This window comes from Amblyomma mixtum, chromosome 10, assembly GCF_055824585.1.
Source record: "Amblyomma mixtum isolate Tamu chromosome 10, ASM5582458v1, whole genome shotgun sequence".
NCBI lineage: Eukaryota > Metazoa > Arthropoda > Arachnida > Ixodida > Ixodidae > Amblyomma > Amblyomma mixtum.
Window position 1 is genome coordinate 110,147,024 of NC_143021.1, and position 71,885 is coordinate 110,218,908.

Here is a 71,885-nt window from a genome sequence, read left to right on the forward strand (position 1 = left end):
CCGGCTTTTAAAACGTTCGGCGCATGAGTGCATGTTCGCCGCGGCGATTCTGCTGACGTGCAAACGTTTCCACTGAGACGCCGGAAGCATCCGTTACAGCCCAAGGCAAACTATGGAGCCCAACGACCACACGCATATTTGTCAACAGGCCCGCCTCCTTTGGAATTTCCTAGACCAGATTGTTAGGCCTCTTCCCACCTTCGCATCTCTACGTTCAGTTTTGCCTTTGCGGAACCGTTCTTGCTAGCAGTTTCCTATTTTCCTTCTTTAGGAATTAAGGTGGGCAATGTTCAGAAAGTCCGCAGCTCAAGTCAGAGCCGCGTTAGACATCTTGTTATGGTTGGTTGGTTGGTTTATGGGGTTTAATGTCCCAAAGCAACTGAGGCTATGAGAGACGCCGTAGTGGAGGGCTCCGGAAATTTCGACCACCTGGGGTTCTTTAACGTGCACTGACATCGCACAGTACACGGGCCTCTAGAATTTCTCCTCCAAAGAAATTCTGCCGCCGCGGCCGGGATCGAACCCGCGTCTTTTGGGTCAGCAGCCGAGCACCATAACCGCTGAGCCACCGCGGCGGCACATCTTGTTATGACCAGGACAGGGAGGCGCGGCAGTTTGTTACAGTTGAATTTTGTACGGCTACTTTGCATGATTTCATGACAGACGAACCTCGACACAGCTTTGATAACATTGTTTCGTCCTCACCTGCCGGTGCTTACTTTCTCTAAGCCTGAGAGAAGTGGTCCAACTCTTTCAATTGTGGCTATCGATATTTTCTTTTAAAAAACGTTGCTTAAGTGGACACGCTTCCGCGAAGAACAAGAATATGGCCCGTGGTCGCTCTTGGTGACGCTTTATTTCTTCACAAGGCTCATCGTGAAGTAGGGTGCACAAGAAACACGAAACACAAAGCACAGAGCACGAGGAAGAAGCAGCGCACTAACAACTGACGCGAAATCGGAAAACACTTCCGCTCACAGAGCATGCGTGCCTCCTTTCTGAACGGGTCAGAAACAACAAAAAAAAACTTATTAAACAGGCTTGCTGTATTCTTAAAATAACCGAAAAATAATAAAAAGAAAAAGCGGAAGAGCTGCGAAATGCACGATATGTGGTTCTAGCGTGCGGTTTGGTTGAAACCTCGTGATGGCGCATGTGGTGAAGCTTACGTATTTCCCAGAAACTTTCGTTCTTTGTCCAACGATAACACCATAGATGCTAAACTAAAGCGTTAGTTACTACCTGCCGCGATTATGTTAGAACGCCTCCAAAATATGCCTGTCAAATTTCTCCTTGCAGTGGTTAATAGCATAGCATAGCACAGAAAAACTTTGTTGAGTTCGGATCAAGTGTCAGGAGGACGGACTCGCCCTCCCGTCCTTGTCAGATAGCCGTTGGGACCTGGCTGCTTCTAGGGCTTGTCTGATGATGCTCTTCTTCTCTGCCAGGTCCTAGCTGCCAAGCAAAACATCCCATGGCTCCTTATTGTCCACTAAAGTTGTGCATTGGGTGCATGGCCGCGTCATATGGGCTAGAGTCGCTCCTTCTCCATAGGCTCTACCATAGTCCTTCATCTACATTTGCCGACGTTTAAGCCCGGCAGGAACCAACTCAGTGTGGCTGGGTTCGGCACCTGCAACTGCCTCCATGCTGCTTCCCTCTTGCTCAGCCTCCTCTGTGGTTCTCGATATTCCCGTCTGCTAAGTCTGTAGAACTGTTCGATATCTCGAGAAGAGTATCGCTCGTTTTCTGAAATGCATCCATCCTCTGAGACAGTCGCGGTGATCGGCCGGAAAGTCAGCCCTCGGGCGAGTTCATGAGCTCCCTCATTTCTCTGAAGAGTTTGGTGCGCAGGCGCCCAAATCAAGAGGATCTGACTCTCAATTTTACCCTTCAACAGTATGTGTTCTGCCACTGGCGATACTCTGCAAAATCAAAGTTGCTTATCGCTTCTTTATAGTCACTGATGACCACCTTTATATCCATGCTTCTAGCAGCAGTGAGGTGCAATATACACCTTCTATCGCCTTCCTTGCTTTTGTTCCCATCCATGCATTCTTTGCAATGCAAGCGAAGGTTCCAGCCAAATCCTGGTTGTAGCGACGTTTCACGTGAAGTATCGTTTATGCAACTCCCGGTCTTTCCGACGTAAAATAGGCCGCAGAAGAGGAATGCCCTCAACAACAACACTGTCGCCAACCTTGCAGTCGTCCGGCTTCCAAAAGTCGGTTACTTCTCAGAGGTCACGTATCTCAGTCAAGTATACAGAGAACTCCAATAATAAAGGGCCCATTCAAAGCGGATTTGGGGGAATATGCAGCTTCTAATGCATGTCATAGGCTTACGAATACCTCTACAAATACCTCTAAAAATACCTCTACTACCTCTACTTAAGTATACCTCTACAGCTGAAGCCACGAAAATAAACATTTTAAATTACTTTGCGCTGAAACAAAATGCCGACTGGCTGCGAAAATATCAGACGAATCCAGAGTACTTGCGTAAAAGGCAGTGAAATCCGTTAATGTAAAAAACTAGCTTTGATTCCACCTGTGTATTAAGTTTTCGGATGCACATTGTCACGTGCTACCCTGGAAATGAAACCGGGCTTTTGTAGTGTCCACCCGGACGCGTGTTCGCCAAATGCAGCCGGTACAGCCAGCGATGACAGCGCCGCCCACAGGCAGGTAGCAGCCACATTAAGGCTGGTTATAAATATTCATTCAGAACGACGGCTTGACATCGCTGCTATGGCGCAGTGGATTAGAGGCTCGTGTTGCGTATGGAAGGTCGGCCGTTCGACTCCGCTCTCTGTAATGTAGTTTTACTGTTTTTTCATTTCATTTTTTTTCAATCTTTTCCCTTTTAGGTCGCAAATCGTGATGCTCAGTGGCATATAACGCCGTTTAAGAGGATTTATTATCCCTTTTAGGTAAGGCGTTGTGACAATCTTCAGTCACCGTGATCAATTCACCGTGGTTTTAAGCCTTGTGGCTGTACAGGCTGCAGTTGGCGAATACGCCACCCGGACAGACAAGAAACGTCAGCAGTCGACGAGATCCCACGGCACACGGCCACTTTTAAACATCCGCACCGTCACTATTGGGGACTGGATCCCAAATTGTTGTCCCTAGAGACAGCATTTCCGTTATCCAGGGACTCCGGTTTGCATGCATACAAATTGTTCTTTTTAATTTTGTCTTCGTTCTACCGAAAGAGGCAGCCGAGGCAAACGGCTGAAGAATGTGACGGGGTCTAGGCATCTCGATACAACGTTTAATGTCCTTCAAGGCACTTTCTGCGCGATGATGTATAGCTGTGTTGTATGATGCCGTGAACGGGATTTTGCTACGCGTTAACCTTGCATTTGTCCGTCTTCGGAAAGTGGGCTTCTTGTCCGAAGTCACGCATATCAGCCCTTTGTAGAAGTCCCTTTAACATTAAAGTCAACAGAAAACCCGTTTTCGGATAATAACGATCACTTCGGGTACTTCCCTACTTGAGTTGAAAATGAGATTTTAAAACGTATACTAAGAGCAGAGTTATTAGAAAGCGGAAACAAATGTGCTTCTCCCATATAATTATGGGGGAAGGACTTTTAAGCACCTTTTTCGTTAAAACGAACGAAGAAGGCGAACGGCACGCCGCCTTTCTCCTCAAATTCTTCCCGTGGCAAGTGGTTTTCGCAGCCAGCGCGAGGCAAGTTGGGACGAGGGCAGAAGATTTGACATTCGTGCAACGCAGGCCCTGTATGCACACTGCCCCTATATTCAAGAAAATTGTATTAATTGAAGAAAGATGGATAGCTGGGCGAGTTTGTACTGATACATCGCGGGAGGGAACAGCGCGAACCAAACGACAGACGAAGCAAGAGGACACACAGACGAGCGCTCATCTGTGTGTCCTCTTGCTTCGTCTGTCGTCTTGTTCGCGCTGTTCCCTCCCACGATGTAAAATTGTATTAAATGGCAGATCTTGGTGTATATAACTTTTCTTCTGTTTCTAAACAAAAGCGGCACATGTCGACGTTAGGAGGTCCACAAACCGCTTCCGACGGAAGAACTTCAGGAATCCTTGGCGTAGTGTTTGAATTGATGTCGAGGCGGGCGAAACCGAATTTTTATCTTCTTTTATCCAATGTTGATGACATGCATGAGACGACGAGTATATATTTAGAACAGCCCGACAGCCATGCTCGCTGGCGGTAGAGAGAAGGCAACCGGGCCTTGAATGTTCCCTTGAGCAAATCACTTCAGTCAGCAAGAAGCACGGAATTGGGAGGGGAATGTCGGTACGCGTATTTGCGAAGAGCGCGAACATCGGTGTGTATTGCGCAAAAAGCGCGACAGTCGCCATCCGGGCCACCTTCACTCTGCAAGCGGCGGTCATGCGCTGCAGGACAAGCTGTTTTGTTGTTGTTGTTGTTGTTGTTGATGATGCTTTTCAGTGCGCTGTGTATTGCTTGTTGGATTCGTCTGATGACGGCCCGTCATAAGCGGAGACGGCAACGTGATACGGCAATATAAAAAAAAAACAGAAAGGCGTAATATTAGTGGCCGTGTTTTTTTCTACGAAAACATGTGCTACTTCTGTGCACCTTGGTAGCGAAATCAACAAAGGAGAGAATTGGGCACGTGTTTTTAATCCAACCAATGTAAAATACCCACAGCAACCTGGCAAACGAAAAGTCCGCACTTATATAGCAGGCGCCTTACCTGTAGCAGGCCTCCTGGCCCATCTTCAAGTCAGAAACAGCTTGAGAGCCTGATTGTACGTTGCCAATGGATGAAGGACTCCGCAGAAAAGGCGTAGAGGCACGTGGCGTAATATTGTCGGGAGCTTTGATAGTGAGAACTTGTAGTGGATATTTAGCACAGACAATTCTGGCAACTACCAAGTTTTTATATCAGTTTTAGCATAGATTGCAACAGATTCATCCCGTAGATAACAGTTTAGAATAAAAAAGTGCGTTTTGTTAGTAAGAAAGAGTCTGTCGCATTAGCAGTTCATGTTTCCGTCAAGAAAATAACGTCGTTATCGCTAACGTCGTTAACGTCGTTATCGTTAACGTGTTATCGCTTAGCTTTAAGCGATAACATATTCAGTAATATTCTAAATTGATCAACACCCCAAAATAAATAAATAAATTAAAAAAAAATCCCCTGTGCCCCTTGGTTTCTGTGGCTGTTGGCTTCTTTCATATTTATAACGAGCCGCTCATCCCCTTCTCTTGTTTGCTTAATTGCTTAGCGAGGGCCTCGGTTCTGGCAGCCTTGACGCCATAGGAGGCATAAGAGGGTTCTCACGCAGCTTCCACCCTGTCCGTTCGATGACGTTCTACGTCACACCTGCGGTAACTCAGTACGTTCTACGTCCGCCGCTTATGAACTTGGGTGGCGCTGACGAACACTCTCAAGGTTAGGTTACTTGTAAAACATAAATACTCCCGAAGGCAGAAGAATTGACAGCCGTCGCCGTAGCTCAGAGGTAGAGCACCGGACGCGTAATTCGGAGGTCGTGGGTTCGGATCCCACCGGCGGCATGTGGTTGCTTTTTTTTCTGCTTTTCCAATCAATTAGCTTTAAGCGATAACATATTCAGTAATATTCTAAATTGATCAACACCACAAAATAAATAAATAAATTAAAAAAATCCCCTGTGCCCCTTGGTTTCTGTGGCTGTTGGCTTCTTTCATATATGGAGGGAAGTAATGTTGCTGCATCATTTTGGTTTTTTTGTGTGCATGGACAAGTGCGTATTACCCCTACGTTTTATTTTTGTTGTTTTGGAGCCTGATCTATTTATTTCCACGTTTCCAGCAATAAACCTTTATTTGCAAGTCAGCGCCCGTCTGTGTGTATCTTCCTTTAGTCCTTGTCTATTTCGCCCTGTTCTTGAACGGTGCATACCAACCGCCCAAGCATCAGTCCTAAGGTTAACAAAACACAGTGGTTTAGTGGGTAATGAATAATGGAACACAGTGTAAGGAGCATAAAAACGACAAAATATATCTGAAAGAAATATTTGGCATTACATTTCTCTCACACGATTTATTTCCGTAAAAATATGTATCAAAGGCATAAGCTTAGCTAGTCCAATGATTCCTCTCTCATAAACCGCCACAATTGTTGCGGACTAAGTGATTGCTACGCCAGACAAAATGTGTTGGTCTGTTTTAGCCGTACCGAACGCGACAACTTTCCAATCGCGGTGGACTGTACGGCTTACACAACATTGCGACTACCTCAATGGCGACCGTACTACACATCTTGGTGCCCACTGTCGCAAATTGAACTATTACAAGTCACGCTTAGGTGCAACCACAAAGTGATTTTGCCAGGAGGGCATGAACGTGTAGGAACTAGCTGCGGCATACATTGTTCTGAAAGGAGAAGATAGTTGTGTAAGTCCAGCCTCTATGTACTTGCGTAAGTGGGTGCTTGCATTTCTGAATAACTGCTGAGGTTTTTAAGAATTGTGAGGACGAGCTCCCGCTTTTATTTCTTTTACGACATTCAATCCGTATTTATATACTGTGTTTCATAAAAAAAAATGAGTTGCGAGTGGACCTCTGGTCCCTCTCTCCTCTTGTACTTGTGTCTTGTCGTAATGGGCTATCAAAAACATTACGTTCCCCTACCAGCTCACTGAAAGAACTCTTCTACAACACAGGGTATTTCGTCAGCGTGGTTGACACGAGCTACCACCAAATGCGGGATAAATCCTCTTAAAAAAGGGGAAAATCCCCTCTCCTGATTCCGTCCTGTATCGCTCGCTGGCTGGCCATGTCAAAACAGAAGCCCATGACTTTCCTCTTCGAAAACTGGGTGCCAGGCTGCACAGAGCTGTCGAATAATGCTTGCAAAATTCTTCGACACCACTTACCCAACCCTGATGTCTAGAACCTCCGAAAAACAGCACAGATGAACTGCAGACAAGACATAATAAAATACGCGGAAAAGAAGTAAGGAAACACCTTAGAGTGTTACAATCAAATTTCAAGCACTTTTCAATAGAAATGTCTACTAAATACAGGCCACTCAATTAGGGCAACCAATCTTCATGATGGTTGTATTCATTTACTGATATATCTGCAGCCGCCTTGTGGCATCACTGTAGCATATTTTACGTTCCTGGTAACGCCCATGAAGCTGATCGAGGTCTTCTCTATGTCTGTAATTCATACGACCGAGTATTTTAACGGCGCCCTGTATAGAATGCATTTTATCAAGCTACACGGAAGTACAGCTTCAAGACTGGCAGACACACGCAGGCAGCTCTACTGAGCGTAACTCACAGGGCGCGAGAAGTGCGTGCAGTCAGTAGCGAGGGGGAGCGTCAGTAAAAGAGCGCCCGTCGTCAGCCGGAGCGAGTAGGCGGCGCGTGTACTCCGTGACGACGATGTTCACACGGTAGCGCCCTGCAGACCGGCGGCGCTTTCTGCAGCGTCGAGGAGGCGTTGCGTCGGATCGCCCCGGCGGCCCAGCGATCCGTGTCTCCGCTGAGTGCTGCCCAGTGCCATCCGGGGAGCCTGTGGGAAAACGCCGTCGCAATAGGATGCTACCAGCAATGTTGAATCCAGGGCCGAGCTCGTCACTGCTCGTGTTCGTAACGACCAGCAACATTTAATTTTTAATGAATTCAATAATCATTCCGATTGCCACGGTGGTGGCCCAGCGGTTATGGCGCTCGGATGCTGACCTGAAAGAAGCGGGTTCGATCCCGGCCGCGGCAGCCGAATTTTTGATGGAAGCGAAATTCTAGAGGCCCGTGTACTGTGCAATGTAAGTGAATGTTAAAGAACCCCAGGCGGTCGAAATTTCCGGAGCCCTTCACTATGGCGTGCCTCATAGCCTGAGTCGCTTTGGGAACTTAAACCCTCATAAACCATAAACCATAAACCATAAACCATAAACCAGTCATTGGCATTATAAAATGCAGGAATTGTTAGCAATTAATTTATTGCAGTGAATCAGCGACTCCTTCACTCCAAGCAGCGATTCAAAAATATTAAATTAGCGTAGCAAGCAAAGACAGCATACAGATATTTCATAAAAGGAAATGTACATGATATGAAATTCACCGGAAAGTCGGAGACGCCATGCACTCAAATCAGCATCATTTCCACATATTTTAACAAGAGCTGCTGTCGGGCTAGTTGGTGATCATCTACATAAGCTATGTTATATAGCGCTAGAACTGCGACACATAAGAGAAGAACACGTACTACAGCACGAGCACAGACTATCCACTGATTTATCCAGTGGAAATATAGCCCCTAAATGTAGAAACAACCCGCACACGTGCGCAAGGTACATTCACGACAAGCCCTGATGCACATGTACACACATAATACCCTAAAAGACGGAGCTCAAAAATGCTAATTCCTTATTGTGACGAGCCTACTGACGCATCACTTACACAATTGTTATTGTTCATTATAAAAATCGCTTCCAAAAATTTGATTACAATGCAACTACTGCCCCTGCCAAGAATCTTTGCCTCATGAAGACATGGTAGACATTTGATTCTGCAATTCTGAGAAAAATTTGTCCCGCTGTCATTATCGCCTACTATTGCCATCCGTCATGTCCTCATCAGCTGTCAAGTGATGGAACTCTCTAGAATGTTCGACACAAGGTCTACGAAACGCCTAGAAACGTCTACCTATTAGAGATGCTTAATGATAGTTAAGCGTGACTTCCACATTTCGTAATACTAGTTAATGTATGGTTAGTGACAGTTAACGTGACCTTAACTGGTACACTGATAAATTAGTATTAGTTAAGGTACAAGCGGAGTGCAGTTTCACATGCCACTTCTGAACTGCTACTAATTACTAATTAGTCATTTAGTCATTAAGTGTAATGATATAATCATAAAATCTATTTGTATCATGTTCCGATGTCTTTCGTTTGCACCCGATTAAGTATCGATTGGCTATTGATTGGCATATGCCCATATAAGGCATGCACCCGAAACGCGGACACATTTGCTAACACGTCTTGGTCACGACAGTATGAGGCTTAAAGGCTTTCGCCTTAATGATGTTTATTTCCATCGTGACTATAAAAATAGCTGCGCCTCTTTGGGCTCTTGTGAGATGTACAGCTTCAAGCATTTAAGAGTTTAGTGAGACCAAAGTTAGAGTACGCAAGCATAATATGGGCACCTCATTGCCAATACCAAATCAATCAACTTGAGAAAGTGCAAAGGTTAGCTTTAAGATTTAAGTCACGTTTTTTTTCCCCCGCTCTTTCGTCGGCTGGACGTTGGTGTTATCCTGGTGTTGGCGTGGAGTGGTGGAGGACGCGTCTTGGGAGTGACCTGAAGACATACTTCGCGACTGGGGAGTTCAGGCAGGTGTGCAGGTCTTGTGATGGTGAGGCACTTGAAATCCTTTCCTCGAGAAGTTATTTATTACTATTGTAAGACAGGCCTTCGGCTCCCGAACCTTGGGCGGCTGGCGTAAGGAAGAAGAGGACGAAGACAACGGCGCCGATGCTCGTGCGTGTGCGCTGATCGCTGCCGCTGGGACAGATCGCTGCCTCAGGACTGAACCGAGGCGCACCGCTAGCCGTTCGCGACGCAGCGCCTTCGAAGACTACACTACACTACACTTGGTGGAGGTGCTGTCTGCTCTCACCATCGGGATACGCCACGATGCCCAGGCTTCAAGGCTCTACCACGGTGCCCGACCCCCCGGCCCAACCTGTCCAGCCTGCTGGCCCTGCTTTCATCTGTTCTGGTGCCGTCCGTCAGCGCGACCCCACGATCTTCAGCGGCACGGATGACACCGATGTGGAGGACTGGTTGGCCTCCTATGAACGCGTAAGCGCTTATAACAAGTGGGACGACAGCGTCAAGCTTACCAACGTTATATTTTATTTGAGCGACGTTGCCAATCTATGGTCCCGCAACCACGAGGCGGACATCTCCAGCTGGGCGGATCTTAAAACCAGCCTCACGGAGGTCTTTGGCCGTCCCGCTGTGCGTAAGCTCCGTGCCGAGCAGCGCTTGCGCGGCCGGGCACAGCAAAGCGGCGAAAATTTTACAAGTTACATCGAAGATGTCGTCGACCTTTGTAAGCGCATCAACGCTTCCATGAGTGAGGCCGACAAGATAAAAAATATTATGAAAGGAATTGATGATGACGCCTTCCAGATGCTCGTGGCCAAAAATCCCCAATCTGTGTCCGACGTGATAAGCCACTGCCAAAGCTTCGATGGGCTGCACAAACAGCGCCTTTCGACCCGCCGAGCCGGCTTTCAGGAGGCAAATATTTCCAGCTTGACTCTTCCCCAGGACGGTGCTCTGGACCATCAGTCGCTCCTCCAGCACATTAAGCAGTTCGTCCGTGAGGAAGTCGCCCGCCAGCTGTGCTTGTCGACCAGCCTACCTACTCCTGCGCCGCCGCTCACTCCCAACATCCAGCGTGTCATACAGGAGCAGGTCGCCGAGGTACTGCCCTCTCCTCCTCCACCTACTCAGCAGCCACTGATCACGGCTCCATTAACTTACGCGGATGCTGTGGCGCGACCGCGGCCTTCGCCTGCTGCGCCTGCCTACGGGCCTCCCCATCACCTGTTAGAGCCCCAGCGACCTGCACCAACCGCTTATCGTCCGGTTGCCCGCCCAAGACCACAGCCGCAGCCTCTCAACCCCTGGCGTACGCTAGACAACCGCCCTATTTGCTACGCCTGCGGAGTCGCTGGCCACATGGCTCGCTTGTGCCGCAGTCGCGACTATCGTCCGTATATTTATAGGCGTGAGCCGACTTACGATCTATCCCCGACCTCCTCGCCTGTGTCACATGAGCCGCCTCCCGATCCGTCTTCGTCTAGCTACCGTTTCCGCTCTCACCGCTCGCCGTCCCCTGGCCGACGTTCCCGCTCTCCGATGCTCCGCCGCCCACCCGCTCCGCAAGCGGAAAACTAACGGCCGCAGTTCCGGAGGCAAGAACTGCGCCGCCAGCGACTCGCTCAAGACCTGTATCCGTGCCCGCCAACATCATCACCGTGTTCGTTGAGGGAGTCGCTGTCGAAGCACTTGTTCACACTAGCGCAGCCGTTTCCGTTCTCAGTCACACCCTCTGTCGCAGACTCAAAAAAGTGACGACGCCTCTTCCTGCCGTTTCTCTCCGCACCGCCAGCGCTCAGGACATTCGACCATTAGCCGCTTGCACCGCCCGCCTGCTTATCGCGAACGTCCCCTATACAATCGAGTTCATCGTCCTCGCCCGCTCATCTCACGACGTCATCCTTGGTTGGGACTTCCTTTCCACACATCACGCTGTTATTGACTGCGTCCGTGCTCAGCTTGAGTTATCGCCATTCCGTGACGCTCCCTTAGACGTGCACGACGCTGCTGTCGCTACTGTGGTCGTCTCAGAGGACACTGACGTTCCGCCTTTTTCTTCAGTGCTCGTGCCTCTTTCTTGTGCTGCTCTCTCCGACGCAACTGTCGCATATACGCCCTCTTTACGATGCGCTGACCAAAAATCTGTTTTGCTGCCTCATGCCGTGCTGACAATTATTCGTGGCTCAAGCGCTATTGATGTGTCCAACCCGTTCTCCCGCCCTACCACTTTGCTCCGTGGCCAATCGCTTGGCAGTGTTGCCGTGCTCGATCCCGCCTCAGCCTACCCCCTCGTCGATAGCACGGCCGGCCTTCACGTGAGCGCCATTACGCCTGTTCCCATCGCCAATCCGTCCCCTCTCGATGTTTTTCAACGTTCCGTCGACGCCGCCCTGACGCCTGCCCAACGGGCCCAGCTTGTCGCCGTCCTGCACCGTTTTGCAGCTTCGTTTGACTACCAGAAAACTTCATTGGGCCGCGCAACCACCGTCTCCCACTGTATTGACACTGGCACCCATGCCCCTTTGCGCCAACGTCCGTACCGCGTGTCAGCCGCTGAGCGCCGCATCATTGACGAACAGGTGACCGACATGCTCAAGCACCACGTGATACAGCCGTCGCAAAGCCCGTGGGCATCGCCGGTGGTCCTTGTCAAGAAAAAAGACGGTTCCATCCGGTTCTGCGTCGACTACCGTCGTCTGAACAAGATTACACGCAAGGACGTTTACCCTCTCCCTCGTATCGACGACGCCCTCGACTGCCTGCAGGGCGCTGAGTTCTTCTCTTCATTGGACTTGCGCTCTGGTTACTGGCAGGTGCCGATGGCAGAGGCCGATCGCCCAAAAACTGCATTCGTCACACCCGACGGGCTCTATGAATTTAATGTCATGCCATTCGGCCTCTGCAATGCACCCGCCACATTCGAGCGCATGATGGACAACCTACTCCGCGGGCTTAAGTGGCACATATGCCTTTGTTACTTAGATGACGTTGTGATCTTTTCGCCGGATTTTTCGTCTCACCTCCAGCGCCTTGAGACTGTTCTTCGATGCCTGACCGACGCTGGCCTCCAACTCAATTTAATAAAGTGCCGCTTCGGAGCTCGACAGCTCACCATTCTCGGACATGTCGTGTCCAAGGATGGCGTTCTCCCGGACCCGGCAAAGTTGCGGGCTGTAACAGAATTTCCGAAACCGACTTCTGTAAAAGACCTCCGCAGCTTCGTGGGCCTCTGCTCCTATTTCCGCCGCTTTGTCCGCAACTTCGCCACTATCATCGACCCTCTGACCAAGCTCCTTTCCGGCCATGACCTTTCGGCCTGGTCGCCAGTCTGTGATGAAGCCTTTACAACACTCCGTCGCCTCTTGACCACTCCGCCAATTCTGCGTCATTTCGACCCTCGTTCTCCGACGGAACTCCACAATGATGCCAGCGGCGTCGGCCTCGGTGCAGTCCTCGCGCAGCGCAAGCCTGGCTTTGACGAATATGTTGTCGCTTACGCCAGCCGGACACTAACAAAAGCTGGAAAGAACTATTCTGTCACCTAGAAGGAGTGTTTAGCCATCCTGTGGGCGATCGTCAAATTCCGCCCTTACTTGTACGGGCGCCATTTTGACGTTGTCACCGATCACCACGCCCTCTGCTGGCTGTCCTCTTTGAAAGATCCCTCTGGTCGACTGGCGCGCTGGGCTCTGCGACTTCAAGAGTACGACATCCGCGTTGTCTATCGTTCCGGCCGTCAACATGCCTATGCTGATGCCCTCTCACGTTCCCCTCTGCCGTCCGAGACAGCGCCTTCTATATCCGCCCTGCATTCTTTGACGCTCGACTCCGCTGATATGGCTTCTGAGCAACGCAGAGACCCGTGGATCGCTTGCCTCTTGGATTTCTTATCTGGCCAATCGTCTCGACCTCGTTCCCGTGCTCTGCGTCGTCAGTCCCACCATTTCGCCATCAGAGACGAGCTTCTTTACCGCCGGAACTACCTTCCGGATGGTCGCAAGTGGCTGCTTGTCATTCCGACCCATCTCCGCTCCTCCATTTGCTCTTCCTACCACGATGATCCCCAGTGTGCCCATGCCGGCTTCTTGAAGACCTTCACCCGCCTACGACATCGGTACTACTGGCGTGGGATGTACCGTTATGTGCGCAGGTTCGTTCAGTCTTGCACAGCACGCCAGCGCCGAAAAAACCCACCTCGCCGACCCGCCGCTCCTTTGCAACCGCTGCCTTGCCCAGCGCAGCCCTTCGAGCGTGTTGGCATCGACCTCTACGGCCCTCTCCCCAGCACATCGGCCGGCAACCGCTGGATCATCGTCGCCATCGATCATCTTACCCGCTACGCCGAAACGTCGCCTTTACCATCTGGTACCGCCCACGACATTGCATCCTTTATCCTCCATCGCATCATTCTTGCTGAGTTGCTGAGTGATAGAGGTCCGGCCTTTCTGTCTGAAGTTGTTGAAGCTCTACTTCAGGAATGCAACATCGTTCGCCGCACCACCTCTGCCTACCATCCGCATACAAATGGCCTGGTTGAGCGTTTTAACCGCACTCTTGGCGACATGCTGGCCATGTATGTGGCTTCCGATCACTGCAACTGGGACCGCGTTCTACCCTTCGTCACCTATGCTTATAACTCCGTTGCTCAAGTAACCACCGGATTCTCTCCATACTTTCTCCTCTACGGCCGTGAGCCTTCTTGTACTATGGACACCATTTTCCCTTACCGCCCTGATGCTTCTGAATTTACGACTCTTTCTCAAGCCGCCACTTATGCTGAAGAATGCCGCCAGCTTGCCCGGTCTTTCACTTCACACGCCCAGCAGCTGCAGAAAAGCACCCGTGATCCCTCTAACCTTATTCCAACTTATCTTCCTGACTCTTTGGTCTGGCGCTGGGTTCCTTCCTCAAGTCCCGGCCTTTCTTCCAAACTTCTCAGCAAGTACCAGGACCCCTACCGCATTCTTAAGCAGACATCCCCAGTCAATTACCTCATCGAACCCCTTACACCGTCTACTGATCATCGTCGCCGAGGCCGTGAAATTGTCCACACCGACCGCCTCAAACCATACTACGACCCCGCCATCGTCACATCACCCTAGGCCGCCAGGATGGCGCCTTTTCGCCCGGGGGCAGTTGTAAGACAGGCCTTCGGCTCCAGAACCTTGGGCAGCTGGCGTAAGGAAGAAGAGGACGGAGACAACGGCGCCGATGCTCGTGCGTGTGCACTGATCGCTGCCGCTGGGACAGATCGCTGCCTCAGGACTGAACCGAGGCGCACCGCTAGCCGTTCGCGACGCAGCGCCTTCGAAGACTACACTACACTACACTATGTTTAAAAAACTCGCCTAAATATGCCGAAAGATGTCGGCCTCTCGGCTTTAACTAAATATAATACCTCAAATCACTCCGGACCGCCGGCGGCCACCACTTGGCCAACCTGTCCGCCCGCCGCCCAAGGAACTTGCTGTATCGTTATCACGTCAGATCCCCCTCCTTCGGCTTCGTCGGTTCGGCACATGCGCGTGCACCACTCTCTCCCTCTATCGCCCTCTGTTCCCCCTCTCTCTCCTTCGCCTGCCGTTTAAATGTGCCAACCAGCCGCCTATTCCAGCTGCCTCGATGGGCTGTCTGTCTCTTTCAGTGCTGCGTCTCGACTACGTAGCACGCAGCAGGTAGAAATCTTCAAGTACCTCAAGATGATTCTTGTAACCAATATGTACAAATGTTTACTCCTGCGCGATTACTTGCTCAGGATTAAGGGAGACAACATGCTATTACTTGAAATTTCTCACTTAGAATCACTAGGGGACGTGGCGTATAATACCAGAACTGAACATTGGAAAGTGACTAATGCCGTACCAATTACGGCTTTCAAATGCTCAAGAATAACCTGCCTCAGTTGCTAAATATCTACGCGAAAACAGAAATAGACGTTTCAGAGCTAAAGTTTCGGGACCTCAAGGAGTTGTTTTTTTTTAATTTACTTGTATTTCTCCAATTCGCCAGCACGCTCGATCTTCATAACCTGAACTTTGTCACGACGCTTTGCTGCTCCTGTATTATAAGTGCATTTGTGAGGAACTTTTTGTTGAATTGTACTGTGAATTTTTCCCATGGTGTCATTTAGAAATTGTCATGCTTTTACTTGTCTAAATGTGTTGCTTCGTCGCCATCGATTCCAAAGGGGACCAAGACTTTTTTCAAGCCGTAAAAAAGCGGCTTTTCTTCTTGGCCCTTTTCACAATCTATATGTCATGTTGTGAAAAACAAATGAAAGAAAGGAAGAAAGAAAGAAAGTAAGGAAGAATGAAAGAAAGAAAGGAAGAAAGAAAGAAAGGGAGAAAGGAAGTAAGAAAGAAAGGAAGGAATAAAGAAGGATAGAAAGAAAGAAGGATAGAAAGAAAGAAAGAAAGAAAGAAAGAAAGAAAGAAAGGAAGGAAGGAAGGAAGGAAGGAAGAAAGAAAGAAAGAAAGAAAAAAAGAGAGAAAGAAGGAAAGAAAGAAAGAAGGAAAGAAGGAAAGAAAGGAAGAAAGAAAGAAAGAAAGAAGGAAAGAAGGAAAGAAAGAAAGAACGAAAGAAAGAGAGAAAGGAAGAAAGAAAGAAACAAAGAAACAAAGAAAGAAAGAAAGAAAGAAAGAAAGAAAGAAAGAAAGAAAGAAAGAAAGAAAGAAAGAAAGAAAGAGAGAACGAAAGAAAGAAAGAAACAACCTTCAGTTGTAGGTCAGCGCTGGGAGTGTCGCGTCTACTTTCTTGTCGGTGTGTAGCTTGCGCTGTTCTGCCTTGCCTACTCACATAGCGTCTCGCCGGTAGCATATAGCGTCGCGGCGAATCAGCAGAACTCACGTCTCCAACTCCACGCACGACCCCGGGACCACCACCGGGGCACACGACCGATCTGTCCGGCTGCCGCACACCCAACCTCCGGCGCTCTCCTTCCCGCGCACCGATCTCGCTGCATTCCCGCCAAAACTGCATCCTGTAGACAGTAAACTGCAACCAGTAGACAATCCTCCCGGCAAAACTTGCTCTTTAGCCAATAGATGACTTTCCCGCCATCGTTTAGAATTAAGATGTCACAATCAAAAAATTGCTGAGGTTCAGCTTGGCTAAGCCTTGGGAATGCGAAGCATATTAGGGCTTAGCTTGGTTTACCTTGGTTATGTTGTAGCTAGATTAATCCACAACAACACCAGAATGTCATTCATCATCGTTCATTTTTTGCAAACCAATGAATACACTGTTGTGATCTGTAAAGCTGTGATTTTGATTCCACCGCTCGACTGCATCCTTCTTCGGAGGCATCGTGTATCTACTCAGGGGGAGCGCAACCGCCTCCTCTTATATACTCCAATATGACGCCATAATGTCACGTGGTGTGACGTCACGGCGTCACGTGGCGTGACGGCTAGGGGTCCCACGGCGATGGCGCGAGGTGGAGGCCGGCTCTCTCATCCGATGTCACGTGGTGTGACGTCACGGTGTCACGTGGCGTGACGGCTAGGGGTCCCACGGCGACGGCGCTAGGTGGAGGCCGGCTCTCTCATCCGATGTCACGTGGTGTGACGTCACGGTGTCACGTGGTTTCACGGCTAGGGGTCCCACGGCGACGGCGTGAGTGGTAGCTCTAGCAATATGCTTCGCATAAAAGAAAAGTATGCAATATTAAACGCACGTCTCGATGTGAGCCGCTGTGGCTAACTAGAAGATGCAACGAAAAGAAACGAACACAATTTAAAGTAGACACGTCGCTGCTAGCCACTCTGGTTAGCTAGCCGGGAATAAATTGGCAGTGGTTTAGTTCTGGTTAAACCTAGAGGATTGCGAAAGCGACGAGGACAGAGAGGGAGAGAGGCCATGGAGATCGCGCCGCAGCGGCGGCGGCCCCGGCACGCTAGCTATGCGCCGCTACTGCGTATGCGCAACTGGCGAGCGCGGCGGCGGCTCCTCTTAGTCACCCGCGCAGCGACGGTGGCGGCGCGGCAGCTGTGTGCCGTGTGACGTCTCTGCTCCTCGCGCATGCGCAGTATGTCCTTTCGTCAGCTACGCGAAATGGCTCGGCGTCTAGCGTAGTGTTGCTTTCGCAACAAAAAAACAAAACGCACAGCGCCGGTCTACCCGATTCCTCCTGTCGTCGTCTCGTGTTTCGGACCGACTCCGAAAAATGAACTCTTCCTCACTCGCTTAGACCGAGGAACACGACACACGCGCGCAGCGCCGTTTTGTGGGTCTTTCCGCCTTTGTCCGCGCATTCCCCGGCACCCCTTTGGCGGCACTCCTCACACTCTTTACCACGACGTACGCTGTCTGCGTATGTCGGGGTAACTGCGTGCGCTAACTCCGCTTTCCGAAAAACACAGTCAGTGACAGCTCTACGCACCCAAGCTTAACTTCCCTCACTAGCAACACGTAGAAAAATAGTCCATCTCAAGTTTGCTTACATGCTCCGTGAAAATAAATTTAGACACTATTCTGCATATCCGACAACCAGGAAGAATATCTCCACGTACTAACCACCCATTCGCTATTGAAATAATAATAATAATCCTTTATTTGTGTCACATAAAGGATACACGACACAGGAGGCCGGCAGTAAAAGCTGTGTCCCAGGAGAGAGTCCCAGGCACTAAACTGCGTCACAGCAGCATTTCTATTTTCTTACAAGAGGAAAAAAGTACAATACATTTTCACGAGTGGAAAATTATCTTTTCTAAAGTAAACGCAACAGACATGAATAAGGTGGAATTAGGGAAGAGAAGACAATTACGAAATTACAATTTTTCTGATGCAATACAAAACCAAGAGATGCACAGTGACGGTGCAGTCGACAAAAGGAACAATCACAAATGTAGTTTCAGTTATCCAGCAGATATTATAACAATACATATACAGTGATGGTGAGGTAAGCAAAAAACGAATAAAACACACATTGTCATTTGAAACATGGAAGGCGGAAACTTGTCCCTAAAAAGACACACAATTGGGAAATATCGAAATATAGAAACTTGGAGGGCTGAAAAGGAACTAAAACAGCCTAGATTGTTTTAAAATGCGGTCAAAGTGCTTTGAATGTCATATTTTCAAAGGTGTAAGTGTTCGTGATGTAATTTGTTTAGCAAGCCAGACAAGTTGTTCTGTAGTGTCTGTAAACCATAGTTTGTTTTTTAAGTTGAATGGTACGGCGAAACAGCGCTGACGAACGGGACGGAAGAAGAAGAGACAGACACAAGTGAGTAAGTTCTCACTTTCCATGGCTCAGTGTTACGTGTGTAGCGGGCAGTAGTGTTTTCATGCAAGTAGGGTATTTGCTAAAATGAAATCTAGTTTATTTTTTCGTTTTTAAATGCTTTTCATAAAATGTAGTCGAACAGTTCGGTTACCGGGTTTGTGTTTGTCAAAAATGGGCTGTGTGTGAGAATAAAAACGCAAACGTTTTATTATTCTAAGAAACCTCTTCTGCAACTTGTGACACTTTAGCAAATTTCCGTGTGTTGTGGCAGACCAGACTAAATGGAAGTAGTTCAGTCCGGAGGAAACCAATGAATTATAAATTAACATGAAAAATTTGGGGGAATTATGCGACAATTTCGTATATAACCCAATTACTTGTGCAAGCTTAATTGCCAAGTTGTCGGCGTGGGCATCCCACGACATATTTTCCTGAAAAATAACCCCTAGTGTCTCAACACTGGATGTAATTTCAATGGTTGTAGCATTTAATGAGATAGATTTGCTGAGTGATATGCGTTTGTTTTTGGAGCCAAATTTTACAACGTTTGCTTTATTGTCATTAACTAGTAGACTACTTCGTGTCCACTCGTCTATTTTTTCTAAAGTCAGATTGGTGTCTTCTATAAGGTCGTCAAAAATTTTACCTCCCAAAAATATGCCGGTATTATCTGCGTACATGATAAATTTAGCAGTCGTATCAATATTAACGATGTCGTTCACGTATAAATTAAATAAAAAGGTCCTAAGATGCTTCCCTGTGGGGCGCCTGACGATCTTCGATATTGGAAATAGGATCGCACATGAGGTGTGGCATAGCCGCGAAAGCCATATTATTGAATTTTTTAAATCAGAAGAGGGTGATTAATGCAATCGAAGCCTTTTGAGTCAATAAATATGTCATGTGCAAGATTGCCTTCATGAAAATGCTGTAATATGTATTCTTTTTCTGCTAGCAAAGCTGGCTGAGTACCCAGGCTCTTACGGAAGCTATGCTCACTATTAGTTAAGAGATTAAGTTTTTCTTCAAATAAAGTTACCCTTTTTAAAATAATTTTTTCAAAAACCTTTGGAAAGAGAAAGTATTGACATACTTTGATATTGACGATAACGAGGAAGGGTACCTTGATTTAAACAGAGATTAATGATGTACGTAATGCACGGAGATATAATATCGGCTGCAGATTTTATAGGCTTTATTTGAATGCCGTCAATATCCTTGGCGCTACTGTTCTTTAGGCGGAGTTTTGTGGTAGTTATTCCCCGTCATGCACTGGATAAAGAAATATGGAACTAGAATTGTAAGACATATACTCAAGGTTATTGTTTGGTTTCTATGTTGCCTGTAATGTTAACAAAATGTTTGTTAATAGTATCTGCAAATAGTTTGTTCTTTAATTCAATGCCATTTATTTTCAAGTTATTTACTTTTCTTGCTGAAATATTGTCGTTTATTAAAGACTGAAGTATTTTCCATTTTTCATCCGAACAAGAAAATCACGAATTGAAGGTATTAAAAAGGTGCTCGCCCCTCGCTTCTTTTATAGCTTTGGCCAAGCGGTTCCGAACTTTTTTTTAAATAGTGGAAAAGTTCTGGATCTTTAATCTTTATAAATTCACCATATAAGGCATTCTTTTTTCGTATTCGAGCAAACAGCTAAGGGGATATCCATGGCTTACGTATTTTCCTTTTTTGTTCAACGCTCCAGAATGGAAAACCAGACATATATTGTTTTCTAACAATACCAAAAAAGATTAGGGGAGTAATTAGCATCCTAAATTTCAAATACAGCATCCCAAGATGTTTGTTCTATTTTGTCAAGAAAAACGGAAAGATTATTTTCTCTTATTGGTTGACTAAGGTGTGTTGACTGAGATTCCTTAATGCATACTTGTTTCTTGAAACATAAAAATATTGGCAAATGCTCACTTGAATCCGACACGAAGACGGCAGCTTAACTGAATCTTGAATTATATTTGCAATGAACATGTCATTTAGAGATGACGACTTCTCGGTCGGAAGACTGATAGTGTTTCAGCGTGCATTACTTTTTTAATATCGTATCCATCCTTAGCTTCTGTGATTCATTTTTCATCATGTTAATGTTGATGTCCGCTCCAAAAATTAAATTTAATTAGCTGTCATTGATAAAGTCAAGAAAAGTTTCAAAATAGTCGACAAAATGTGAAACTGAGCCATTAGGTGGGCGATAACGTACAGATACCATTCCGTTATTAAGTTTTACAAACAATATTTCGTAGTCCTGGATTCTGTCTAAAACTCATTGAGTATTTCTTACAAGAATGGTTTTCTAGTTAAAATGCACGCCCCTTCACCACGACCGTTTGGTCGATTCAGAGAGAAAATATTTTAGAATGGAAGGCGAAAAAATTGGCTCTGGCTTAGCTCTGCTATGCCAGGATACACGTCGCGTCAGGTGAGGGCGAGGTGTCCACACCTCGGTGGACATCAGAACCAGACGGAAGGCGCATAACTGCCCTCTTGGAACAGTGGACACTTCAACCGTGCTTTAAGCTCAGTGGCGGTAGTGAGAGGTGTGCGCTGCATGCATTTCCATTGGAATCTTTGTGCCAGAAACGCGGCGCTGAAGGCATAGGTCGTCTGCTACTCTCTTGAACGCGCGCCGGCGCGTCTGCCAGGTCTATGACGTCACGGTTCTGGAATGCGCAGCTGGCGGGCGTCCCTCGCGCAGCGGTGGCGGCGGCGGCTCCGGCGCATCTGCTGCGCAGCTGTGATGTCACTTGCTCCTCGCGTATGCGCAGCTTGGCTCATCGACTGCTCATCCACGGACAGCGTAGCTCACGCTACAAAATTTTCACGTCATCGGTACACCATGTCTCCGTCAGCATGATGACATCAAATGATTGCTTTCTTTGTTCAATACTGCAGATCATTCTGTTTGTCAGCTAAGAATCGTATGTTTAAGAGAAAACGCTTAAAGGCCTTGAGAAATGTTGCTCCTCAATAGCTGGTAGATGTGTGCGGTAATACATAGGACATATTTGGTACATTTGCCATATCGTTATTTCTGTTCAGCTGATTATCTTATTTGAGTTTTTCACCTTCAGTGGCGTTGGAAATGACCACTTCGTTTTGCTCCACCAGCTTTTCGCTCCAGCACCGTGTTGTTGTTGTGCCATACGTACATATATTTCATAGCTTTGGCCCACAGCTTCGTTTCGACCAACAAGGTGCGTGTCCTTTTAGTCAGGTTCTCCGATACAAAAACGCTGCCGCTTTCGCTGGCCAGTTTTTTCCGGTTTTGCCGCCATTTATCTCTGATAGCCTGGTTGACGAAACGATAGATTGATGGATAGCCACAACGACACTTTCCAGAAGCTCCGGCAAGTTGTTCGGTGCGGTAAGCTTATTTGTTTCATAAAGCAAGTTTTCTCCCATTAAATTCAAGGTTAAGCTTTCGGCTTCGCCATTCCAGATTGTCCGCTTCGCTTTTCAGTTGCAATATTTCACTGTGCTGAGCCTCAACCTTATCCATGCGTGCTTGAGTTCCTTTACTGCACGTTCATTCCTTTCTATTAGAGTTAAAAGCTCGTCGTACCGTTCACTCATGAACTGGACTGTGTCTTCATCGTCTTCAACTGTTTCTTTTAGGGGCAAAAGGTACTCAAGTTTTTGGTAGATGGATTGCTACATTGCTCGAACATCCTGTTCATCTGAGACATTGCCAGTATTATCGGGAGGTGGAGCGCGACCTTTTTAACGTTTGCAAGTTGTACAGCGCCACGCATTGAGGTACTGCTCCCCCTTTGCCTTGATTGTAGCACCAGAAATCCATGTGCACTTTCCCGTGTGGCACGTTGATCCACAATCACTACAATCTGTCATTGATTCTGATTCTTCGATTAGTGCTTCACAGATGTACACTCTCTTTCTAGAGGCATGATAGCACCTTGGCAGCAGCAGCAGTGGTAACAAAAGCGGGAAGATAATAAGACATTTAGAAGTACAGAAAGGTGGGCAAGTTGATTATTACTATCCATGGTAAAACAGCGCGGAAAAAACCCGAGGACGGAACAAACACGACAACACGAGCGCTGACTTTCAACTGACGATTTATTACGCACATGTGTACATATATAGCATTCCCGCCAAACACTAAACAGAACAAAAACACTGCATCATCACTGAAAATATTAGATCTACATATCTACAAATGCATGCTCCAAAAAGGTGATTTCGCGGTTAGCCAGTGATAAAGAGGGCTTACTAATGCATGCTGTACCCCCTTTGTCAATGTGATATGCCTCTACTATTTCCCTTACTATCTGAACCTTATGTTTGAAGATGACGGATGTCTGATGAAGCAATGGGGCGCACGTGTGCTCAGGTTGCCTGCAGTGAAGCGCCAAATTCGATCCGGCTGCCTTGTCCAAAGAATTATGGTGCTCCCTCAGGCGTTCGTTTAGACATCTCCCAGTCTGGCCAACATACCACCCACCGCAAGAAAGGGGAATCTTATAAACAACACCCTCGATGCACTCAACCCTCCTCTCTACGTGTACTGTGGTACAACCACCACCGACCCTCCTTCCTAGTAGGGCCTCTCGCTTCCGCTGCACAGCTCGGCAAATGTTGCTTAATTTTCTGCGAGACGAAAATACCACATGAATTTGAAATTTTCGCCCCACTTTCTTCAGACGGTGTGAAAATTCGTGGACGTATAAGATGACAGCTATCTTCCGGCGCTTTGAGACTTCATTCGCCTGAGGAACACGTTTATGGTCCGATTTGATTTTGACCACCAACCTTTCGCATAACCTTCTAATAGTTGCCTCAAGAAAACCAGCGTGCTTAAGCCTGGAAATTTGGCCTTGCACTCCTTCCTCAATACGATGGACACACGACTTGGTCAGAGCGGCGCGAACACAAGACAAGGCGATGCCTTCCTTTACTAGCTTGGAATGCCCGGACTGAAAACTGATTAAGGGCTTTACGGAGCGAGGCGAATACAACCAGCAAACGTGTCCGGGCTCAAGTCCCAGCTCCACATCCAAGAACTGAATCCTACCTTGCTTAACGTTCTCCATGGTGAAAGCAAGTCCATGACCATTACTGACAAATGTGTTCACGACATCCTGCGTGCATTCTTCGTTTTTTACAAAAACGAGGTAATCGTCCACGTATCTGTGTACTTTCAGTACGCCGTCCGGTAACTCTCCTGCAATTGCTTTGTCAATTCTGCTAAGGAACAAGTCACTTAGCAGCGGAGCCACGCGAGAACCAATGCATATCCCGGAACGCTGTATAAACACACCTTCATTCCATTCAACAATGGTAGACCAGAGGTACATACACAGCACTTGAAGAGAAGCATCAACATACACCGCAAACATTGCGGAAGCGCACTTCATCATTTTCCTCACTTATACATTCTCTTACAAAGCGCAGCAAACACTCATGAGGAATCGAATAATATAGATCCTCGACGTCAACACTGAACACATGATAGTCACCAGGATTATTGTTCTGAAGGTACTCCAAAACGACCTCAGAGTTTCGCGTTCGGAAAGGGTCTTCAAAAGCAAGGGAAGCAAGCGCCTTCTGTAAGTAGCTGGAAACAACCAGCTGCCACATTCCCCTCTCCGAAATTATGGACCGAAACGGAAAACCTATTTTGTGGGTTTTAACCGTAAAAAATATTTCAAGCGTACTGCGTTCCGACTTCTTTACGGACTCACGCAAACGGTCGAGACTAACCTTTTTAAGAAGGGCGACGGCACGTCTTTTGCGGCATTCTCTTGCACTTGTCAAAAATTCTTGGAAATGGCAGCAAACGCTTTGTCCGAGAACACGCTCTCATTCATCACAACAAAGCACCCTTCTTTGTCTGCTATCAGGGGTCTCAGGTCCCTCGCGGCCAGGTGGTTCACCAATGCTCCAAACCCTTTCGAAGCTTTACGCTTGCCAAGGGAGCCTTGAACAGCCGAGAAGCACTCGGAGACGCACTGCTGGCGTTGCACTTCGGGTACTTGCCCAGCGATTCTCCTTGACAAGGCCAACTCTTCAACTGGTAATAGCCGTGGTTCAAAACAGAATTTTGGTCCCAGCTCCAGAGTCTTGTGATGGCGTTCTTCCACACTGGCTAACCGCGAAATCACCTTTTTGGAGCATGCATTTGTAGATATGTAGATCTAATATTTTCAGTGATGATGCAGTGTTTTTGTTCTGTTTAGTGTTTGGCGGGAATGCTATATATGTACACATGTGCGTAATAAATCGTCAGTTGAAAGTCAGCGCTCGTGTTGTCCTGTTTGTTCCGTCCTCGTGTTTTTTCCGCGCTGTTTTACCATGGATGATAATAAGACAAATTATTAAGTAACCTGTAATAGCAGAGAACACTTGTTTACATATGGGTTCGTCCAGTGCTGCTGCAGCTGCCAGTGGGACAGTTGCAGGTCGCCGGGCTTGCTTTATAGCTCGGTCCGATAGGTGGGCGTGTCCGCCCAAGGAAGCGATGCAGGCACGAAAGAAAGTTCCGCTTCACAGCGACGAACGCACGTGGGCGTAGATGACGGTAATTGAAGGCTGATGTCTGTCGCAGCATCATATTTGTAATGGCAGAGGATGCTGTAATAGCATCACACCTGTAATTCCGTGCGCATCTACAACTGACATCTTCAGACACTCGTCCCTCCCGAAAACCAATGTTCAATTTAATAGCCTGGATCCGCGCGTTTTCCACGATACCAATACAGCCGAGGATTTCGAGAAAAAACTGGAATTGTGCTTTTTGTCCTAATGTGCATTTATTCTGCATCATGTGCCATCATTCTTTGTATGATTCCTTTCATTTGTATTTTCTTCCCCTCTCTGTAAGAACTCCCAAAGGTGCTTACAGCATTGTAACAGTTAAAAAAAATAAACTAGTACTCTTTAAGGGGATGCAGGCGGGCACTGCTTCCCCGCGTACGCATTCCCCTCCTTGTCATATCTTAATGACGCTGGACGAATGGTCAGAGGCAGCGTATACATGCTCCTTCCAACCGGGTCGGGTAGAGTCAACCCACCCCCTGAAGTCGGGCTTTCTCAGCTCGACTCGACTGTCCCTTAGCTCGACCCCCTAGCGTATACATGAGCCCGACTACCGGTTCTCGGCCCGACAGCTTACTTAAACCGACTTTTGTCGGGCTCACGTAAACGCCCAGAGAGAAGTGCTCCTGCCTTCTGTAATGTGTTTGTTATAGAGCAGCTAGCCGCCGCTCCGGAAAGTGATTTCCTGTGCCAGGAGCATAAATTGTGTATTGGTTACAAGTATTAACGATGAGTCAATAAAACTTTCTTTTTCGATCCGAAAAGCTCGGGAGTAAAGGTTCATCTATGCGACACAGCAACCAGTATGACAATAAGTAGTATTATCATTAGTCAGCTGCTACACGAGATTATTCATGTCAATTCCAGAGTAAGCGTGGAAGCAGAGTGGGCGTGAAGCACCGCAGCAGCAATGGCCTCACGCTGGACTGTGTTCTTTGTGCAGTTTCTCGGCGCCTTCTTGGGCCCCTGCCGGTATGGCCCTTCATCGGCTCCGGCCTGCGGGAGCCTCGTCGCAGACTTGTCCTTGGATCTGTTTCCCAACAGTCCTGACGCGCTCGCCTTCAACTCTTCGTTACCAAGTTGCGCCGTCTGCTTGAATGAAGTGGTGGCGCTGGGAGACTTCGCTACAAACAAGACATCCGGAGGAACATCGACAACGACGAGTGCGGCGCTGACGGCGGCAACAAAACCGAGCATCTCGAGCACCGTTGTGAGTGGGCGTGGAAGCACCGCAGCAGCAATGGCCTCACGCTGGACTCTGTTCTTTGCGCAGGTCAGTCAACTTCCTTATGAATGTTTTAAATCTGATGACCGGTGTTTAGTTGTGCTTCCACGCCCAGAAGCAGTGCTGCAACCCTTCAGTGCTCTTCTTTTGTTGATATGTGCTGATATAGAGAGTAACCCTGGTCCAGGGAATGCGTCGCTTCCTGAAATTTCGAAAATCCTGGATGACATACGTCAGAGGTCCATTCGCATAGAAGCAGCCCGGGCTACAATGTCTGACGACTTATTCGAGTTGAAGCGACACCAACACGCGGCAACACGCGATATTGACGATATTAGAAAGCGTCTCGAAGCTGTAGAAAACGTAGCGACTGGCTTTCAAAACTTGCAACTGGAGCTTTGCGATACACGTAAAGCACTTGAACTTCTGCAAAAAGAAACACATGCTTTGCGTGCTAGTTTAGATGATAGCGAGGTCCGATCACGGCGTGAAAACCTTATCTTTTATGGATTTGATGATAGCTCTACCGAGACTAACGAGCAGTGTGAAGAAAAAGTTCTTAACCTAGCAGAACTTTTTGCTGGGCTAGTTGGTCCATTCTGACATTGGTGAAAACAGCGCGAAAGAAGAAGCCCGAAGGCGAAACGAGGAAGTGACAGGAAAGAGCGCTGACTGACAACTGAATTTATTGAGCGAAACTCGCGCAATACATAGGAAGGCAGTGCCAAAGATAGTCAGATGCAGTCAACGTCACATGGTGCAAAGAGCCATAAAAGCGATAAAAACAAAACAAGGTGAAAAAGCTAACAGTGAACTGAATATCAAAAGGGATGGTAACAAAATAAAAACTATACTCAATGACTATACACAGTTAATGTCACATGGTGTAAAGAGCCATAAAAGCGATAAAAACATAACAGGGTGAAAAGGCTAAAAGTCAGCAGAATCTCAAGGGGATGGTAACAAAAAATACATGATGACTTAAACAGTTGATGTCACAAGGTGTAAAGAGCCATAAAAACCGATAAAACATCCATAGCAGGTAACAAGGGTAAAACCGATAAAAAATGACGAAATGGAATTGTGGAAAGAATAAAAACTAACTGAATGTAACAACGTATGGCTAAAAACATGCACAGACCTTAACAATAAAACGATGAAACAGTGACACTCAACGAATGAAACACGCGTAGTCAACAATAAAAATTTAGCAATGTTGTTCCAAAAAGGCAAGTTCACTCCTGTACAATGATTTTGACGCGTCACTGACACATTCCAAGCCCTTTCTTTTTATAAAGAAAGCCTCCTTCAACTCCCGGGCTACGCTGTCTCTACTCCTATCAAGAACAATAGTGTCGCGTAATCGAGGCATGCATTTACAATCTTTGCAATGAAGCGCTAGATTAGACAGGACAGCAGCTTGGGCATGTTGGTTATTCATTCTTGATGGAACAGCGCAAAACATCGGGACAAGAGACAAGCGCTGACTTACAACTGGTATTTATTTCGAAGAAACATTGCTTCTTATACCTTCTTCACCCTCTCAAAAAGCACATGCGTCGCAACCATATCGTTCAAGCGTCCACAAAAAAGCATAAGACAAATAATCACAGATATTTATAATCACATTTTTAACATGTCAAATTCTTTCTTAGTCAAAGCAACAGACGGCGTGCTGACACAATCGTCGCGCAGACTCGCTATCGAAGCTGCCTCGATTATTTCCCGGACTAACTGGTCTTTGTGATTAGCCAAAGCTTTGCATTTTTGGAAAACCGGTGCACAACTAGTTGAAGGGCAATCTCTGCAATGGATTCCCAGGTTCCTGCAAGCTTGCTCGAAATTATTTTTGTGTTCTAGCAGCCTTTCATTCATGCACCTGCCAGTCTGCCCAATGTACTGTTTACCGCACGTCACTGGCAACGAATAAACAAGGCCTTCGGTGCACTCCACAAAGGGGGTTCGATGCTTTATCGTGCATCCCTGCTTCTTTTTCGTCGGATCGGAGTTGACTCGTCTGCACAGACTTTTGAGTTTATTAGGAGCAGTCATCACTACATTCACAGCAGCAAGATGATGCACAGAAACAGAAAGAAAGGAGGCCGGTAGTAGCAATTCCGTATCTTCACAATATTTCCCATCGCCTGAAAGGCATAGGTCGAAAAGCTGGCGTGAATGTAGTGATGACTGCTCCTAATAAACTCAAAAGTCTGTGCAGACGAGTCAACTCCGATCCGACCAAAAAGAAGCAGGGATGCACGATAAAGCATCGAACCCCCTTTGTGGAGTGCACCGAAGGCCTTGTTTATTCGTTGCCAGTGACGTGCGGTAAACAGTACATTGGGCAGACTGGCAGGTGCATGAATGAAAGGCTGCTAGAACACAAAAATAATTTCGAGCAAGCTTGCAGGAACCTGGGAATCCATTGCAGAGATTGCCCTTCAACTAGTTGTGCACCGGTTTTCCAAAAATGCAAAGCTTTGGCTAATCACAAAGACCAGTTAGTCCGGGAAATAATCGAGGCAGCTTCGATAGCGAGTCTGCGCGACGATTGTGTCAGCACGCCGTCTGTTGCTTTGACTAAGAAAGAATTTGACATGTTAAAAATGTGATTATAAATATCTGTGATTATTTGTCTTATGCTTTTTTGTGGACGCTTGAACGATATGGTTGCGACGCATGTGCTTTTTGAGAGGGTGAAGAAGGTATAAGAAGCAATGTTTCTTCGAAATAAATACCAGTTGTAAGTCAGCGCTTGTCTCTTGTCCCGATGTTTTGCGCTGTTCCATCAAGCTAGATTAGAGCCAGTGCCTTTTTCAAGTGAGCACTCATGTTCCCTTAAACGTTCGTTCAGGCACCTTCCGGTTTGACCAATATAAACTTTGTCGCATGTAAGCGGAACCTGGTAAATCACACCTTCCCTACACCTGACGAACATGTTGGCATGCTTTACGCCACAGGTTTGCTGTCTTGGCTTTTCATTATTTATCCTGTGACACAACGTAGCTAGCTTGCAAGGGGCAGAAAAGACTACGGGAATCTCATATTTATTTGCAACCTTTTTCAAATTATGTGCTACCCGATGGGAATACGGGATAACGGCAGGCCTCACCCTCCTATTGCTTTCCTGAGTAACGTTTTTCTTCTTGCCTTTAACTTTCTGAAGCAGAGCTTCAGTCACTGCCGAAATCACAGTCTGCGGAAAACCTGCCTGTATTAACCGCGCGGTTATAGCCACATCAGCCATAGCCACATCAGGATTAGGATCTGCACTAACAAAATCATGCGAGCATTGCATGCAAGAGAGCTTCCAACTGCAGACCGCACGGTTAATACAGGCAGGTTTTCCGCAGACTGTGATTTCGGCAGTGACTGAAGCTCTGCTTCAGAAAGTTAAAGGCAAGAAGAAAAACGTTACTCAGGAAAGCAATAGGAGGGTGAGGCCTGCCGTTATCCCGTATTCCCATCGGGTAGCACATAATTTGAAAAAGGTTGCAAATAAATATGAGATTCCCGTAGTCTTTTCTGCCCCTTGCAAGCTAGCTACGTTGTGTCACAGGATAAATAATGAAAAGCCAAGACAGCAAACCTGTGGCGTAAAGCATGCCAACATGTTCGTCAGGTGTAGGGAAGGTGTGATTTACCAGGTTCCGCTTACATGCGACAAAGTTTATATTGGTCAAACCGGAAGGTGCCTGAACGAACGTTTAAGGGAACATGAGCGCTCACTTGAAAAAAGGCACTGGCTCTAATCTAGCGCTTCATTGCAAAGATTGTAAATGCATGCCTCGATTACGCGACACTATTGTTCTTGATAGGAGTAGAGACAGCGTAGCCCGGGAGTTGAAGGAGGCTTTCTTTATAAAAAGAAAGGGCTTGGAATGTGTCAGTGACGCGTCAAAATCATTGTACAGGAGTGAACTTGCCTTTTTGGAACAACATTGCTAAATTTTTATTGTTGACTACGCGTGTTTCATTCGTTGAGTGTCACTGTTTCATCGTTTTATTGTTAAGGTCTGTGCATGTTTTTAGCCATACGTTGTTACATTCAGTTAGTTTTTTTTCTTTCCACAATTCCATTTCGTCATTTTTTATCGGTTTTACCCTTGTTACCTGCTATGGATGTTTTATCGGTTTTTATGGCTCTTTACACCTTGTGACATCAACTGTTTAAGTCATCATGTATTTTTTGTTACCATCCCCTTGAGATTCTGCTGACTTTTAGCCTTTTCACCCTGTTATGTTTTTATCGCTTTTATGGCTCTTTACACCATGTGACATTAACTGTGTATAGTCATTGAGTATAGTTTTCATTTTGTTACCATCCCTTTTGATATTCAGTTCACTGTTAGCTTTTTCACCTTGTTTTGTTTTTATCGCTTTTATGGCTCTTTGCACCATGTGACGTTGACTGCATCTGACTATCTTTGGCACTGCCTTCCTATATATTGCGCGAGTTTCGCTCAATAAATTCAGTTGTCAGTCAGCGCTCTTTCCTGTCACTTCCTCGTTTCGCCTTCGGGCTTCTTCTTTCGCGCTGTTTTCACCAATGTTCTTAACCTTATCGCCGAAACATTAGAACTCTCTTTAACGAGTGACTGCATTGCTCGTGCGCACAGAATCGGTAGAATCGACGAGAACAAAACAAGGCCCGTGATAGTGAAATTCGCCGCGCATAAAACCAAGGTGCAAGTGCACTCAAAGCGATTGTTGCTGAAGGAAAAGGATGTATCGATGAGTGAAGATTTTTCTGCGGGGACACGAAAGGCGAGAAAGCGGCTAATTGACTATGCGAAAGAGTTTGGTTTAAAAGTCAATTTAAGGCACAACAAAGTAATTTCCAATGGTAAATGCTATGAATATAATGTTCTAACTGACCTAGCGTTTGAAATTGAACCTGCTCTAAACAACGAGCCCATTGAGTCTCCGCGCTCCCTTCGCTCTGGTCGTACTCTACCCGGTACTGGAACGTAGGGGGCCGCCAGGGGTGGCGGTACTGCCATTGAGAACATTGGTCTGAGTGTGGTTTTTACTAACATACGAAGACTTTTGCCCAAAAGAGATGACTTGAGTGCATTGATAAATAACTGTATTGCTGATATTATTGCCTTATCAGAGACATGGCTGTCTGATAACGTGTCCAACAGCGAACTATTTCTTTGTGAAAAGAATTACAACATATTTCGATGTGACAGATATGAAAGGCAAGGTGGTGGTGTTTTACTTGCTGTCAAGGACCGAATCGAACGTTTTCGTGTTGTCTTAGTGACTAGTTTAGAAATTGTGTGGTGCTGTATAACTTTCCGTTTTAAGAAAATTGTTATTGGTGTGTGTGCTATCGACCACCGTCAAGCCTTGTAAGTTTCTGTGAAGGTTTGCACGACTGCCTCAATACAATTTCTGTTCGCTTTCCGGGTGTGAGCTTTTAGGAGATTTCAACTTCCCAGACATTGAGTGGAATCATGATAGTCTAGTCTTTTCTGCGTGTTCCAATTCTAACCACTTCCTTCCCGTATCTTCCGATTTCGGATTATCGCAACTTATTGAGCACCCCACACATGTCACTCCCACTGCCTCATCACTTCTTGATCTCATCCTCACATCATCTCCAGACATCGTGTCTTCTATCATTCATTTGCCTGGGTTAAGCGATCACATGATAATCAACTTCAACCTCTCTCTACCCCTTTCACGCTCGCGTAAGCAGTTCAAATACATCAGAGATTACAGCAAGGCTGACTTCCAGGCTATTAATAACAATCTGTCTTTACTTTTAGATGAATTTTTGAGTGCTTATCTCGACCGCAGTGTTCATCGTAACTGGGAGATCTTCAAATCTAGATTTTCAGGCTCAGTAAACGAGCACATACACATCAAAAAGGTATATAGCAACAGTGCTGCCCCTGGTACAACAGGTTTCTTAATAGGCTTTCCAATAAGAAAAAAAAACTTTTCAGGACAGCTCGCTTCACGCACTCTGCTGTCAGGTGGTCCGCGTATAAAGCCTCTGCAGTTGCTTATTCAAATGCATCAAAATCAACCAAATTTACCTTCTTTAATCAGACTCTTCCAGCTATGCTAAGCAATGACCCGAAACAGTTTTGGAACACAGTGAAAGGCAAACGAAATACCACCATACAACTATTTACCCTGGAAGGAGATCCAGTTCCTGACCAACTGTGCGCATCGCTTCTCAACAGCACTTTTATCAAAGCCTTCTCTAGCCCCACCGGCACTTCTGTCCTACCTTCGCTCATAGAATATCACCTTTTACCAATGGATCCCATCGCCATCTCCTCAGAAGGAATTCGGGGCATTATTAACCAACTTAAAATGTCATCTTCTTGTGGTATCGATGGCCTGAGTACTAAATTCTTGAAAAATACCGTAGAATAATCTTCCATTATACTACAGTGTATCTTTTCGCAGTCTTTAAACCATCACAACCTTCCTACTGACTAGCTCACTGGCAAAGTAATCCCAGTGCACAAATCAAGGGAAACGCAGGATCTACGTAATTGCCGTCCCATCTCACTTACTTCCGTCCCATGTAAAGTTCTAGAGCACATCATATTTAGTCATCTTGTTAGTTTCCTAGAATCAAACCAGTTCTTTACTCCGAAACAGCATGGTTTTCGCAAATTCTTCTCGTGTGAAACGCAGTTAATGATTTTCATTAACGACTTGCATGTTTCTTTAGACTCTGGACTCATTACTGATTGCTTATTCTTAGATTTTTCAAAAGCCTTCGATAAAGTCAGTCATTCCCTTTTACTTTTAAAGCTGAGCCAACTTAACATTGACCCTAATGTACTCAATTGGATTCGTGCCTTTCTTAGTAACCGTACTCAGTTCGTCTTCGCCGATAACCACGACTCATCACCAGCGCCAGTACATTCAGCTGTGCCCCAGGGGTCGGTCCTTGGCCCGTTAATATTTCTAATATACATAAATGACTTACCTTTAAAGATTTCATCTAACATGTGCTTGTTTGCTGACGACTGCGTAATTTACAGAGTAATTAATAACACTGGTGATATTGTTCAGCTACAGACAGACTTAAATAAAACTTATGACTGGTGCCGATCATGGAAAATGGAATTAAACATATCTAAATGTAAATGCATGCGCGTAACCCGTAACCAGCAAACAAGCCCAGATTATTTTATTAACGACACTCAGCTGAATCCTGTCTTGTCTTACAAGTATCTTGGCGTTAATGTTTGTTCTAACCTTTGTTGGAAAGCTCATATCAGGTTCATTACTTCAAAGGCTAACCGAATGCTAGGGTACGTCCACAGAAATTTTTCATCCTCTCCTCCTTCATTGAAAATGCTACGATATACTACACTCATTCGTCCGCAACTAGAGTACGCATGTTCGATTTGGGATCCTGACACCATCACATTAACAAATGAACTCGAGGCCGTCCAGAATCGAAGCGTCCGTTTCATCGTTGGAAACTACCATCGCACTGCCAGTGTAACAAAAATGAAATCTATTCTTAAACTCCCCTTACTCTCCACTCACCGTAAGCTTTCATGCATTTGCCTCTTCCATAAAATATACTACCATAATCCTTGCCTGAAAGCCATCTGTGTAAAGGCACCATCTTTCATCTCGCCTCGCATAGACCACAATCAAAAAGTAGATGTTCCACACTGCCGCGCAGTGACCTGCTCTAATTCTTTCCTCCTTAAAACAAGTCGTGATTGGAATAATCTTTCACCCAAAGCCACCTGTATTAGCGACACTGTGCGTTTTAAAAGCAAATTACTCACACTGTTAGAATGAGACCAATTGTGATATGTTGTTTACCCATATATAGACTATATAAGATTTTTTTTTTAATCCTTTTATTTTTTTTACTTGTGTACTTTTGTTCTCAATGTTTTCGTCCTCTGTCTCTAGCATCTTTCAGTATTGTTCACATATATAGTGCTCTTTTTGATCTATATATTGTTTTTTTTTCACTATCCCACCCCCTCTGTAATGCGAAAGCCCTGGGGATAAAATAAATGAAATGAAATGAATTAGTACGAATCACATTCCAGATCGAATAAGCTTGATGAAATAATTCACATTTTATTTTCATTCTAATTCTTATTCTCCACTCCGTGTCAGCACCGAAAACATCCACCGCACAGTACTGAAATGTGCAGAATCAATGAAAAGAGCAAGTATTCAAGCTAGCTTTAACGACAAGCAGTTCGCATCGCAGAGTGTCTGCTCAAGCTGTTCCAGCCTATCCCAGATTTATCGAACGAGGATGTTTCGAATATTTTGCCATACCTAAGACAAAGATTATCGCGCTGAAAATCATGCGCAGACGTGTATTAAAGCTGCGTATCGAACTCCGATTTCCCTCGTCTTTCGATATATCGAACTGTGCACCGTGCTCCTGCGAGTGGTGTTTCTGTTAACCCTGCTCTTCAGCCACTGCTCATCAGCCACTCATCAGCCATAAACACGACCTCCATCTGTGCAACGGCTTTGCATTACAATCTGAGGCAGTTTGCATGCGCACAGTTTTTTTACGCGAAAGAGTTAAGCGCCCGTTCAGCAGAGAAACCGCTCTAGTGGATGGCGTTGGCATGTCGAGAAAATCCTGAATGCTCGAGAGGATCGTGACGTCCACCGATGAGCTGTGGAATTAAAACAGCTAGAACCAAGGTTAAATTGTGATTATGAGGTCGTAGCATGGCTCAAATGCATTTAACACAGGTACGGATGTGAAGTACATAATCACGCTAAAAAGAAAATTGAGATAAACTTCGGGTGGCGGTGGAAAACGTTAGAATGCGTGACGGGGAGACCGGTTCCCGTGGGCGGGGGTCCTCAGTCCAGAATAGCTTCTGCTATCCTGCGAACCCACGCGATGAGCCGTTGCTGATCGCCCTGGAAACGCTGGACAGAGCAGCTTCCCATAAGGAGGTAATGGGGTGAGGTGTAGGCGGTTTCCGGGGGAAGGGGGGAGGGAGCGCAAGACCATGTCTTTGTACTTTGCCGCAACCTGGAGCGCCTTGCAACTTGGGAGGCTTGGAAGACCCGGCATGCTACGCTCCGAGGACATGGCCAAGCAAGTCATCGCCACAATCCGGGCTGCCAGCGCACGTGGTAGACATTTTTCGAAATACGAGCAGTTCGCACCACGTGACCACCGACACTGGTGTTGTAGTTTTTTATTTCTTTCTAGTTTTATTTTTGAGCAACCAGCGCTATCACTCGCAAAGACTTCCGAATTGACGCTGCGACTGGTGGACCGAATTGGAGGCAGCAGGGTGGTGCTGTGGGCGTACTCGTAGTTCCGCCAGGGCCTTGCACGTTCGGAAATGTTTCGCGCGTTTCTCCTCGCTGCCCTGTCGCTAGTATGGCTTCTCTCTTTGTTTTCGTAGAACAGATCCTCATTGTTGCTTTAACGTACAGGCTCAACGACACCTCAGTGCCCAAACTGTCCACACACATATGCAGACATAGAGCACTCCCTTACACAGTGCCACGTAGCCTTCCAGTAATCCGCCTATCCTTTCCCCCCAACCCACACCGCGGCCCATGTGGCTTGCCTCCCTGGATCTGAAACTGCAACGCGCCCTCGTCACCTTGGCCCAGGACCTATTGAACGCCTAACATAAAGGCTGTTTCAATAAAAGTGTCACACTACCACCATCACCTGATGTGTCCTTAGAGCCAGTTCAGTCCTACACGTATTTATACGTAACATTTCGTAATGACCTTTCCTGGAATTTGAATGTCAATAACACAATATGTCAATAACACGTTAGAATTTTAAAAACGCCCTCTTCATCACGCTCCTAAACATGTTGTCACTAGCCTATAAATCGTTCGTCAGGTCAAATTTGGAATTCGCCTCACCCGTTTGGAATATTCATCAAGCTTATCTCACTAATTCTCTTGCGTCCGTTCAAAATCGCGCGGCCAGGGTTATTCACGCATCCTATGCGTATCACATTAGCTTTCAGTGTTGAAAACGGCATCCGGTTTCCCGTCCCTATCACTCCGTCGTCGCACTTCCAGCTATCTTTATTTCATAAAATCTTCAATAGCCCGATGCGCACCGCTCTTTATATTTTTCCTCCGCCATTACCAACTAGCCCATCAGCTCACTCTCTTCCCCAAGTACGCATATCACTCCGTCATCATTTTCATGTGGCCCGTCCACTCTCGTGCACTGCCACTTTCGCCAATTCCTTTTCTCTCCGCACAGCTTCAGACTGGAACGGCCTTCCAAGCGACACTGCCACCTTCCCCTGCTGTTCCGAGTTCAATGACAATTTAAAAAATTATGTACAATTGTAAGAACGCTTTCTTTATTAGTTCCCACCCCTTATGTAACACTCCAGTCATGGGGCCTTTAAGGAAACAAAATGAAATGAAATAAATCTTCATTACTGGTCAGCGTCTCTCTTTTTATTTTCAAAGCGATGGCTATTGGTTTCGTTATTTCAGGCGTAACGCAGCTAAAATGGCCGCGGGCAGCGTCGCTCCGGCGGGCCACGAAGCTCCGCCTCTCCCCCCCCCCCCCCCCCCCCACTCCTTGGCTGGTTAATTACCGCGATGGGACCTATGGAGGGGTGCCGACCTTTGAGCATGCAAAAAGCGACGCGAAGGAAAGGCGGGAAAGTGCCGAAATTCAAATTTTGCCTATTGTTTACTCAGCCTCTACGAAACTCAATTAAAGAACTCCTGCTGGAAGATATTCGAGAAGCGGCGTCGTTTAACCTTTAGTCAGAGCCCTTTTCAGAGCGCCTTACGCCCCGTCGTAGTTTATTTGGTCAAAGGCTGCAAGAATCTTTATTCAATGAGCGGAATAAGGTTGTGCATAGAGTCGTGAAACAATGATAAACCTTTGAATTCATTACTTTTGCATGCGCTGACAAGTTTTTTTCTCCTTTGGAGACCCTGTTATGCTGTCCTAAACGAGATGGGACGACACGAAAGCACGCAGGAAACGAGGAACATGGCTATTTTTCCCGTGTACGGGAAGCTTATATGTGCCCAACGAGTGTACTATGGGGGCTAGTTGGTAATGCGTGAACGTAGAACGAAAACTACGCAAAGGACGATACATAGGGAAGAAGTAGACAGGACGAGCGCGGTCCTCTATACTTCTTCCCTGTGTATCGTTGTTTGCGTGGTTTTCGTCCTAAGTTTTATGCGCCACTTGTCCTTCGGATGGAATTCGAGTGCAACATATTTGTCCATCTTATACTAAAGACTGCAGTGCTCGTAAACGGTCCCATTACTCATGGCAACAATACTTTGGCAAGAATACTTGCGGGGTACATAGACTGCTTCAAGAGTGTCGGACCTCCACATCATGTTCGAATGTTTGTGAAGGTCATGATGCAACAGCATTCTCAACACGCCTGCATTCTCCCTGTCAATCCTATATGAAAATTAAGGTTTTCAAAAGAGGCTACAGAAAGGTACGCATTTTTTTTGTGTTCAGGCAAGAATAGGATCGGCCTTATGGACAGAAAGAAGGAAAAAGAAACGGGCTGGATTAACCAGTGGGCTCCACATCTCGTACCGCCTTCAGTAAGCCCAAAAGCATAGCCATCCAGGCGGCGTTCTTAGGAGAAACCCTTTCCTTTTGTCCATGCCACAATATGGGCGAAGGAAAGCGGACGGCAGGTGGCGCCTGAGCGCAGCGACAGTGCAACAATGGCCTGCGGAAGCGACAGTCGTCGGAGCTGCCAGAAGGACTGAAGGCGCATAGCGCGCATTCATTACGCAGGCACGCGAGCTAAGCTTTTCTTCTCACCCATCTCGCTCACCCCTTGCAACTCGAGTCCTTTCTTTTCTATGATTCAACCGCGTTTCTTTCGTCGCATCTGCCGAAGGCTGCACCACGCGCTTGTGCCGTGTCCTGCAAAGCGAGCGGAACAAAGGCCCGCCCGAAGAACCACAATGGAATGCCGCGATGGAGCGCTCTCCCTTGTTATCAGAAGTGGATCTCGGGACATGGGTGAATATATGCGCCCCGCACAAGCGGGTTGCGAGAAGTGTGCAGTGTTTCGTGCGGGGACGGTGATTTCCCGCGATGTGGTCCAGATGGCTTTTTTCCCTCTTTTCATCCCCTTTAGTTCTTCCTCGCAGGAGATCCTTCACTATACACGCTAGTATTAAATCAGAACGCACAAGAAGCACTCGACTCGGAATCGGAAATTTGGCTGGTAGACAAATTTCCGATTCCCTTTCACGAATGTGCTCTTCCGTTCGACAAAGGTGCTGATTGGTGACGGTCCGTGCTTTCTAGCGTGGTGTGCATTGAGCTTTTCTTTCTTCTTTTATTCATAATGCTACAAATACCGTATATATATATATATATATATATTTTACGAATTGGAAAAACAGCGCAATCAAACACGAGACACAAGAGAAGGACAAAACACCAGCGCTGACTAGCAACCAAATGGGTTATTGCTACAGGTGAGGCAGCATATAAATGAAATGGCACGAGTAAAAACACAAAATAAGCATGAGAGAAAGATACCGCAGAACCACACAACTTGACTAAAAAAGGCGCGTCACTGATTAAGATACGCAAGTTCCTTTGAGAGTAGATTTATCGATGGGCTGCTGATACAGGTGTTACCGAGCTTTCTGATATGGCAAGCCTCCGAAATGAGCCTTGTGGTCTCATCTTTATAACGTCTCCTCTTTGATTGCGCTGTTTTTCCAATTCGTAAAACATGTACCAACCAGCCCGTATTTGCCCTCTTCTGGAATATTTATATATATATATATATATACATTAATGATCTGCCTTCTAATGTAACATCTAACATACGCATGTTCGCTGACGACTGTGTACTTTATCGTGCTATTCTCACCACCGCTGACCAATCTTCTCTTCAAAATGATCTTAATGCCGTTCAGGAGTGGTGTAATAAATGGCTAATGGAACTTAACCCACGTAAGTGTAATCTTTTATCCATTAGCCGTCGCCGTAATCCTTTAACCTTCTCTTACGTAATATCTGAAGTTCCCGTACAACTAGTTCAATCATACAAGTATCTAAGCATAACTATTTCTAGCGATCTTTCTTGGATCCTTCATGTTACTAATATAATATCGTCAGCAAACAAGACATTAGGTTTCCTAAAGCGCCATCTTCATCATGCTCCCCATCATGTCAAGTTATTAGCTTACAAATCATTAGTCAGGTCAAACTAGAATTTGCGTCGCCCATCTGGAATCCTCATCAAGCATATCTCATCAATGCCCTCGAATATGTTCAGAATCGCGCTGCTCGTTTCATTCATTCATCCTACTCTTATGACATCAGTACTTTGATTTAGGCTAGTTGGTTCATATCTTGCCGCCGCGGTGGCTCAGTGGCTATGGTGCTCGGCTGCTGGCCCGAAAGACGCGGGTTCGATCCCGGCCGCGGCGGCTGAATTTCTTTGGAGGAGAAATTCGAGGCCCGTGTACTGTGCGATGTCAGTGCACGTTAAAGAACCCCAGGTGGTCGAAATTTCCGGAGCCCTCCACTACGGCGTCTCTCATAGCCTTAGTCGCTTTGGGACGTTAAACCGCATAAAAACAAAACAATCATATCTCGAAAGTAGTTCGGACGGCGCGAAAACAACAAAGACAAAGGAGACACGAACACAACAGGACGGGCGCCAACTTGCAACTGAAGTTTATTGCACCAGACCCCTACATTTTATGCATCACCCCAGCCATATCTCGCAAGCCTATCACACAACAAAACGAAATTGTCATCAAAAGTCCTAACACCGGAAGTAGGCGCAACTATTACAGACAGATATGCGTTCTGCACTATACACATGATAACATTTTCCTTATAAGTCTCAAGATTAGAAGAGCGCGCAACCCACATGAAAGCTATTCATTCTCAAAGAAATACACACGCTTGAACAAGGCAACGAGAGCGCAAACTCAACAATCCTGATTTTACACAAATTGTGATAATGAAAGAAAGGCCAACAACAAACGCGGAAAATTTTTGGTGGACATGAAAACTTAAACCTCCGGGGAAACCTCCCAGCGTCAATGAACTATTTCTAGCGTCAAAATCATTGAGAAAACCTCCCAGCGTCAAAGATAAAACGTTAAAATCTAAAGACAGCCTTCGAGAAAAGCCACCTCAGCGTCACTAATTGAAATTGAAGGCCTACTCACGCATGCGCTTCCCGCTTTCTTAATAAAAAATGCCTCCACTACTTCCCGCTCAAATCTGTCTTTACCGCTCTTCAAAAAAACTGTTTTGCTCAATTCCGGACTACACCCTTTGCAAGTCTTGCAGTGGTCAGCAAGGAAACTTCCATGTTGTTGGCGCACATTCCGCATGTGTTCGCTGGCACGTTCATTAAAACATCGACCGGTTTGCCCTATGTACACAAGACCGCAGCTTAGAGGAATCTGATATACCACTTGTGATCTGTGTGTGATAGGCTTGCGAGATATGGCTGGGGTGATGCATAAAATGTAGGGGTCTGGTGCAATAAACTTCAGTTGCAAGTTGGTGCCCGTCCTGTTGTGTTCGTGTCTCCTTTGTCTTTGTTGTTTTCTCGTCGTCCGAACTACTTTCATGACATCAGTGTTTCGTCCTTAAAAACAGCATCCGGATTATCACCCTTATCGCTCCGCCGTCGCATTGCCAGCATGTCTTTATTTCACAAATTCTTCCACAGCCCTATGCACATCGCACCTTATATTCTTCCACCCGCACGCATATCTCACCGCACCAGCCATCGCCTACAAGTTGCCCGTCCACGATCACGCACCGTCACTTTTTCTAATTCCTTCTTTCCTCGTGCAGCCGCAGACTGGAACGGCCTTCCGAACAACGTTGCCATCATCACCTGCCCACGACTTTTCACTGGTAATGTAGAAACTTTCCTGTCATTGTGAATTTGTGCTTTTATTCTTGCCACCCCTTATGTAACACCCCTTTTAAGGGGCCTTTAAGGTAATAAAATAAAATATATATATATATATATATGAATGAGATTCTGAAGACATAAAACTATGCAGGAGACAGGACACAGAAAAGATGCAGACAGGACGAGCGTAGACTAACAACTGATTTATTGGACGAAAAAACGACCTTCCTTCAAGAGCAACGCACGCGCAACCAAACTTAACGCCCAAAGCAAAAGTACACTATCTAATCAACCCAAAAAGTCAAGTTCCTTCTGATACTGGTGAATTGATGCCTCGCTAACACATTTTTCCGCACCGTATCTAGCAATTTGCCAGGCTTCAAAAATCTCGCGTGCCTTCCGGTCCTTCGCGCAGCCTATAATCTTCGTTTGCTTGAAAAGCGGCGTACAAAATACTTTTTTCTTCTTGTCATTGATCTTACAAGACTGGCAGTGCCTTGCTAAATGCTGCCCACCGTGCTGGCTCAAAGAGTTATTGTGCTCCTGAAGGCGTTTTTTAATGCAGCGCCCCGTTTGCCCTACATAAACGGAACCACAGCTGAATGGGATCTCGTAGATAACTCCGATCTTACAGGCTACAAACTTAGGTCTGTGGTTGACTCGGCACCCTACTTTCTTTTGCAGGTTATTGTTAGTTAATCGGCGTAAACGACACAGTTTACACGGGGCGGAAAAGAACACGTTGACACCAAATTTCCCTCCCACCTTCTTCAAACCGTGCGAAGTCTTGTGCACATAAGGAAAGACTTCAAACTTCCTCCTCTCGCTTTCAGTGAGTTCTTGTTGGTTTTGTTTCAACCATAGGGTTTTCAGCAAAGATTCTGCAACAGCTTTCAGAAGAGCAGGAGCAAAACCAGCAGAGTAAAGCCGGTCTACTTGACTGGTAAAACTACATTTCACGATGTGTGGACATGACTTGACAAGCGAGGATCTTAAACATGAGGTTGCGATGCCCCTTTTTACGAGCTTTGAGTGGCACGAATCATAAGGTAGAAGAGCCTGATGCCTGTTAGCGAGGCATCAATTCACCTGTATCAGAAGGAACTTGACTTTTTGGGTTGATTAGATTGTGCACTTTTGCTTTGGGCGTTAAGTTTGGTTGCGCATGCGTTGCTCTTGAAGGAAGGTCGTTTTTTCGTCCAATAAATCAGTTGTTAGTCTACGCTCGTCCTGTCTGCATCTTTTCTGTGTCCTGTCTCCTGCGTAGTTTTTTGTCTTCAGAATGTCTTACCAACTAGCCTCTCATCACACACTTCTATATATGAGAGAAGCCAGCAGCCAAAGAAACCAAGGGGCACAGGGGAATTTTAATTTATTTATTTATTTTGTGCTGTTATTAGATTTCAAATATTATTGAATAAGTTATCACTTAAAGCTAATTGATTAGAAAAGCAGAAGAAAAAACAACGACATGCCGCCGGTGGGATCCGAACCCACGATCTCCGAATTGCCCGTCCGGTGCTCTACCACTGAGCTACGGCGACGGCTGTCAAATCTTCTGCTTTCGGGGGTATTTATGTTTACAAATAACCTAACCTTGAGAGTGTTCATCAGCGCCACCCACGTTCTTAAACGGCGTACGTAGCACGTCCTGAGTTACCGCTGATGTGACGTAGAACGTCACTGAACAGCACAAAATAAATAAATAAATTAAAAATAAAAAGTGTACGGTTTCAGGCGGCAGATTGTTCCAGTCCCGAGATTTCACAAAAGAAGATCGGAAATGAGATGCAGTCTGACACACGGTCATGTTGTGTCATTGCGGCAGGAGAGATGATGTGCTGATGACATGATTCATGCTCCTAAAGTTTAATCTTAAAATGTATGGAACAGGCGTAATCGAAATATTTTTATTCTCATTTCAAGATTAGACAACGAGGCTCTGGATTTTAGAGAAGATACACTATAGTAAAATGTGAATAATCACATTAAATGAAGTGGATAGCGTGATTTTGTATTTTTTAAAGGGTAAGTGAAAACTTTGGTTGATGAGGGTCCCATACTGCTGAATCGAATTCTAATTTAGGTCCGACCAGAGTTTGGTAAGCTAATAGATTGATGGCATAGGGTTAGCGAAACGAAGATGCGTCGTAGAAACCTTAGAGGGCAGTTAGCGTCATTAGCGGCGTTCGTGATATGTGAAGACCATTTTAGGGTGAGTTGAAGTAATGCCCAAATACATGGAGGCATGACTAGAAGACACTTCAGAACCGAAAAAAAAAACATATTTAGAGGAAGTGTGGGATTACCTGCGATGAAAAAAAAATCATACATGTTTTAGCAATATTAAGGGACATTAACCAATGTTTGCATCAAGTTTAAATTCAAACTCTAGTTTGGGCGAGTTGGTTCATGTTGAAAGAAAAAACTGGTAATGACGCAAGAAACGAGTACACGGAAGGCCCACAAAAAGTCGTGTATTTTCTGTGCGTTCCGTGTCCTTGTTTCTTGCGCCATTACCAGATTTTTCTTGCATCAAGTTTCGATTTGGGTTAGATCTTGGTGAAGGGTGCCGGGTTCAGTGCTTGTAGAAATCGGGCAGTAAATTGCGCTATTCGGGAAATAATCGGATATTAGAAGAAACGTCAGAGCGAAGATCGTTTATGTAAATGAGAAAAAGCAAGGGTCCGAGCACTGTGCCTTGAGGAACTCCTGAAGTAACCGGAGAACGAGAGGACGAGGATTTCTTGGCGTAGAAGAATTCCTCTCTGTTAGGCAAAACATTTTCAAGCCACACCGTTACCAAATGATTAAGGTATAGACGCGAGAGTTTTAGTAGTAATCTTTTGGATGGTACTTTATCGAAGGATTTTTCAAAGTCAAGGAAGTGTGCGTCAACAGGAATATTGAAGCCAAAGTTCAATAAACCTTGTACGTTAGGGTGAAAAACGTTTACCTTGTATAAGACGTATATGGATGGAGAATAAATAACGTGTTTCTTTAATTTTGTACATATTTTTCTGCGAGAGAGCTTTTGCATGAAAAAGGTGAACCATTTTTGGGGGCTGGGAAGATGTAACCGATTTTTCAGTCTTGTTAAAGCGCACCTGACGATAAGGACTGTTGAAAAAGGTGGCACAAAATGACACTAACAACGTTCTTCGTATATTTTAGGGCTTTCGAGTTTAAGCCATCAATGCCGAATGAAGATGACGCCTTCAATGATTCCATTAGTTTAATAATTCAATAGAATCGAACAAAATGACTAGCATAGTTGGGTGTCTAAAGATAGGGAAGTATGGCAATTCGCCATCAGGCTTTGCAGTAAACACTGAGCAGTGAAATGAATAAATGAATTGAGAGTGCGACAGACTTCAGGTTGAGGAAGGAGACTTTTGTCGCCGTGGTTTATGATAAAGGCTTTTGTGTGGTTAATATTTTTCCAAAACTTGTTAAGGTCGGTGCGTGGCCCAGACGGCAATACCGATGACTAAAAGCGACGCTTGGTTTGGATTGCTAGAAATGGAAATCTTTTTTTGGCAGAGAGATACATTATTCAAGCGCTAGTGGTATTCAGGAGTTTGGCGGTTGAAAAAAGGTGCTTCCGTTCGTTATCAAACCACGGCGACAATTTTTCAGTGACGGTATCTATGATGTATTCTGTGTTTGCAGAGGGACTAGTTAATTTCTACTGACCGCTTTGAAAAGTCAAGGACGAGCCCCGACCAAAAAACTGACAGTTCTGTGTTCATGACTATGTTTTTGTCACTCAAAAATGTGCCTACGATAATGAACGTAGACACTCTGGGTGCGTGCAAGCCCATCAAGCAGACAAAAAGGGTTAGAAGGGCAAACTCAGGACGCCACACTTTATACATGACTGAACAACAAACAAAACAGCACACTACACACACAACAAGATAACACTAAATCAAACACCGCAGTCCTACCTCACGCGTAAACCACGAAGTCACACCCTTAAAAGCTTGCTGCCAAACGCGGGAGGTTCACACGCTATCTCGAAGGCGGAGTGCAGACAAAATCCCAGGTGGCACCTTGTTTGCTTCAAGAAACGCCGCTGCTCTACGAGACGAGTGTTGAGGAAGATCACGTGGAGGGGGTCGGTTTGGTCAGGTGGCCCTAGCTGATTGTCGGCGTTGGAGCGTTCTCGTGCCGATGACGGGGTCTGGTAGGTAACGCCAGCCGCTGGCTGAGTCGTCGTACCGGAGGCGCTGACACGGGGCTCGCATTCCGAAGACGCGGTCAGCGTCGTGATTCACGGGACCGGGACATCAGCCGGTGGGAACCACTCCTGGTCAGTAGGCCCCACGATCGAACACCTCTTGCAGCAGCTGATGTCCGTGCACCAACGTCCGCACCTAGAACGTTCCTCCTCCTGTCCACGTCGCCACCCCATCTTTTCTACGTCCACTTCATTTTATTCTTCTTCCACCTGGTTTTCGGTTTCGTCGCCGTCTTCTCCATCTTTTCCAAAAATACCACTGCGCCCTCTTTTCTTCACTCTTCTCTTTCTCTGAAGTGCCACGTGCCAATTAAAGTGATTTTCCTTTGGTCCAGTTTTTTACTCATCCCACTTCTTTTTCGCGCGTGACAGTATTTCTCTTTATCTTATAAGGTGAGTGTCTTTTTTTTTGCTTTTCTAGGCATGACAACTGGAAAATGCGCTTAGTATTATGGATTGGTCATCGAGCCCAGGTAAACGAGTGGTGTTGAAACGTTATCAGGGTTGCAGGTAGGAATGAGATCAATAATATTGGAAGAATGATCAGTTTACATGGTAGGTGTAGTGTTTTTATCACGATAAGCAAACGGCGAACTCACGGCCACGTGCCGGTATTTGGGCACCGCCCCCTCGCCTGTCTGCATCTCGATATAAGCACATGCGTGCTGGTTTTCACCGGCAGTCGTCGACCAGCGGGACGCGCGGTCTGACGGCCGGCTGACAATAAACCCGAGTTGTTGTTACACCTCGGCTACAGTGTCGTTCCCCTCCCAAGACACGCCAGTAGGGTTCGATAAAAGCTGAGACAAGTCAAATGTTAGGCATGTGTTGACAAGGTCACTTTCTACGTTATCTTCGGATGTAATGATGGGGAGATTGGTCCAATAATACTAGAAAAATTAAAGTCGCCATAAAGAAGAATGGGAGCGTGCTTATGTGATGTCGCTATGACGCGGAGTGCTTCGCGGAAGTGAGCAACAAGGGAAGCGTTTGGGTCAGGGGGTCATTAGCAAACGCCGATCATAACTGGAGGGAACAAAGCATGGCATTGAATGAAAAGCAGTTCTTGGGGGGGATGCAAGTTTAACCTCGCAACTACGACATGAATAATATTTATTCATTTATTTATTTATTTATTTATTTATTTTTTTCACGAATACTGCAATGCCACAAGGCATTTTAGCAGGGTGGGATATGAATACAAAAAAAAAGTGAAATTGCAAAGACAAGTGTCAAAATCCCAGACAAAATTTCAGAGATAAAGGTCACAATATTGAACAACCGTTAATCGGGAAGAAACAAAATATAATACGGAGCACAGGTCTAAAAAGTGCAGGAAAAAAGTTCAAAAAAGCAACAGTATTACACAATGGCGCATCAACTGCAAACAAAGAAAATAATACATAGTGCAATTATTACAACCAGTCAATAACAAAAATATTTAAACATGATGAGTAAGTACAACGAAATGCAACAAAGCAGAAATTAGGGAGAACTTCGATTTCTAGTAAATGATGCCACAGATTGCTGTAAAGTTTCGCAGTTGGTAAGCCGATTTCAGTCCGTTACTGTTCTTGGGAAAAAAGAATATTTGAAGCAATTGTTACGGCTGCTAAAAAAGAGAATTGTCAGATTGTGTCGCTGCCTAGTGTTCTAGCCTGAAGAAAAATAGATTATTTCACCAAGGTTAATCTTGAAATAACTGTTTATAAGTCGGTACAATAATTTGAGACGAGAGATGCGATTCCTTTCGGTTAATGGTGTCAAGCCAGCCTTCTGCAACAGGTTAGCTACTGATGTACGTCCATAACTATTGTAAACAAAATGGACAGCTTTTTTTTGTATTTTTTCAACTTTATCAATATTTGTTTTCGTGAACGGATCCCAAATTACGACCACGCAATCAAGTCTCTGGAGGACAATTGATTTGTAGTCTAGAAGCCGAACTTCGGGAGGGGAGAACTTCAGCACACGCCTCAGAAAGAAAAGTCTATGGTTTGCATTGCTTGAAACCTGATTAATACACCTCCTATTCGCCTATTTATCCTGTCGCGCTGAAAGATATTGAAATCGGGAAGCAGCAAAGTGTCTCAGAGTCTCGTGTGGGCGAATTGAGCCATATTTCGGTTAGTGCAAGTGTGCTCCTGCGGGACGTGCGTACGAGACTGTCGAGGGTGCCAAGCTTAGGTAGAAGGCTGCGGATGTCAGTGCAAAGAGTGGTCAAGAGGCGGAGCTTTGGCTTTTCGGAATTCAGGAACCTAGCAGTTAGAAAGTTTACTAGTCAATATTAGTTAACCATGCTGCTAGTTATCGTGTAGTAATAGTAGTCGTAGTATGTTTATTTGGCCAAATTATGTACAATATGCCCTCGAGGTGAGGCTAAAGGAGGATGGCCAAGCGTGCCACCTGACAAGGCCTACACCCCGATCAACACATCATGAAAATGGTGGCCGAATGGACAAAGGAGAAGAAACAATGAGCAACATTATCACAATAGAAAATAGTTAATGACAGACAATAATAAATATCAATTAACAATAAACAGAACCTTTCGTAATATGCTCATTCAGGTAAAAAAAACGGACAAAGAAACACTAAAAACTAAGTATAAAGAGGTTGCTGAAAGTTAACCGGGGGGAAAAAGAATCTTCAGATTTTTTTAAATACAGACACACTATAACTTTCTAAAGCAATCTGAATAAGAGACTGGTAGGCATTACATAATGTTATAATTTGATAATCTGTTGTTTTTTTACCATAATTTGTTCTGGGTCTTGCAGTATGTTATAACGTCAAGTCCAAGGCATGCCAGGGAAATGGGATCGCTTTATTCCAAGCAGGCGTACATATATACTGATAGGTGACGTCACACGGTTCACGCTCAGCGATGGTCGCGCCAGATACACATGTGGGCGTGTCGGCCGACTTGCTGCGTTATCACACTCTTTCCCGCTTAATTTAGTTTCAAGCCATCACTCAAAAGTTCTGGGGTCGATACCAGTCTGGTTGTCTTCGCACGCGAGCACTTCTACGCAGCGCTGGCTCCTCCCCTGGTGGTGCAGATAGTGTTGGCGCGTTGGCCAAGGGAGCCTCGGACTGCTCCTGCGGAGCAGGCTCCACCGTGGCCGGCTGGGTTGATCCGTCCGGCGCGTCAGCTGCGCCACTGGCGGGCTCCGATGGCGACAGTGACAAGTCCGTGTCAGGCAGGGATGAGGACACTTCCACCGGTCGGGATGTCTTAGCACCCACATTCTTGGGCGGAGGAGTAGAGCTGGGGTCGGCGTGCAGAGGACGCAGGTGATCGGCATGCGTGAAGCGCAATCCATCGCGCACTTGCACCACGTATGTCACAGCACTGACAACCTGGGACACCACACCTTCTTTCCAGGCAACACTTTCACCGCGCACAGTTTTCACAAACACACGGTCGCCCACAACAAACGCGCGCTCTTGCCCACGAACCAAATCGCGTTGTGCCTTTAACTGCTCCTGTTTGTGTTGCATGGTCTTTGCAAAATTAGGCTTGAGTAAAGAAAGTTTGACGCGTGGCTGACGCTTCAAAAAAAGTTCAGCGGGTGATTTGCCCGTCACACTACTTGGTGTGTTACGATAAGCCATGAGGAAGCTATCAATTCTTTCTTGAATCGTCAGCTTCGTATGTGATGCCTCGCTTTCAAGTACCTGCTTCAGCAAAGCCTTCTTCACGGTTTGTACAGTTCTTTCTGCAGCCCCATTGGATGCGGCATGATAAGGCGGGGTACGCACGTGTTTTACACCGTTGGTGCTCAGGAAGTCAGTGAACTCCGCTGACGTAAACTGTGGCCCGTTGTCGCTCACCAATACATCAGGCAAGCCGTAAGCGGCAAAAACACCCCTAATCTTCTCAATGGTTTTTAATGCAGACGTTGAGGGCATTGGCCATACTTCAATCCATTTTGAGAACGAGTCTACCAGTACGAGGAACACGTTTCTTTCTTTCTGTGTAAAATCCACATGCACGCGTGACCAGCTGTGCGCGGGGTATGGCCAAGGGTGGAGAGGGACCGGCCGGGACGCAGGTTGAACTGCTTGGCAGATTTTGCATCGCTGCACGTACTGTTCAATCGCTAAATCGATCCCGGGCCACCAGACAAAACTTCGCGCGAGCATTTTCATGCGGCTGGTCCCCGGGTGCTCCTCATGTAGCATGGTTAGCACACGTTCCCTCAGTTGCTCCGGAACTACAACTCTTACACCCCAGGTTACGCACCCCTGCTCCAGCGATAGTTCGTCACGGCGAACATAGTAAGCTTTTAAATCGTCTGCACAATCTCTAGGCCACCCGTTCAACGTGAAGTGTGCCACCCGGCTCAGCGTTAAGCTTCTCTCTGAGGCTTTTGCTATCTCGACAGCTGTCAGCGGAAGGCATTGAAACACTGACAGACATTCGGATGCCTCGTATTTCGCGGGTACCGGCTGGGGCAATCTTGACAAGGCGTCGGCCACTTCTGCATTTTTTCCCTTCCTAAACTTCAGTCGGTATCTGTAAGCTGCAAGCATTATAGCCCAGCGCTGCATACGTGCGGCCGCCATAGTTGGAACACGTTTGTCGTGCCCGAGGATACCAAGTAATGGCTGGTGATCTGTGTATATGGTGAATTCTCGGCCGTACAGGTACCTATGAAATTTCTTGAGTCCAAAATTTAAGGCCAAAGCCTCGCGCTCACACTGTGCATACTTTTTTTCTGCTTCTGTAAGCGTACGCGACGCAAATGCGATTGGTTTCTCATCGCCCTCAGCCGTCTCGTGAAAGATAACTGCTCCTAAGCCATATGACGATGCATCGCAAAGCATTGCGAGCGGTTTCCTGACGTCATAGAATGCCAGCACCCTGCTGCTGGTCAGTAGGACTTTCGTATCATTAAATGCATCGCTACACTGCTTCGTCCAAGACCATTTGTGATCTTTCTTTAACAGCCGATAAAGCGGCTCCGCTACAGTCGAGGCGTTCTTAAGAAATTTGGAATAAAAATTCCACATGCCCAAATATGCTTTAAGCTCTGTCACGGTGGTCGGCTCCGGTGCTTCCAAGATTGCCCTTTTCTTGGCGTCCGTAGGGTAAATACCTTCTTCAGTTACCATGTGACCCAAGTACGTGACCGATTTCTGAAAGAAGCGGCATTTGTTCACATTGAGAGTGATGTTATATTCGCTCAAGCGCTGCAAGACACGCTCCAGTGTCTTCTGGCAGTCTGCCGTGTCATGTCCAGTCACGATCACGTCATCGATGTAACATCCCACGTGCGGGATGCCATGAAGCACCTCGTCCATCATTGACTGGAATATTGCCGGCGCACTGGCCACACCGTAAGGTAGGCGTTGGAATTCAAACAACCCGAGACTAGTGTTTACAGTCAAAAAAGGTCGGGACTCGGGAGTAAGTGGCAATTGCTGGTATGCCGACGAAAGGTCTAGCACACAAAACACCTTCCCTCCTGCTAAAGCAGTGTACAAATCCTCCGGTCTGGGTAGCGGGTAATGATCTGTTTTCAGTGAGGGATTTACGGTTGTCTTGTAATCCCCACATAACCTGATACTGCCGTCTTCTTTTAAAACCGTGACTAGTGGCGTTGCCCAGTCGCTGCGCATCACTGGCTGCAGCATGCCTGTTTCGATTTGCTCCAACAGTTTCTGCTCGACCTTTTCTTGCAGTGCAAACGGTACAGGCCTGGCGCGGCAAAAAACAGGAACAGTGCCCGGTTGCATAACAACCTTTGCTTGGAATTTCTGTATTGTTCCTAATCTGCCTGAGAATACGGACGGGTACTTCTGCTTTAGAACCGCCACTCTGTCCTCGAGTGTCACCTGCCCAATTTCCAACCAGTCAAGTTTCAGACGTTCTAGCCAATTCCGTCCAAGCAGTGCTGGTAACCGCCTTCCGTTGTCCCTTACAACAATGACAGGTAGGGTCATGCTCTGCTCTTTGTATCGAACAGCCACGTCACACTGTCCTTTAAGTTGTAACTGCTCCCCAGTATACGTGCGAAGAGACATTTTGCACGGCTCACATTTTACGTGCGAAAAGTGAGACTGGTACACTTGTTCTGGAACAATTGTGACGGCTGCTCCCGTATCAATTTGCATATTCAGCGTGCGCCCCTCAATGTTAACGCCCACTTCATAACACGATTGGTTTGAGTTAACCAATTGATACAGTTCATTCTCAGAGTCTTCCTCGGAACATTCGAGGGCATGCGTCCGTTTCGATTTCGCCCTAGCAGCCGGACACATATTTCTCAAGTGACCCACTTTGGAACACTCGCGACAAACAGAGTTTTTGTACCAACAAACTTCCGACGAGTGTCCCCTCCCGCATTTTTCACATTTCTCGCTCTTGCTGCCTTGACCCTTCTGGGGTTTGGCTTGCCTCCAGTCTTGACGCGGTCGGCCTTTCATGACGTGCACCGATGCCGTTTGCTCTCTTGAGCGCATTTGCGCACTGTCTCGCACTGCTAGTTCCCTGTCCAGGGCGATTTTGCATGCGCTCTTAAACGTCAAGTCTCGTTCCGCGAACAGAGTACGCTGAGTCTCTTCATCCCGTATGCCGGCAACCAGCCTGTCTCGAAGGGCATCTTCCAAGAATTCTCCGTAATCGCACTTCCTGGCCAAGTGTTTAAGTTCTACCATGAACCCTTCGACGCTTTCCCCCTCTTGTTGCATGCGTCTGTTAAACTTGCATCGCTCTGCTATGACGGAGCTTCTGGGGCTGTAGTGCTCTTTCAGGAGACCTTTAACTTCTTCATACGACTTTTCTCCCGGTGATTTCGGCACCGTGATACTTCTTAGTACTTCATAAGCCTCCGGGCCTATCACTGTCAAGAAGACGGAGAGGCGCTTCTCATTGGCTATGCCATTTGCCGTTAAAAAGTGCTCAAACCGTTCCAAGTACGACTCGAAGTTCTGCGTTTTAGGGTCGAAGTCCGATATCTTCCCCACTGATGGCATCTTGAAAGATGTACAGAAGTTCGCTACTCATCTGTTTCCTCCGAAGAGCTGTCCCGCTCGGACTGCTGTTGGCTGTGGGACCGGTGGCCGCTTGAGCGATGCTGTCCTGCGAGGAGCACAAACGTAGCTGACGGCGTCCGTGAGCGTCTGTAGGCGGTACTCGTACCCCAAGAGCACGTACTTTCCCCGCGAACGCTCGCTGGACGAGGGTCCTGCTCGCCTGCTGCTCGATCGGCCGTTGCCTACGTAGGCGCGTAGACCGCCTCGTCGCCAATTGTTATAACGTCAAGTCCAAGGCATGCCAGGGAAATGGGATCGCTTTATTCCAAGCAGGCGTACATATATACTGATAGGTGACGTCACACGGTTCACGCTCAGCGATGGTCGCGCCAGATACACATGTGGGCGTGTCGGCCGACTTGCTGCGTTATCACACAGTAGACAGGGCAACGGAACGTAGACCATACGCCACGTTTCTTGAATTGTAAGTATTGCAAAATAAACTGAAGTCATGCTTGACGTTATAAAAAATGTGAAGAGCCAAACTCAAATTGTATGAATGAAAAAAATTCCAAACGTGCACGTTTTGAAAAGATTTGCTTCAACAGATGGACTAGAACTTAATAAACGTAGAGCTCTTTTCTGGAGTGCAAGCAATTTGTATAAATCAGTTTTGTTGCATGTACCCCACACTAGGTTGCAATACACCAGGTGAGAATGAACAAGGGCAAAATATAATTTTTTTTAACTTGTAGTGCGAGGAGATGTCTAACACGATAAATAACAAAAATGGATCTGGCTATTTTTAGTCTAATGTAGTTTATATGATCAGTCGAACCTAAATCGCTGCGAAAAAACACACCAAAGAACCGGTAACTATGGACTTGCTCAATGTTAAAGTCATTAAAATATAGTTTGATGTTATGTAAATGGTTTTTTTTTAATGGAAGAGCATAAACTTTGTTTCGTTTGCGTTTAATTGAAGTTGATTAACACAGAGCCAAACCAATAACTCCTCAAGCCAGGCATTACATTGGTGTTCAAGTACTTGGAGACTGGAGCCAGAAAAAAACACATTAGTATAGTCGGCATACATCATATTAGGAGTTAATGGAATGCTAACAATGTCATTAATATAGTGAAAAAATAAAAGTGGTCCCAAAATTGAACCGTGGCGGACACCGAATTTTATCGCACCAAAACTGGATTTTACATCATGAATCTGAGTATACTGAATCCGTGCTGTTAGATAACTCTCCAAAAGTGAATTTGCCACTCCACTGATCATTTAAGTCTAATTTACGGAGTAGTATTGTATGTTTCACAGAATCGAAAGCTTTGCCCAGATCAAGAAAAATTCAAACAGAATTGGAAAAACAGCGCAATGAAAGACGACACAAGGGAAGGACAAAACACCATCTTTCTCTTGTGTCGTCTTTCATTGCGCTGTTTTTCCAATTCGTAAAACATGTACCAACGAGCCCGTATTTGCCCTCTTCTGGAATTCTAACAGAATAAAGCTTATTTTCAGAATTGTTTATTATGGAGTTCTTAATATCTAACAGAGCAGCTTCTATTGATTTACCGGCCTGAAAGCCATACTGTTGGGGACAGATAAGATGGTTAGCTTGTAAGAAATAGTTGAGTCGCCTGTGGAGTACACGTACAGCTATCTTCGAAAACAGAGGCAATACCGAAATAGGATGGTAATAATTCGGGTCATTTTTGTTGCCTCCTTTAAGACGGTAACGGGCGCGACTTTCAGTTTGCTACGGACTACACCAGAAAGCAGCATTCTGTTGCTGCGTAAGAGGGCCAGCGATAATATTTACAGCACATTTGATAGGAAAAGCAGCAACTGCGTCATCTTCAGGTGAGGAGGTGTTTCTAAAAGAAATAATGATAGAAACAACTTCATCCACTGAAGTACGGGACAAAAATATAGACTCAATACTGCAAGAGGGTAAGTATGAGTCTACAGTACCAGTTGAATGACAGCTAGCAGAGGATCGATATGCTCCGGCAGCTAAAAAGTGTTCAGTCAGCATATTGGCAGGTGAAAAGCATTATTTCATTTAAATTAATCTTCAGAGCGTTATTCTCCAAAATGTTAATATTGAACTCATCTAACACAATGATACGCCAGTTATTTAGGTTTGCAAACTTCAGAAAACAATCAATGAACCGAAAAAAATTGTCAGAATTTGCTTGAGGTGGGCGATACACAACCATAATAGTAACTCTACGAAAAGCGATGCAGACAGTTTCAAAATCTGTACAAACAAGTGAATAATCCGACAAGATCTCAAAGCACAAATGATTTCGCACGTATAAAGACACACCACCACCACGCTTTCCGTCTCGAAATATTGAAATGGGTTTGTAACCAGGAAACTCGCTAACATCTGTATTTGAGGTAAACCATGTTTCAGTGAAGGCAGTAAGGTCAAAATTAAAGTTCAGTTTAAGTAATTCAGCTTCTACTCCTTCTGATTTATTTTTTAGGCTTTGACAGCTCAAGTGGTAAAGACATAGTGTGTTGCGAGGATTGTAAGCACCATTTTTAGAATGTCGGTAAATGATTCGGCAGTGAAATAAGCCATTGTTGAGCTTATTACTGCACTGCGCAGCCTCGCAGCAACATTGATTAAACAATCTTATCAATGACCTCCTCACAAGCGATCCTGATGGCTCGTGCACCAGGTTGCTTTCGAGGATAGATCTTTCCTTTCTTAGACCAGACGAAAGCGTACTTCATTTCCTTAGCCTTCATTTTAGCGAGCCACAATAAGTTCCTACCGGAAGCCGTCAGGTTATCGAAGAATCGAATGTTATCTTCGCATTCTTTCCGTTCTGAAATCCGGTCTGTTTTTGTGGATCGGTTCGCAAAAGGGATCAAGACCACAGGCGCCTTGTCAGGTTGAGAAGGAAGGCGGTGTAACCCTTCAATGTCCTTTGCTACAAGCATGGGCAAGTCAAGCTTCATTGCAAGGCTGTCTTATTGCTGAATAAATTTTCACCATCAATCACAGGCATTGTATGTATTTGCATGTTTTGCCGCGTACTCTACTGGCTCAGTTCGTTCGATTCCTGACGCAGTTTTTGAATTTGCTGCCCGTCTTGGTTTGCCTCAATGTCATCAACTCTCTTACGTAGGAGCTCGATTTCCTTGTCATGCCTATTGGATACTTCGAGCAGTTTGTCATGCGTGTCAAACTAATGTTGTACAGACATTTCAATGCTTGAAACGGTTTCTTTCAAAGATTACAGATCACCCACTTTGGCCGTGAGATTTGCCAAAGATTTACTAATCTCAGCAAGCTGTTTGCATAAGACCGTAGAAGATGCGTTACTGCTGCTATCATGACTGCGAGACACGAAGATCGACATGTCAGGCATTTCAGGGCTTTTCTTAATTCAGCATTTTTTGCTTTGAAACTCCCCTGCCCAACCCCTGCACACTTCCCTATATGAAACCTTTGACAGCAATCCGCAGAGACCAAATATTTTTCAGCATTTATAATGTCTTCGTAGCATGCAGAACAAGAATCAAAACTTTCAGACGACATTGAAGTTTGAAGTTTTTTTACCACAAAGCAAAAAATTGATACATGAGATTGATACAAGCAAGACACTAGACCATGGGCAGCAATGGCAGCATTGGCGGCGCAGGCACCGGCAGCTTAACAACAGTAAGAGAAGACAACTGACCTGCAAATTCAAAACAATTGTTTGAGCACTCTTGTGCAGCACCGTGCCACCGCCACCGCTGCCCGATGTGTGAAGGCTCTCGACGACTTGCGCAGCCTTATAGCCAGAAGGAAGAGGCGTATTAGTTGAATTCTAATGCACTACAACACTGACAATGCTATGCCGAAGAGGGCGCTCTTCTAACTAAAAAAAAACAATCTTAAAAAATTGTGCCAAGTCTGAAGTAAATAATTACTTATTAGTTTAGAATAATTTTGAAATTTACTCTTGGATTCTTTCACCGCATTGAAAAAAAGAATAGCAATACTTATTCCCGCCAATGTTGACGGGTGGAAATAGAACACAGGAAAATTCGCGGAATCCGTGTCGATGATGGCTACCTTTTGGAATACGGACAGGAACGTAATTATGATAGGCGCTAACTCGCTACTCTAGGTTGCAGCAGCAAGCATACGCTGAAGTACCCGCCCCAGTAGCTGAGTGCCTCTGACGTTCGGATGCTTATGAAGGTGTTCCTTCCAGCACGGAGGCATTTCGATGGAGGCGAAAGCCAAGGAGGCCCATGTGATGTGTGATAAGCGCGCACGTAAGAACACCTGGTGGTAAAAACTTAATCCGGAGCCCTCCAATATGGCGCACCTCTAAGCCCATGCGTTTTCTGGACGTTAAGTAAACCATTTAAGGCAGACAGCTGGGCTAGTTGGTGTTTAGATTGAGAGGACATAGTAGTAGCGCTTAAAAAACAAGGACGACAGGGTAGAGAAAGACAGCACAGGCGCTAGACATCAACTGGCTTTATTCCTGAGAACAACGAATTTGTAGGCGACAATCAGGAGCATAAAAAATCAACTTCACGCATGCGATTCAAAAGTTGATTTTTTATGGTCCTGATTGTCGCCTACAAATTCGTTGTTGTTCTCGGGAATAAAGTCAGTTGATGTCTAGCGCCTGTGCTGTCTTTCTCTACCCTGTCGTCCTTGTTTTTTAAGCGCTACTACTATGTCCTCTCAAAGTTAAGTAAACACCACAAGCCACAAACCACCACGAACACTGAATTTTTTCACTGTGAAAAAACAATCCTCCAATCAGAACCGATGGCCAAAGAGCACCACCGTATACTAGGTGGGACCCAGCGCATTAACAAGGGTATGCCCCGAGGAAGATGCCTTTGTCTAGGACAACAACAGACGACTTGTAGAAAACCAGAATTTCTACCCGTAAAGACGTCTCGTTGGTTGATTCACGGGCTTATGCTGTCGCGTACGTGATGTATTGTAAAGAAATTAGCGCAAAAACATAGACAAAGGACATGGAAAGACACACACATGACTATTCACAAGCGCTACTACACACCGTTTTATTCAGGTGGAAAGCATAGAATATAAACGAAAATATGAGCACATTATGTTTCCTTGTTTTTCGCTTCAATAAAACAGTTGTTATTAGCGCTTGTTAATCGTCATATGTGTGTCTTTCCGTGTACTCTTTGCATGTTTTTGCTATGATCTCTTTACAGTACGCAACACCAAATAGCCCGACAGCACGCCCTTCTGGACGTGACATATCTCTGTGTAATATCAGTGACTGACGAAATTCTGCATCTAAAAATAGCGCACACCTTCGGAAACAGCGACGCACGCAATTAGCCTAGCATGCGCGACAGGGCTTAGCCAGGTAACCAAGCGAGTCCCCCTTTAGCGAATTTCTGTGCTTTTATTGCGATGCTCCAGAAGAGTGTGCCATTCACCGGAATCCGCCAGCACCCCGCCCCAGCAGTTTCCTGCACTGCCAGAAATGCCGAATCCGCTGCCTGCCTGCTACTTTCCGAACCCGTCGCTGCAGTGCAGTACCGCCCCACCCCCCCCCCCTTGCCGCCAGCCCCGCGACCACCTGGTGCTGCGAACGCTGGTCGCCCGCTTGCGCAAGAGCAGGGCATGCAGCGCGACACCGGTCCCTTTTGGGAGCGCAGCGCAGCGCGTAATCCCGTAGCACACGCGAACACAGCGTGGCGCGTGCACTTCTGGCTTCTCCCCCTCAGCTCTCCTTTTTCCGTGCGACAGCGTCTCTTGGAAACTCACCAAACGAGAGAGAGAGAGAAAAAAAATAAGGGATAAGAAAGAAGCGTAAACAGAAACAGGAGTGCAGCCCTGACGGCCGCGTGGAGCCGACGCCCCCGACTCCGTTATGGGATTATGAACGACTGCGCGCTATCGAGGACGGCTGCCCAGAGCCAGACAAAGGGGCAACCGCCTTTCCCCACCGCCGTATGCCGACAACGTGGCCACGTTGTATAAAGCTTCTCCCTCCCACCTCCCCCCCCTTTTCTCCCCGACCGGCCCGAACACCTGGCCTGCAGTGGATTGGCTTGGTTCGCGTGCGTGAGTATGCAGGCTGCGTGCCCTTGCACGCGTCGCCTGCTGCACGTTGTTTCGAGCGTCCACGCGCCGATGGATGGCGCTACGCTCCACTTAACTCGAGGAACCGTTCTCCTCCGTTGGACTCCCCTGAAATACATTTTAGTTTTATTCTTTTAATAGGAGTATTTTGCCTTTCAGCTTCCCACACACCGGACACCGGACTGCGACTGGGCTCGTCACGGTAAAGAGTTCGCTTGAACGAATGGGGTATTCAGAAAGGGAAAGGGGCATTTTCCCCTACAAGCTCGAGACCTGTGAGTTAGAACACCCGCCGCTGTGGCTCAGTGGTTAGGGCGCTAGGCTACAGAGCCGGAGTACCTGGGTTCGAGCCCGACCGCGGTGGCCGCGTTTCGATGGAGGCAAAGATCAAAAGGATCCCATGTGTTTGTGCGATGTCAGGGCAAGTTAAAAGTACCCAGGTGGTCGAGATTATACCGGAGCCCTCCACTAAAGCGCCTCTCTCTCTCTTTCTTCTTTGACATCCACCTCCCTTCCCTAACAGCCGGCACGGTTGAGGTGCCCACCTAGCTGTAAGGCAGTTACGGCGCCATTTCTTTTCTTCGAAAACCCGCTAAATGGGCATCGGTTCTACGTGTCCGAGGCTGCCTCAGCAGTTGTCCTCGTCCTTTAACTGTCTGCTCAGCATGTGGGACATATTTTCATAACGTTGCTTAAATAGGCACGGACGAGATATCGAAGTGGATTATCACACTCCTAGACAAAGGCAGATTCGCCGCATTTACTCGATTCTAACACGGCCACAGCTGTGACGGACACCCGTTTTTCAACGTCAGAAAATCAAGAAGTGTAATGTCCTCGATCGCAACGCACACCAGATTTCCATGCTTCCTGCACAAGGAGCGAGCCGGCGTACTGGAAGAATCACGAGCATGGAAGGAAGAAAAGTGCGCAGAGGCGCCATCCTAAACGGCACGAAAGCTGGCCGGCTGATGGCCGGCCGATGACCGTCGTCGCCGAGGGCTGGCTCAGGAAAGCGAAACGAAGGTGCCGGACTGTTCCCGGAGGCTGTCCATTTCTCGCCATGCCTGTGGCTGCGCGCACGTCCTAGGTGCGCGTGAAACTCTGCAGAATGCAGTTTAGGTTTCAGTCGGGTTGTTTCGAAGACCGCTTTCCGTGCACATTGTACTTGGACGAGGCCTCCCTTCGTGAAGCTGCTCCGAATAACTGACGGGACATGCTTAGAGTCCGAATGAGCGAGCGTTAAACGCCTTAAGCTTACATGGACGCAGCCTGGAGCGCGTCTGCTGCTCGAACTATCCGGATTTACGAATTAACAGGGGTCGAATTATCGAGCTCTTAAAGCATCAACGCGCAAAAAGTACCAAGTAGCCATTTCGCCATACCGATGATAACAGGGTTTTATTATGCGTTTTTTATCATGTGTAGTGTAACGACGAAGAAGTGCCTGCGCGGCAGAGGGACTACTATCGGTGAGTGCGTGCTTCGGGTTGGTGCTGCTGGAACCCCTGACTGTCAGTGAACGCCATTCTGCGCTTTGTGTTTTGTGCCGTGCTGTGCGTAGTGCCTGAAAAACCCACTGCAAGTGCTGGAGGTGGACTCTGATCCCGTCCTGGAGCTGAGACATGGCACCGCTACAACCCAAATGCCGAGAGACACAGCACCGCCGCCACCTCCAGCACCTGTTATCTTCGCCGGCATGCCACGGCAGCAGGACGCAGCTGTCTTCAGTGGAACCGACGACAATGATGTCGAGGTCTGGCTAGCGTCCTACGAGAGGGTAAGCACGCACAGCCGCTGGGACGACACAATGAAGCTCAATAACGTCGTATTCTACCTCGCTGACGTCGCCAACCTCTGGTTCTGCAACCATAAAGTGGACATCGCCACTTTCTCGGCTTTCGATACGAATTTCACCGAGGTATATGGCCGTCCTAGTGTGAGCAAGCTCCACACTGAACAGCGCTTGCGTGAGCGGGCGCAGCAGCCGGGTGAGACGTTCACCAGCTACGGCGAAAACGTGGTGGACCTGTGCAAGCGCGTCAACTCTCAAATGTCTGAGGCCGATAATATCACGCACGTTGTGAAAGCCATCGATGAGGATGCCTTTCAAATGCTTCTTGCCAAGCAGCCTGACACCGTTGCCTCCGTCATCAGCTTGTGACAGAGCTACGAGGAGCTCCGCAAGCAACGCGTCCTCGCTCATCACCCTATACGACAGGCCGAGGTACCATTCAAGAAAACTTTGCGTAGAATAAAACATGACGGAGGGAGAAACACGTACACACACATGAGTTTCATTTCTACTGTTTCATTTCTTTTGCGCTGGTGTGTGTTTGTGTGTTTCTCCCTCGGTCTTGTGTTACTCTGCGCAAAGTTTTCTTGAATATGTCGCCACACCAACTGGCCCAACGTTCTGCTCTACGAGGTACTATCCGCTGATGCCGTAGCCGCAGGAGAGTCCCAGTTCATGCAGGAAGTGACATGGTTTATCCGTGAAGAGGTCGCACGTCAACTCGCGCACGTCCATGGGGCTCCAGCTCTGTCACCAGCACTTCCTCCGGCCTTTCAGCAGTCCATCCAGGCGTAGGTCGCGGACGCCCTGCAGGTCGCGGATGCCGTGCCACCCGACCCTCAGCAGGCAGTTGCTGCCCCGGTTGCCTACGCCGCCATTCTGCCCCGCCCGGCTCCTCATCCCTCGGGTAATTTCTCCGACGCCACAGCAGCTCCGCCGCCTTTGGCACCGCGACCTGTGCTGCCGTATCGCGCTCCCGCACCCCCATCGTTGCCGCACATGGCGCCGGCGCCCCTTCCCTACGGTCGCCTATGGCACACTCGCGAAAACAGGCCCAACGTGTCGCTCGATACTGCCGCAATCAGCCCTATCCGCGTACTGACGTCATGGCGCCATGAGCATACGGATCTTACACGCAGCACTACCGCGTGCAGCCTAGTCCGGCACCATCTTCGTTCACAACTGACAGCCAGTCCGCAACGCCGCGCCGCTCCCCCTCTCCGCGGCGCCGTTCCATCTCCGCTATGCGCCGCCGCGTGAGCCCCAACGATGCGGAAAACTAGTGAGCGCAGTTCCCGAGGCAAGAGCTGCGCCTTCGGCGAACTTTACAAGGCCTCTGGCGTCCCCCGCCAACGTCGTTGATGTGGTCGTAGTTGGTGTTGCGACATGTGCCCTCACTGACACCGGAGCAGCCGTATCAGTTATTTACGCGAAATTTTGCCGCCGTACCAAGAAAGTTCTGACGCCATTTTCTGGAATTTTGCTCCGTACTGCTGACGCTCAGCAAATTCAGCCTCTCGGCGCTTGCGCTGCACGAGTTGTTATCCAAGGCGTCATCTAGTACACAATTGAGTTCGTGGTGTTCTCCTCCTGCTCGCATGACGTCATTCTTGGGTGGGACTTACTGTCGGAACTCTCTGCTGTCGTCGACTGCGCCCGTGCTGAAGTCACTCTCTCTGTCCTACCCAACGACTCCACTGCCGAAACTCCTGACAAACTTCTTCTTTCCGATGATGTCGAACTTCCTCTTTCCTCGTCCGTTGTAGTCTCCCTTGCATGTAAATAGCAGCGCAAACCAGCAAGACACACGACGAAGAACGAGGACACACAAGCGCTGACTTCCAACTGACGTTTAATGGGTGAAAAATGTGCTTAAATACTGATTTCAAAAACAAAAAGAAAGTATCTTGAGTTTGAGCTTGAGTTTATTTCAAACAAGCATGTTCACATACATGTTTGAGGTGTATGGGAGTAAAAGCCGCTCAAGAGCAGCTTGACAAAGCTCCCATTACCCTTCTATACTCGGGAGTGCAGGACAGAAAACAGATTACACTAAAAGATAACAGATAACAAAAATCAGCCAGAAGCAGTACAGTTCAACAATAATTCTGCAAATACAACAATACCAGACATTATTACATGTTCACTTTATAATGGTACTCATGCAAGCAATATACAGGTGTATTAGAAAAAAAAATTCTTTTAAGCTTTTAAAAGAAAAAGAAGAGCTGGTAATGCTTTGTTGTGGAACTTTAAATTTATTTAAAGTGTATGGCAAAGCATAGTAAACTGTTTCAAAGCCATAGTTTGTGCGCGGATATGGAACGTGCCATTGTTCGCGGCATCGTGCTGTGTAATTTGATGGATTTTCATGTAATTTAGCGATGTCTGTAAATAACATTGTATTGTTTAACCTGAACTTTTTAAGACCTAAGAATGCAAAATTCATATATTTTTTCGATTTTCATGATTTGGTATGTTGAGAAATGGGAGCTAATGTGTGACATAAAAGATACATTCGCTATGGCTCTCATCGCAGCCTTCTGCAATTTCAGAAGTTTATTTTTGCAAGTAGACGTTGTGGTTCCCCACAACAACTTGCAGTAGTTAATATAAGACTCGAATAAAGAATGATATATTGCAATCTTTGTTTTAGTGGGTAATGTGCGCTGAAGTTTTCTTAATACTCCTACAACACGAGCTACCTTAGTGGTTATCAGGTCCACATGATTGTTCCACAACATCAATTCGTTAAAATACACGCCTAGTGTTTTTACAGCACTCACTATTGCTATATCGTTACAACCAAGTGTTAAGGTGAGCTCAGTCGCATGAAACACATTTTTAGCTCTGAATATTACGGCTTTAGATTCGTCTGTGTTGACGAGCAACGCATTTGTACTGGCCCATGCATGCAGTTTCGCAAGTACATGGTTTCCTCTACGTATTAAATAATTAATAATTAACCTGCAACATGGCGGGAAGCTCTTCGCCTCATAGACAGCAGAACAGAGCATCTCTGGAAGCTGTCGTTGGCAATACTGCGGGAAGGATGCCCAGAGCGTCGCAAGTCTCCTCGGGTACCTTCCCCACTATCGAAGTCGATTCTTTGCAAGATCAGGTGAGCGAGGTGCTCAGCCAAGGTCCTAAGTTCGCCGTAGATCCAGAGGTTTTGCGGGAAGAGCTCTTGTCGCTCGTGCACCGTGTTGCAAGGTCAGCTCCCGAGGCTGAGAGAAGCAGATGCATAGCAGAAGTTCTAGATGTTGTCTCTCGCCACAAGCCGCAAACCCGGAAGATGCCTTTAGGAGGTGGTCTTTTAAGGCGAAAGCCTTTAATGTCTCATCGTTGTAGGCACCAGTTGTCGACAGAAATGTCACGCTTTTCAATTGGTCGAAACGGTCGTGACGTCACAGTGCGCGAATTTCAAACGGGGCCAATTGTACTTTGCCTACTAACCATGCAACCAATTGAAGGGATCGTATAGTGATGCTCCAAGTGAGACTGAGCCTAGTTAATTGATTAATTACCCAATTATCCTAATTAACTTTTCTAGTCAGGCCATATAAATAAATAAAACTGAGTAGGACATTGGTCGAGCTCGGAAATCGAACCCCGGTCTTCGGCGTGCGAGACGAGCATGCTATCCACTCCGCCATGCCAGCTCGATGGTTCGGAATGAACAAAGGCGCGTCTAGTGAATACGGTGTCTTCACTCACTCCCATCCTCCTCCCTTTCCTCCCGGCGAGGTTTAGGGGTCCACCGAGGTATGAGAGACAGATAATTTCCTTTCCTCAAAAACCAATTTACCGACGAGCGAGGCGTAGAACCAAATCGGCGATGGCGTTCTATGGACTCCCTGGCAGCGTTGAAAGACGCTGTCGCGTTCCACTCTTAGAGGCGAAGCTTAACATCTTAACCACACATCAGTGACCACACTTAGGTCAAAAAAGTGCCCCCCTAAATTCTGACGGCTCTCCATCGAGATATGCAAGACAGTTACTGCGTAATTTCCTTTCCTCAAATACAATTTTCATTTTGTTAATTATCCCTCTTTGTCTTCTTTCACTCCCACTTCCTCCCTTCTTCTACTGTGCGGTTCAGGTGTCCACGGAGATGACAGAGAATTACTGCGCCATTTCCTTTCCTCAAAAAGCGTTGCGTTCAAAGGGCAAGGCATCGCGCCGAACGGGTGGTGGCGTTCCGTGGACTCCCTGGCAGCGCTACAATACGCTGTCGCGTTCCACTCCTAAAGGCGAAACTTAAGCGTAATTAATTAGCAGTCAATTCTAATGCTTTAGAGTAGTCGATTAAAATGGGTCCATCTGACCGCGATCATTTAGGCATGATGCAATGTAGTGTGTGAATTCAATAAACTCGTGAGAGTAGAGAACCCAGCCTGGAAACCATGCTGATTATTAGAAGATTATTGTTAGACAAGTACGAGACAATGTGTGTTATGAATAATACGCTCTAATACTTTGCAGCAAGTACAGAATAACAAAATTGGCCTATAATTGGGCTGGCTTTGTTTGTTACCGGCCTTAAATACTGCCATTACATTATCTATTTTCCAGATTTGCGGAATGGTTTCAGATTGGAGGGAGTTTTGAAAAATGACAGTCAGGTAGCGGGCACACCACCCAGACCACTTTTTTAGAAACATATTCGGTATACCATCCGCTCCAGCCCTTTGGGTCGTGTAAATTTGTAACAAGAGATTAAGAACTCTGCTATAACTTGTATCCAACTTTGGGAAAGATGGCAATTCAGCGACGAACTAAACATCAGTCTAGTGCCATTGTTCCTATCAAATAACGATCTAAATGTTTATTAAAAGCTTCAGGGATAGTAGAAGGATTAGAACATGGTTTATCATGAACAACAAAGTAGAAAAAGAGCGACCGGACAGAATTTTTCAGAATTAGGAGGAGCTGGTTTTCATGAATGTTGTCAGCGTGTTCTCATAATAAAATTTCCTAGCGTCATGCATTTTGGCTCGCAGAGTCGCTTTCAAGGAAACAAGAAGCGCACTATCACTTTTATGCTCTGACTTATATTGCTTGCCAAGTCTCTTTATGCGACCAATACGCTGGATGATTTCCCTGTTGTACCGGATATGCTTGGGATGTCTTTTAACACACTTCTTGGGCACGAGGTTAAACAGACAGTCGTGCAGAACTTTGTAAAATCGTTCGACCAACATATCAATGTTGCAATGTTCGCTACTAAATAAAAAGTCATCAAAATTTGACGCCAAAGCACCAAGTATCACGTTATCATCAGCCCGAGTGAAGTCAGTAATCATCCTGTACTCTGGTAATTTAGGTTCAGGTGTGATATTCAACTTAAGAACGACTGCTTTGTGATCAGACAGACCTTCAGTGACCTCGCATTCGAACCCACATTGTACCAACTGCTCATTCAAAAGCACAAGATCCAGCAAAGATTCCCCACGCGAAGGAGAGTGGACAACTTCTCAGAAACCAAAAGAAACTGTTATGTCGATGAGCAGGTCACACTGTGTCCTGTCGCGACCAGTTGATACAAGTGAGATGCAATTTATTCTGAGAGATTAAAGCCACCACACAAAACCATTTTGTAGTTTTGCAATCTACCCTTCGTGGTAGCGCAGTGGCTATGGTGTTCCGCGACGGTGTTGGACAGGATGCACGGGTTAGAAACCCGGCCCCGGAGGCTTTTACCCAGGTTGTAGAATGGGTACAAAAACGCCCGTGTAGTGTATGAGTTGCGATATAATCATTCAGAGCAGGACACACATTGCAATCGGAATTTGGAGGACAATATATAACAGTTATAACTAACATTGAGAAGAACATGTTAACTTTGCACCAAACTGACTCAGTTTCCGGAAGTTCAGTTAGCGAAAAAAATTTAAGGTTATTTTTAAGAAATAAGAACACACTACTACCGCGAGCGGACGGTCTGTCTTTTCTCAAGACAACATAACCAGGTGTTACATATTCTTCAGCTGAGATTGAGTTGTTGAGCCATGTTTCAGTCACACAAATTATAGAATGGTCTTGCGTTTCTAAAAGCCAGTTAAAATTGCCTATTTTGTTCAGTAAACGGCGCGAATTCACATTTAAAAGCGTAAGGTAAGGTATCTCTAACTTCGGGCATTTGCGTTCATTAATCTGGTATTACACATCGTACGTCAATCTCGCTGGGGCGATTCACCGTCTTGGTTGTTCGTAAGCCTGACACGCGTGTCAGACCGCGAATCCCACGTTTAAGCGGAACGATTGACAAAAAAGGCTATCGCGGACCAGCTTAATCTTTGCCCTATTGCGCTTGTCTTCTTTGCGCAGAATGCCGAAGCAATATCCTACTTTGCGATGTTTCCCGAGAATACTCGTCAGAGACACTGTGGTTGGTCCCTTTCAGTTTGCTGCATTGTTTGAATACAGCTGCTATTTCATTATATTCATATGACCTCATAATCACGGGCCTGTGCACTTCTTTTTTCCTTTCACCAATCCCGTAAATTCGCGCCACCGATGAAAGGGTGACGCCAAGAGTATCAGAGAAATTCCTTTGAAGAATTAATCTGAAATGTCCTGTCTTTTTTTGTGAATGCGCTCCGGAACACCGAAAACAAGGAGGTTATTTCTTCGCGCTCTATCTTCCAATTCAATTAGAATTTGTCGTTGTTGGTCGACTGCGCGGTGCAGATGCCGAACTGCACTTTCAAGGGCAGTTAGCTTAAACGATAGCTTAGAAAAAGATTCCAGTTTATTTTCGATGGCAGTTAACCTTGCTTCCATCTGCGTCTGCTTATCCAGGATTTGCTTAATAACTCCTATTTTGTTAGCCTCGGATTAGTTTCAATATCCCCAGATAGCACAAGAGAAAGAAGAGAAGGATGCGAGAATAGCACACTGAGCATTTCAAAAACACTCACTGGGAGCGCCAGAACTAAAAGAAAAGGATCATTTGCGCGAAAATGTGATAAAGAAGTATAATATCCAACCTGCGAGGCAATCCACGAATGTTCGAACGACATATTCGATGCTGTACTGCCTCTCCCACTGAAGCCAGGTCGATACAGGGACGCTTTTATACTAAAGTGGTTATTTGCACTCTATGGTCAGTGATCATGGTTAAAGAAGGCAACGCGAAAAGACAAGGACAAACGAAGAAGTGGACAGCGCGCCCTGTCCACTTCTTCGTTTTTCTTTTCGCGCTGCATTCTTTAACCATGATCGCTTTTATTTATGCCGTCTACGCAGAACCCGATCACACTGGCCACAGTGGCACCGTAAACTTGGGATAAGAGTGAGTACCGGCTGAGGATGTAAAATGAAATCAAAAGAAGCGTACCACCACGAGTCCGGCCTCGCCTGACAAAAAAAAAAAAAGAAAAACGGAAACGGCAATTGCACAACAACATGGGAACAGCACAAAGGGCTGCGCGTGCTTTCGGGGAGGTTTGCACGTGCACTCGAACTCGCGTGCCGGCACCCGCGCATAAAAATCACGCTTCGCAGCTCGTGCGTGCCTGCATGTGGCTGGCTGTATATACATGGGCGCCGGCGTGGCTTCAGGGGTACACCGTTGTTCCCTTTCCCAAATCCTTGGTTCTGCAACTTGTGTGCGCCCGGCTTTCTTTCGACTTGCTCGCTGCTCCGGGTAATAAGTGAAGAGAAGCAGTCGCCTGCTCCTGGCTCACTCATCGAAAGCCACCCTTACGTTCATCATCATTTATTAAAGTGGCAAATCTGTCCCGTATATCCCGACGATGCCGTATTCTTAGCGACGAGCAGAACACTAGCTGGGACTGGAGGCACTACACGACGCGGTCAGTTTTTCTGGAGGTTAGCCGGAACAATGAGAAGTGCCGCTTCGCCGCCTCGGGCACATCATCAGCACGGCCGGCGTATAGACGCTTTACAGCGCGGACTTCAATGCGAAAGTAGGCAAGAAGCAAGGTGGAGACCAGGCAGGTGGTGACTATGGCATAGGTTCTACGAATAGCAGGGGAGAGTTATTAGTAGAGTTCGCAGATAGAAATAATTTACGGATCATGAATACCTTCTTCCGCAAACGAGCCAACAGGAAGGGGACGTGGAAGAGCCCCAATGGTGAGACTAAAAAAATTACCGACGATTACGTTACTTCCTAATGCGAAATTTGAGCGCAGCAAATAAGCTGTTTCACCTTTTCGATAGATTGAGGCAAAGAAATCGAGCAACACACGCATGCGCTATCACAGAATTTTTTTTTTTTCACACGTATTCCTTTAACAAAGACTCCACTAACAGTTCTTGACAGTCATGAAGGAAGCTTTGTGGTCGGAGAAATAGACTGATATATGTTCGACTTGGTACACCAATGCTTGATTCTCAAAGACGAGATCTATACAAATGCCTCGCGAGGTTGTCACAGCCGTGGGACGCGTTACGAGCGAGAGGAACGGGATGTTCTCCCGCATAAGTGTTAGGAAATTGCTGTTTGTCTTTATGTCAACATTAAAGTCCCCCACTACTAACATCGGTGTGGATCGATGGACGGTTAATGCGAGTTGCAGGAAGTGCACGACGTCTTTCGTGAGTGCGGTAGGGGCGAAGTAGGCAGCTACTACCAGCAAGCCGTTGGGCAACTTTGCGGCGCACAGTTCGTCAACTTCATGTGACGTGCCAAACATTTCGACTGGTATTGCAGAGAGACCTGTGCGCAAGTAGATAGCGACTCCCGCCGCTCTGTTGCGGTCTCTGCGAGCACCACAGCAGTATAGGAAATCTATGATTTCGAGAGGCTCTTCGGGATCCATCCAGGTTTCAGCAAAGCAAAGTACAGAGGAATGGCGCAGAATGTGATCGTGGTGTACGTCCTTGGCATGTGCGGCAAGGGAGCGTACGTTAAGAATGTGGTTGTGAATGATGAATCAAGTGCTGCCAGCGAATGACGCTTCCATTGGCTGTCTGCGTGTGTTACTGATGTGTGGTTAACATGTTAAGCTTCGCCTGTAAGAGTGGAACGCGACAGCGTCTTGCAACGCTGCCAGGGAGTCCACAGAACGCCATCGCCAATTCGGCTGTACGCCTTGGTGGACGGTAAATTTATTTTTTGAGGAAAGGAAATGTATCTCTCTCGCATATCTGGGTGGACACCTGCACCTCGCCGTAAGGGAAAGGGGGAAGATGGGAGTGAACGAAGACGCCGTATTAGCTAGACGCGCCTTTGTTCATTCCAAACCATTCAGCTGGCATTACGGAGTGGCTAGCGTGCTCGTATCGCACTCCGGATACCCTGGTTCGATTCCCCAACTCGACCAATTTCGTTCTCGGTTTTATTGATTTATGGGGTCTAACTAGAAAGGTTAATTAGGCTATTTCATATTTATATTATTGTATTTCTATCCATCGTGTTCTGTCATTAACCTGTCAATTGTTGGAACTGTCTAGGATGTTCGACACAACGTATAAGAAACGAGCAACGTCTTTCCTTTTTCTCTTTCCTCTGATCTTTTAACTCTCCTCTATCTGCACGTGGCAGCGGTGGTGGCTTGGCTCGAGCCAGTAGCAGGCCCGTGCAATTTCCTCCTCATCCTTCTCTCAGTCACAACAACAACAACAACTGAGTGGGGAAGTGCGTGGTGGTGGAGGGAAACGCGGCTTCGTACTTATCTGTTTTTTTTCAGCAGCGTCTCCTTCCGCGGACGCTGTTGTCGCTGCGGCGCGCGTCTTTCTTTTCTTTTCTTCTGACCTCTTCATTATCCTCTATATTAATTATGCTAATTCACTATTTAAGCAATTAACTAAACTCAGTCCAACTTAGTTGCAGCATCACTATACGACCCCTTTGATTGGTTGCATGGTTACTAGCCAAAGTACAATTGGCCCCATTTGAAATTCGCGCACTGTGACGTCACGAGCATTTCGACCAATTGAAAAGCGTGACATTGGGGGCGGAGCTGGTTACGAGGCCGACGACGACGCGAAACCCAGGAACGGACGCCAAAGAGCTGCGCTCTAAAATGAAATAGACTTCATACTGTGCGCTCACCCTGGCATTGAAGAACATGTGGAGGTCCTCGGAAAGGTCCGTTGTAGCGACCACAGAATGGTAATGTCTCGTATTAGCTTAAATTTAAAAAGGGAATTGAGGAAATTAGTAAACCGGAAGTTTGTTAACGAGTTACCATTAAAAGGAAAAGTAGAGGAATTCAGTATTTTACCGCAGAACAGATTTTCCGCTCTAAATGAAGAAGACGACCGTAATGTTGAAACAATGAACGATCTCACAGCTATCATTACGGAGTGAGCAGTAGAAGTTGACGGTAGGATAGTTCGACAGGATACCGGGAAGCTACCTCAGGAGACTAAAGATCTGATTAAGAAACGACAAAGTATGAGGACGTCTGACTCCAGAGACAGAATAGAACTAGTTAGACTGTCGAATTTAATAATTAAGCGCAAGGTAGCCGACGCCAGGAAGTTTAACTTGGAGAAAATCAAGCATGCTCTAAAGAGCGGAGGTAGACTAAAAGAAGTGAAGGGAAAACTAGGCATAGGTAAAAACCAGATGTATTATTCAGGCTAATCTCCCTGCCTTTCCTCTTCTACCGCCTCCTCCTCCTATAAGATAAGAGACAATTATGGCAATGTCATTAGCAATATGTATAAGATAGTTGCCGTAGGCGAAGAGTTTTCCACGAATCTATACAGTAGCGATTGTAATCAGAATGTTACTGGGAGAGGCAGTAGAGCACACCAATCGGACATCCCAGCAGTAACAAAAAAGGAATTAAAGAAAGCCTTAGGAGCAATGCAAAGGGGGAAAGCGGCTGGGGAGGATCAGATAACAGCTGATTTGTTGAAGGACAAAGCGGAGATTGTGCTAGAAAAACTAGCCACCCTCTGTACGCAATGCCTTGTGACCTCAAGCGTACCTACACCTTGAAAAAACGCTAACATTATCTTAATTGATAAGAAAGGAGACGTCAAGGACTTTAAATAAATACAGATTTGTCTGTTGCCTACAAGGTCTTTAGTAAAGTAATCGCTAATAGGGTCAGGACAACCTTAGACTTCAATCAACCGAATGTTCAGGCAGGCTATCGTAAAGATACTCGACAATAGACTCATTCTGAAACAGCGCAGACAAGACAAGGACGGCGGGAAAAAACCTACAACACGAGCGGTGTTGTACGTTTCTTTCCGCCGTCCTTGTCTTGTCTGCGCTGTTTTAGAATGAGTACCCACCAATTCGCCCAAACTTCTACTTCGACAATAGACCATATTCACCCAATCAATCTGCTGATAGAGAAGCGCGCAGAATATAACCAGCCCCTATATATAGCGTTCATTGATTATGAGAAAGCATTCGACTCAGTAGAAACCTCAGCAGTAATGCTGGTAAAGCGGAATCAGGGTTTAGGAGAGTGGTATGTGGAATATTGGAAGATATATATAACCATTGCACAACTACCATAGTTATCCATAAAGTGAGGAATAAAATTCCAATAAGGA

The 71,885-nt window shown here is 46.4% G+C and overlaps 3 protein-coding genes and 1 non-coding gene across 4 annotated transcripts in view; 2 read left to right on the forward strand and 2 right to left on the reverse strand.

The window, feature by feature from the left end:
- Window positions 1–3,134, forward strand: part of LOC149326656 (uncharacterized) — a 27,181-nt gene extending 24,047 nt beyond the window's left edge. The window contains 1 exon segment of the mRNA XM_089564643.1: window positions 3,003–3,134. Within this exon segment, the coding sequence (XP_089420769.1) occupies window positions 3,003–3,134 (132 nt within the window).
- Window positions 3,135–9,663: 6,529 nt separating this feature from the next.
- Window positions 9,664–45,933, forward strand: LOC149326657 (uncharacterized). The gene is made up of 4 exons (XM_089564644.1): window positions 9,664–10,669; window positions 11,641–11,846; window positions 26,106–26,435; window positions 45,928–45,933. Exons 1-4 carry the CDS (start codon window positions 9,664–9,666, stop codon window positions 45,931–45,933), a joined length of 1,548 nt encoding a protein of 515 aa, XP_089420770.1.
- On the reverse strand, window positions 42,736–42,807 carry TRNAA-GGC (transfer RNA alanine (anticodon GGC)). The gene has a single exon. It is a non-coding gene; the product is annotated as a tRNA-Ala (tRNA).
- A 2,549-nt stretch (window positions 45,934–48,482) lies between the features above and the next one.
- LOC149326659 (uncharacterized) lies at window positions 48,483–52,625 on the reverse strand. Its single transcript, XM_089564645.1, has 3 exons — window positions 51,837–52,625; window positions 50,676–50,822; window positions 48,483–48,869 (listed from the first exon to the last, which is right to left on the reverse strand). The coding sequence occupies exons 1-3, from the start codon at window positions 52,488–52,490 to the stop codon at window positions 48,483–48,485; spliced, it is 1,188 nt and encodes a 395-aa protein (XP_089420771.1). The 5' UTR covers window positions 52,491–52,625.
- Window positions 52,626–71,885: the final 19,260 nt, after the last annotated feature.

Bases quoted from the DNA above. Each gene is read 5' to 3' on its own strand.
- LOC149326657 (XM_089564644.1), top strand. From the start codon at position 9,664: ATGCCCAGGCTTCAAGGCTCTACCACGGTGCCCGACCCCCCGGCCCAA. The intron at 10,670-11,640 runs GTACGCTAGACA...ATCCCGCCTCAG, and splicing joins GCAGCCTCTCAACCCCTGGC to CCTACCCCCTCGTCGATAGC. The intron at 11,847-26,105 runs GTCTCCCACTGT...TTCTTTGTGCAG, and splicing joins CATTGGGCCGCGCAACCACC to TTTCTCGGCGCCTTCTTGGG.
- LOC149326659 (XM_089564645.1), bottom strand. From the start codon at position 52,490: ATGCCATCAGTGGGGAAGATATCGGACTTCGACCCTAAAACGCAGAAC. The intron at 50,823-51,836 runs GTTTGTTGGTAC...GCAATATTCCAG, and splicing joins GGAGGGGACACTCGTCGGAA to TCAATGATGGACGAGGTGCT. The intron at 48,870-50,675 runs GTGAACAAATGC...GTGGTGTCCCAG, and splicing joins AATATAACATCACTCTCAAT to GTTGTCAGTGCTGTGACATA.